Genomic DNA, 67,832 nt, shown 5'->3' with positions numbered 1-67,832 from the left:
TGCCCCATTATTTTAAGTTTAAGAATTATGACAGATTTGAATCACCAAAAACCTTAATATTTAAGTTTCCATCGTCTTAGGCATGTAATAGAAAAACTAATAGAGTTGCAATGAAATCGATTAAGAAACATATCTTCTAGGGTTCATAATGAAAAAAATGTATTAATAAAATTTTGCCCCATTATTTTAAGTTTAAGAATTATGACAGATTTAAATCACCGAAAACCTTAATTTTTAAGATTCCACCGTCTTAGGCATGCAATAGAAAAACTAATAGAGTAGCAATGAAATGGATTAAGAAACATATCTTCTAGGGTTCATAATGAACAACATTTATTAATAACATTTTGCTCCATGATTTTAAGTTTAAGAATTATGGCAGATTTGAATCACCAAAAACCTTAATTTTTAAGTTTCTATCGTCTTAGGCATGCAATAGAAAAACTAATAGAGTAGCAATGAAATGGATTAAGAAACATATCTTCTAGGGTTCATAATGAACAACATTTATTAATAACATTTTGCTCCATGATTTTAAGTTTAAGAATTATGGCAGATTTGAATCACCAAAAACCTTAATTTTTAAGTTTCTATCGTCTTAGGCATGTAATAGAAAAACTAATAAAGTTGCAATGAAATCGATTAAGAAGCATATCTTCTAGGGTTCATAATGAAGAAAATCTATTAATAAAATTTTGCCCCATTGTTATAATTTTAACAATTATTTCAGATTTGAATCACCGAAAACCTTAATTTTTAAGTTTCCACCGTCTTAGGCATGCAATAGAAAAATAATAGAGTTGCAATGAAATCGATTAAGAAGCATATCTTCTAGGGTTCATAATGAAGAAAATTTATTAATAACATTTTGCCCAATGATTTTAAGTTTAAGAATTATGACAGATTTGAATCACCAAAAACCTTAATTTTTAAGTTTCCACCGTCTTAGGCATGTAATATAAAAACTAATAGAGTTGCAATGAAATCGATTAAGAAACATATCTTCTAGGGTTCATAATGAACAAAATTTATTAATAAAATTTTGCCCCATTATTTTAAGTTTAAGAATTATGACAGATTTGAATCACCAAAAACCTTAATATTTAAGTTTCCATCGTCTTAGGCATGTAATAGAAAAACTAATAGAGTTGCAATGAAATCGATTAAGAAACATATCTTCTAGGGTTCATAATGAACAAAATTTATTAATAAAATTTTGCCCCATGATTTTAAGTTCAAGAATTATGACAGATTTGAAACACCATAAACCTTAATTTTAAAGTTTCCACCGTCTTAGGCATGTAATAGAAAAACTAATAAAGTTGCAATGAAATCGATTAAGAAACATATCTTCTAGGGTTCATAATAAAGAAAATTTATTAATAAAATTTTGCCTCATTATTTTAAGTTTAAGAATTATGACAGATTTGAATCACCAAAAACTTTAATTTTTAAGTTTCCACCGTCTTAGGCATGTAATAGAAAAACTAATAAAGTTGCAATGAAATCGATTAAGAAACATATCTTCTAGGGTTCATAATGAAGAAAATTTATTAATAACATTTTGCCCCATTGTTTTAAGTTTAAGAATTATGACAGATTTGAATCACCAAAAACCTTAATTTTTAAGTTTCCACCGTCTTAGGCATGTAATAGAAAAACTAATAAAGTTGCAATGAAATCGATTAAGAAACATATCTTCTAGGGTTCATAATAAAGAAAATTTATTAATAAAATTTTGCCTCATTATTTTAAGTTTAAGAATTATAACAGATTTGAATCACCAAAAACCTTAATTTTTAAGTTTCCACCGTCTTAGGCATGTAATATAAAAACTAATAGAGTTGCAATGAAATCGATTAAGAAGCATATCTTCTAGGGTTCATAATGAAAAAAATTTATTAATAAAATTTTGCCCCATTATTATAATTTTAACAATTATTTCAGATTTGAATCACCGAAAACCTTAATTTTTAAGTTTCCACCGTCTTAGGCATGCAATAGAAAAATAATAGAGTTGCAATGAAATCGATTAAGAAGCATATCTTCTAGGGTTCATAATGAACAACATTTATTAATAACATTTTGCTCCATGACTTTATGTTTAAGAATTATGACAGATTTGAATCACCAAAAACCTTAATTTTTAAGTTTCCATCGTCTTAGGCATGTAATATAAGAACTAATATAGTTGCAATGAAATCGATTAAGAAGCATATCTTCTAGGGTTCATAATGAAGAAAATTTATTAGTAAAATTTTGCCCCATGATTTTAAGTTTTAAGCGCAAGAGAGCAATATTGTTAACAATAAAATTTGCTACAACTTTCGTGCTGAAAGTCTTTTTGTAACATACTGCGATTCCTAAGGGTTACCTTTAATAACTTGGAAGAGCAACAAATTCATACAATTTTCATATCTATCTTGATATTGACGTATCTAAGAGCAAAAGAGCAAGAGAGCAATTTTATTAACAATAAAATTTGCAACCATTTCTGTTATAAAAGATTTCTTATAGCATTCTCTGATTCCCAAGTGTTACTATAGAACAACAAATTCATAAATTTTTCATATTTTCGTATTTATTTTGATATTGACGTATCTAAGAGCAAAAGTGCAAGAGAGCAATATTGTTAACAATAAAATTTGCAACTATTTTTGTTATAAAAGTTTTCTTATAGCAAGCTCTGATTCTCAAGTGTTAGCTTTAATAACTTGAAAGAGCAACATATTCATAAAATTTTCATATTTTCGTATATATTTCCATATTGATGTATCTAAGAGCAAAAGTGAAAGAGAGCAATATTGTTAACAATAAAATTTGCAACAATTTTTGTTATAAAAGATTTCTTATAGCAACCTCCGATTCCTAAGTGTTACCTGTAATAACTTGAAAGAGCAACAAATGCATGCAATTTTCATATTTTCGTATCTATCTCGATATTGATGTATCTAAGAGCAAAAGTGCAAGAGAGCAATATTGTTAACAATAAAATTTGCAACAATTTTTGTTATAAAGGATTTCCTATACCATTCTCCGATTCCCAAGTGTTACCATAGAGCAACAAATTCATAAAATATTCATATTTTTGTATCTATTTTGATATTGACGTATCTAAGAGCAAAAGTGCAAGAGAGCAATATTGTTAACAATAAAATTTGCAATAATTTTTGTTATAAAAGATTTCCTATACCATTCTCCGATTCCCAAGTGTTACCATACAGCAACAAATTCATAAAATATTCATATTTTCGTATCTATTTTGATATTGAAGTATCTAAGAGCAAAAGTGCAAGAGAGCAATATTGTTAACAATAAAATTTGCAACAATTTTTGTTATAAAAGATTTCTTATAACAAGCTCCGATTCCCAAGTGTTACCTTAGAGCGACAAATTCATAAAATTTTCATATTTTCGTATGTATTTTGATATTGACGTATCTAAAAGCAAAAGTGCAAAGGAGCAATATTGTTATCAATAAAATTTGCAACAATTCTTGTTATACAAGTTTCCTTATAGCAAGCTCCGATTCTCAAGTGTTACCTTTAATAACCTGAAAGAGCAACAAATTCGTAAAATTTTCATATTTTCGTATATATCTCGATATTAACGTATCTAAGAGCAAAAGTGCAAGGAAACAATATTGTTAACAATAAAATTTGCAATAATTTCAGTTATAAAAGTTTTCTTATAGCAAGCTCCGATTCTCAAGTGTTCCCTTTAATAACTTTAAAGAGCAACAAATTCATAAAATTTTCATATTTTCGTATCTATCTCGATATTGATGTATCTAAGAGCAAAAGTGCAAGAGAGCAATATTGTTAACAATAAAATTTGCAACAATTTTTGTTATAAAAGATTTCCTATAGTATGCTCCGATTTCCAAGTGTTACCTTTAATAACTAGAAAGAGCAACAAATTCATAACATTTTCATGTTTTCATATCTATCTCGATATTGACGTATCTAAGAGCAAAAGTGCAAGAGAGCAATATTGTTAACAATAAAATTTGCAACAATTTTTGTTATAAAAAATTTCTTATAACAAGCTCCGATTCCCAAGTGTTACCTTAGAGCAACAAATTCATAGAATTTTCATATTTTCGTATCTATCTTGATATTGACGTATCTAAGAGCAAAACTGCAAAGGAGCAATATTGTTAACAATAAAATTTGCAACAATTTTTGTTATAAATGATTTCCTATAGTATGCTCCGATTTCCAAGTATTACCTTTAATAACTTGAAAGAGCAACAAATTCATAGAATTTTCATATTTTCGTATCTATCTCGATATTGATGTATCTAAGAGCAAAAGTGCAAGAGAGCAATATTGTTAACAATAAAATTTGCAACAATTTTTGTTATAAATGATTTCCTATAGTATGCTCCGATTTCCAAGTATTACCTTTAATAACTTGAAAGAGCAACAAATTCATAGAATTTTCATATTTTCGTATCTATCTTGATATTGACGTATCTAAGAGCAAAACTGCAAAGGAGCAATATTGTTAACAATAAAATTTGCAACAATTTTTGTTATAAATGATTTCCTATAGTATGCTCCGATTTCCAAGTATTACCTTTAATAACTTGAAAGAGCAACAAATTCATAGAATTTTCATATTTTCGTATCTATCTTGATATTGACGTATCTAAGAGCAAAACTGCAAAGGAGCAATATTGTTAACAATAAAATTTGCAACAATTTTTGTTATAAATGATTTCCTATAGTATGCTCCGATTTCCAATTATTACCTTTAATAACTTGAAAGAGCAACAAATTCATAGAATTTTCATATTTTCGTATCTATCTTGATATTGACGTATCTAAGAGCAAAACTGCAAAGGAGCAATATTGTTAACAATAAAATTTGCAACAATTTTTGTTATAAATGATTTCCTATAGTATGCTCCGATTTCCAAGTATTACCTTTAATAACTTGAAAGAGCAACAAATTCATAGAATTTTCATATTTTCGTATCTATCTCGATATTGATGTATCTAAGAGCAAAAGTGCAAGAGAGCAATATTGTTAACAATAAAATTTGCAACAATTTTTGTTATAAATGATTTCCTATAGTATGCTCCGATTTCCAAGTATTACCTTTAATAACTTGAAAGAGCAACAAATTCATAGAATTTTCATATTTTCGTATCTATCTTGATATTGACGTATCTAAGAGCAAAACTGCAAAGGAGCAATATTGTTAACAATAAAATTTGCAACAATTTTTGTTATAAATGATTTCCTATAGTATGCTCCGATTTCCAAGTATTACCTTTAATAACTTGAAAGAGCAACAAATTCATAGAATTTTCATATTTTCGTATCTATCTTGATATTGACGTATCTAAGAGCAAAACTGCAAAGGAGCAATATTGTTAACAATAAAATTTGCAACAATTTTTGTTATAAATGATTTCCTATAGTATGCTCCGATTTCCAAGTATTACCTTTAATAACTTGAAAGAGCAACAAATTCATAGAATTTTCATATTTTCGTATCTATCTCGATATTGATGTATCTAAGAGCAAAAGTGCAAGAGAGCAATATTGTTAACAATAAAATTTGCAACAATTTTTGTTATAAATGATTTCCTATAGTATGCTCCGATTTCCAAGTATTACCTTTAATAACTTGAAAGAGCAACAAATTCATAGAATTTTCATATTTTCGTATCTATCTTGATATTGACGTATCTAAGAGCAAAACTGCAAAGGAGCAATATTGTTAACAATAAAATTTGCAACAATTTTTGTTATAAATGATTTCCTATAGTATGCTCCGATTTCCAAGTATTACCTTTAATAACTTGAAAGAGCAACAAATTCATAGAATTTTCATATTTTCGTATCTATCTCGATATTGATGTATCTAAGAGCAAAAGTGCAAGAGAGCAATATTGTTAACAATAAAATTTGCAACAATTTTTGTTATAAATGATTTCCTATAGTATGCTCCGATTTCCAAGTATTACCTTTAATAACTTGAAAGAGCAACAAATTCATAGAATTTTCATATTTTCGTATCTATCTTGATATTGACGTATCTAAGAGCAAAACTGCAAAGGAGCAATATTGTTAACAATAAAATTTGCAACAATTTTTGTTATAAATGATTTCCTATAGTATGCTCCGATTTCCAAGTATTACCTTTAATAACTTGAAAGAGCAACAAATTCATAGAATTTTCATATTTTCGTATCTATCTTGATATTGACGTATCTAAGAGCAAAACTGCAAAGGAGCAATATTGTTAACAATAAAATTTGCAACAATTTTTGTTATAAATGATTTCCTATAGTATGCTCCGATTTCCAAGTATTACCTTTAATAACTTGAAAGAGCAACAAATTCATAGAATTTTCATATTTTCGTATCTATCTCGATATTGATGTATCTAAGAGCAAAAGTGCAAGAGAGCAATATTGTTAACAATAAAATTTGCAACAATTTTTGTTATAAATGATTTCCTATAGTATGCTCCGATTTCCAAGTATTACCTTTAATAACTTGAAAGAGCAACAAATTCATAGAATTTTCATATTTTCGTATCTATCTTGATATTGACGTATCTAAGAGCAAAACTGCAAAGGAGCAATATTGTTAACAATAAAATTTGCAACAATTTTTGTTATAAATGATTTCCTATAGTATGCTCCGATTTCCAAGTATTACCTTTAATAACTTGAAAGAGCAACAAATTCATAGAATTTTCATATTTTCGTATCTATCTTGATATTGACGTATCTAAGAGCAAAACTGCAAAGGAGCAATATTGTTAACAATAAAATTTGCAACAATTTTTGTTATAAATGATTTCCTATAGTATGCTCCGATTTCCAAGTATTACCTTTAATAACTTGAAAGAGCAACAAATTCATAGAATTTTCATATTTTCGTATCTATCTTGATATTGACGTATCTAAGAGCAAAACTGCAAAGGAGCAATATTGTTAACAATAAAATTTGCAACAATTTTTGTTATAAATGATTTCCTATAGTATGCTCCGATTTCCAAGTATTACCTTTAATAACTTGAAAGAGCAACAAATTCATAGAATTTTCATATTTTCGTATCTATCTTGATATTGACGTATCTAAGAGCAAAACTGCAAAGGAGCAATATTGTTAACAATAAAATTTGCAACAATTTTTGTTATAAATGATTTCCTATAGTATGCTCCGATTTCCAAGTATTACCTTTAATAACTTGAAAGAGCAACAAATTCATAGAATTTTCATATTTTCGTATCTATCTCGATATTGATGTATCTAAGAGCAAAAGTGCAAGAGAGCAATATTGTTAACAATAAAATTTGCAACAATTTTTGTTATAAATGATTTCCTATAGTATGCTCCGATTTCCAAGTATTACCTTTAATAACTTGAAAGAGCAACAAATTCATAGAATTTTCATATTTTCGTATCTATCTTGATATTGACGTATCTAAGAGCAAAACTGCAAAGGAGCAATATTGTTAACAATAAAATTTGCAACAATTTTTGTTATAAATGATTTCCTATAGTATGCTCCGATTTCCAAGTATTACCTTTAATAACTTGAAAGAGCAACAAATTCATAGAATTTTCATATTTTCGTATCTATCTTGATATTGACGTATCTAAGAGCAAAACTGCAAAGGAGCAATATTGTTAACAATAAAATTTGCAACAATTTTTGTTATAAATGATTTCCTATAGTATGCTCCGATTTCCAAGTATTACCTTTAATAACTTGAAAGAGCAACAAATTCATAGAATTTTCATATTTTCGTATCTATCTTGATATTGACGTATCTAAGAGCAAAACTGCAAAGGAGCAATATTGTTAACAATAAAATTTGCAACAATTTTTGTTATAAATGATTTCCTATAGTATGCTCCGATTTCCAAGTATTACCTTTAATAACTTGAAAGAGCAACAAATTCATAGAATTTTCATATTTTCGTATCTATCTTGATATTGACGTATCTAAGAGCAAAACTGCAAAGGAGCAATATTGTTAACAATAAAATTTGCAACAATTTTTGTTATAAATGATTTCCTATAGTATGCTCCGATTTCCAAGTATTACCTTTAATAACTTGAAAGAGCAACAAATTCATAGAATTTTCATATTTTCGTATCTATCTTGATATTGACGTATCTAAGAGCAAAACTGCAAAGGAGCAATATTGTTAACAATAAAATTTGCAACAATTTTTGTTATAAATGATTTCCTATAGTATGCTCCGATTTCCAAGTATTACCTTTAATAACTTGAAAGAGCAACAAATTCATAGAATTTTCATATTTTCGTATCTATCTCGATATTGATGTATCTAAGAGCAAAAGTGCAAGAGAGCAATATTGTTAACAATAAAATTTGCAACAATTTTTGTTATAAATGATTTCCTATAGTATGCTCCGATTTCCAAGTATTACCTTTAATAACTTGAAAGAGCAACAAATTCATAGAATTTTCATATTTTCGTATCTATCTTGATATTGACGTATCTAAGAGCAAAACTGCAAAGGAGCAATATTGTTAACAATAAAATTTGCAACAATTTTTGTTATAAATGATTTCCTATAGTATGCTCCGATTTCCAAGTATTACCTTTAATAACTTGAAAGAGCAACAAATTCATACAATTCTCATATTTTCATATCTATCTCGATATTGATGTATCTAAGAGCAAAAGAGCAAGAGAGCAATATTGTTGACAATAAAATTTGCAACAATTTTTGTTATAAAAGATTTCTTGTAGCAACCCCTGATTCCTAAGTGTTACCTGTAATAACTTGAAAGAGCAACAAATGCATGCAATTTTCATATGTTCGTATCTATCTCGATATTGACACCCAAAAATCTATATACTCGTACAATTATTTGCTGTGGAACATAGTGACTTAACAAAATCATTCCGAATCGGACAAGAAGGCGAATACTCTTCCCCCATTGCTAACGGATATAATTTTGGTCCAATATTGTATTTGTTATGTACCAGTGATATTCCCAAGCTGATGCAAAACTATCCCATTTTGAAGTGTTCAAGCCAAGGTCGTTTGCGGGCGAGGCTTTACACTAATGCCAACCTCATACAGAATTATCTCATTTTTACGGATATATATAGTAATTAATCTGTGGTCGCGGTCCCATTTAATTTTATATGATATTAATATGATATTTAATGCAGCGCCTCGGCTTAATTAAACTACAACTAGTCATTAGTTAAGCTGAGGCAGCCTCACCCTCATTGCAATGTATGTCCCAATTCGAAATTTTCTTAAAATTAAAACTCAAAGAAACAAAATACAGAAATGATATCACATAAATATATTTATTATTATTGCAGTATCATATCAGCAAATATAATTATACTCTAAATACGAACATAACCTCAACCCACTTAATTTAGTGTAGGAATTGGATGAACGAGAACGACGATAACAAAGCGGTGAACCTCAGATGGAGGAATATCGGAAATTGGTTGTTTTTCATACAACGTGTCTTCTTGTTCTTTATTATACAGTAATTCTTTATACATCATATATTTACTACACCCCACCAAACCAAGAAATATCAAGCCGATAGCAGCTCCTGCTACACATTTAATTATCCTTGTCGGTATAATAATTAATCTTCTATCTCCATTATTATTGTCTAGATTTCTAAGGTTTGGAAAAATATTTCGTGTTGTATTGATTTTTGACGTCATAAAGTCGTTCATCCCATGGTCCATTTTCGTTCTAAACCGGCTTTCTCTTAAAATCCCTAGAAAATCGAATTTCTTATTAAAAAAATCATCTCGTTCAACATTTACGAGTGGTTGCTCTGTTGAAGGAGCAGTTAAAAGGTTATTTTGAGTGAGTGCATTCGACGCGATGTTTTTCATTAAAAGGAACGATAACAACAATCTGAAATGAATAGTTTTGTTATGGTATTAAATATATTTTTCTTTTTTCGGGTACTTACTTTGTAGTGAAAATCATTTTTGCATTGGACATTTTATAACCTAACAGCACCTGTTCAAACTGAAGGTTGATGGAATAAAGCTGGGACTATAAATAGAGATGCGCTTTTATTACCTAAACAAGATTTTCCCGGTGACACCTGAAAATTAAAGCTAAACAAATATCGAAACTAAATGCACATTTGTAACAATTAATTTATGTGATTCTTTTTAAAATATTTTTATTAAAAATGTTGTGTGAATTTTTTTAATACAATTAAAAAAGGAATAACTTTTGTTAATCAAATTTTTTAATTTCTCTGTGAACAGTAAGTATGAAATACAATTTAATTCAAATCAAGAAATTTCAAAGCTAATTATTATTTTTATCGAAATATGTTTCATGCAATATTTGTTGCTTATATCAAAAAGCTTTTCAAATAAAACATGTTAAGAATTAATAAGGCAACAAGTTTTATTAATACAATTTTTTGAAATTATCAATTTTTTAATTTCCCTCTGAATAATACAGAAATTGAATTCAATGTTATTTTGCTAATTGCTATTTGTATCAAAAAGTTCTTCAAATAAAACTTGTTCAAAATTAAAAAGGGAACAACTTTTATTAATACAATTTTTTGAAATTATCAATTTTTTAATTTCCCTCTGAATAATACAAAAATTGAATTCAATGTTATTTTCCTAATAGTTGTTTGTATCAAAAAGTTCTTCAAATAAAACTTGTTCAAAATTAAAAAGGGAACAACTTTTATTAATACAATTTTTTGAAATTATCAATTTTTTGATTTCCCTCTGAATAATACAAAAATTGAATTCAATGTTATTTTGCTAATTGTTATTTGTATCAAAAAGTTCTTCAAATAAAACTTGTTCAAAATTAAGAAGGGAACAACTATTATTAATACAATTTTTTGAAATTATCAATTTTTTAATTTCCCTCTGAATAATACAGAAATTGAATTCAATGTTATTTTGCTAATTGTTATTTGTATCAAAAAGTTCTTCAAATAAAACTTGTTCAAAATTACAAAGGAAACAACTTTTATTAATACAATTTTTTGAAATTATCAATTTTTTAATTTCCCTCTGAATAATACAAAAATTGAATTCAATGTTATTTTGCTAATTGTTATTTGTATCAAAAAGTTCTTCAAATAAAACTTGTTCAAAATTACAAAGGAAACAACTTTTATTAATACAATTTTTTGAAATTATCAATTTTTTAATTTCCCTCTGAATAATACAGAAATTGAATTCAATGTTATTTTGCTAATTGTTATTTGTATCAAAAAGTTCTTCAAATAAAACTTGTTCAAAATTACAAAGGAAACAACTTTTATTAATACAATTTTTTGAAATTATCAATTTTTTAATTTCCCTCTGAATAATACAAAAATTGAATTCAATGTTATTTTGCTAATTGTTATTTGTATCAAAAAGTTCTTCAAATAAAACTTGTTCAAAATTACAAAGGAAACAACTTTTATTAATACAATTTTTTGAAATTATCAATTTTTTAATTTCCCTCTGAATAATACAGAAATTGAATTCAATGTTATTTTGCTAATTGTTATTTGTATCAAAAAGTTCTTCAAATAAAACTTGTTCAAAATTACAAAGGAAACAACTTTTATTAATACAATTTTTTGAAATTATCAATTTTTTAATTTCCCTCTGAATAATACAAAAATTGAATTCAATGTTATTTTGCTAATTGTTATTTGTATCAAAAAGTTCTTCAAATAAAACTTGTTCAAAATTACAAAGGAAACAACTTTTATTAATATAATTTTTTGAAATTATCAATTTTTTAATTTCCCTCTGAATAATACAGAAATTGAATTCAATGTTATTTTGCTAATTGTTATTTGTATCAAAAAGTTCTTCAAATAAAACTTGTTCAAAATTACAAAGGAAACAACTTTTATTAATACAATTTTTTGAAATTATCGATTTTTTAATTTCCCTCTGAATAATACAAAAATTGAATTCAATGTTATTTTGCTAATTGTTATTTGTATCAAAAAGTTCTTCAAATAAAACTTGTTCAAAATTAAGAAGGGAACAACTTTTATTAATACAATTTTTTGAAATTATCAATTTTTTAATTTCCCTCTGAATAATACAAAAATTGAATTCAATGTTATTTTACTAATTGTTGTTTGTATCAAAAAGTTCTTCAAATAAAACTTGTTCAAAATTAAAAAGGGAACAACTTTTATTAATACAATTTTTTGAAATTATCAATTTTTTAATTTCCCTCTGAATAATACAAAAATTGAATTCAATGTTATTTTACTAATTGTTGTTTGTATCAAAAAGTTCTTCAAATAAAACTTGTTCAAAATTAAAAAGGGAACAACTTTTATTAATACAATTTTTTGAAATTATCAATTTTTTAATTTCCCTCTGAATAATACAGAAATTGAATTCAATGTTATTTTGCTAATTGTTATTTGTATCAAAAAGTTCTTCAAATAAAACTTGTTCAAAATTAAAAAGGGAACAACTTTTATTAATACAATTTTTTGAAATTATCAATTTTTTAATTTCCCTCTGAATAATACAAAAATTGAATTCAATGTTATTTTACTAATTGTTGTTTGTATCAAAAAGTTCTTCAAATAAAACTTGTTCAAAATTAAAAAGGGAACAACTTTTATTAATACAATTTTTTGAAATTATCAATTTTTTAATTTCCCTCTGAATAATACAGAAATTGAATTCAATGTTATTTTGCTAATTGTTATTTGTATCAAAAAGTTCTTCAAATAAAACTTGTTCAAAATTAAAAAGGGAACAACTTTTATTAATACAATTTTTTGAAATTATCAATTTTTTAATTTCCCTCTGAATAATACAAAAATTGAATTCAATGTTATTTTACTAATTGTTGTTTGTATCAAAAAGTTCTTCAAATAAAACTTGTTCAAAATTAAAAAGGGAACAACTTTTATTAATACAATTTTTTGAAATTATCAATTTTTTAATTTCCCTCTGAATAATACAAAAATTGAATTCAATGTTATTTTACTAATTGTTGTTTGTATCAAAAAGTTCTTCAAATAAAACTTGTTCAAAATTAAAAAGGGAACAACTTTTATTAATACAATTTTTTGAAATTATCAATTTTTTAATTTCCCTCTGAATAATACAGAAATTGAATTCAATGTTATTTTGCTAATTGTTATTTGTATCAAAAAGTTCTTCAAATAAAACTTGTTCAAAATTACAAAGGAAACAACTTTTATTAATACAATTTTTTGAAATTATCAATTTTTTAATTTCCCTCTGAATAATACAAAAATTGAATTCAATGTTATTTTGCTAATTGTTATTTGTATCAAAAAGTTCTTCAAATAAAACTTGTTCAAAATTACAAAGGAAACAACTTTTATTAATACAATTTTTTGAAATTATCAATTTTTTAATTTCCCTCTGAATAATACAAAAATTGAATTCAATGTTATTTTGCTAATTGTTATTTGTATCAAAAAGTTCTTCAAATAAAACTTGTTCAAAATTAAAAAGGGAACAACTTTTATTAATACAATTTTTTGAAATTATCAATTTTTTAATTTCCCTCTGAATAATACAAAAATTGAATTCAATGTTATTTTCCTAATAGTTGTTTGTATCAAAAAGTTCTTCAAATAAAACTTGTTCAAAATTACAAAGGAAACAACTTTTATTAATACAATTTTTTGAAATTATCAATTTTTTAATTTCCCTCTGAATAATACAAAAATTGAATTCAATGTTATTTTGCTAATTGTTATTTGTATCAAAAAGTTCTTCAAATAAAACTTGTTCAAAATTACAAAGGAAACAACTTTTATTAATACAATTTTTTGAAATTATCAATTTTTTAATTTCCCTCTGAATAATACAAAAATTGAATTCAATGTTATTTTGCTAATTGTTATTTGTATCAAAAAGTTCTTCAAATAAAACTTGTTCAAAATTAAAAAGGGAACAACTTTTATTAATACAATTTTTTGAAATTATCAATTTTCTAATTCCCCTCTGAATAATACAAAAATTGAATTCAATGTTATTTTGCTAATTGCTATTTGTATCAAAAAGTTCTTCAAATAAAACTTGTTCAAAATTAAAAAGGGAACAACTTTTATTAATACAATTTTTTGAAATTATCAATTTTTTAATTTCCCTCTGAATAATACAAAAATTGAATTCAATGTTATTTTACTAATTGTTGTTTGTATCAAAAAGTTCTTCAAATAAAACTTGTTCAAAATTACAAAGGAAACAACTTTTATTAATACAATTTTTTGAAATTATCAATTTTTTAATTTCCCTCTGAATAATACAAAAATTGAATTCAATGTTATTTTGCTAATTGTTATTTGTATCAAAAAGTTCTTCAAATAAAACTTGTTCAAAATTAAAAAGGGAACAACTTTTATTAATACAATTTTTTGAAATTATCAATTTTTTAATTTCCCTCTGAATAATACAAAAATTGAATTCAATGTTATTTTGCTAATTGTTATTTGTATCAAAAAGTTCTTCAAATAAAACTTGTTCAAAATTAAAAAGGGAACAACTTTTATTAATACAATTTTTTGAAATTATCAATTTTTTAATTTCCCTCTGAATAATACAAAAATTGAATTCAATGTTATTTTGCTAATTGTTATTTGTATCAAAAAGTTCTTCAAATAAAACTTGTTCAAAATTAAAAAGGGAACAACTTTTATTAATACAATTTTTTGAAATTATCAATTTTTTAATTTCCCTCTGAATAATACAAAAATTGAATTCAATGTTATTTTGCTAATTGTTATTTGTATCAAAAAGTTCTTCAAATAAAACTTGTTCAAAATTAAAAAGGGAACAACTTTTATTAATACAATTTTTTGAAATTATCAATTTTTTAATTTCCCTCTGAATAATACAAAAATTGAATTCAATGTTATTTTGCTAATTGTTATTTGTATCAAAAAGTTCTTCAAATAAAACTTGTTCAAAATTAAAAAGGGAACAACTTTTATTAATACAATTTTTTGAAATTATCAATTTTTTAATTTCCCTCTGAATAATACAAAAATTGAATTCAATGTTATTTTCCTAATAGTTGTTTGTATCAAAAAGTTCTTCAAATAAAACTTGTTCAAAATTACAAAGGAAACAACTTTTATTAATACAATTTTTTGAAATTATCAATTTTTTAATTTCCCTCTGAATAATACAAAAATTGAATTCAATGTTATTTTGCTAATTGTTATTTGTATCAAAAAGTTCTTCAAATAAAACTTGTTCAAAATTACAAAGGAAACAACTTTTATTAATACAATTTTTTGAAATTATCAATTTTTTAATTTCCCTCTGAATAATACAAAAATTGAATTCAATGTTATTTTGCTAATTGTTATTTGTATCAAAAAGTTCTTCAAATAAAACTTGTTCAAAATTACAAAGGAAACAACTTTTATTAATACAATTTTTTGAAATTATCAATTTTTTAATTTCCCTCTGAATAATACAAAAATTGAATTCAATGTTATTTTGCTAATTGTTATTTGTATCAAAAAGTTCTTCAAATAAAACTTGTTCAAAATTACAAAGGAAACAACTTTTATTAATACAATTTTTTGAAATTATCAATTTTTTAATTTCCCTCTGAATAATACAAAAATTGAATTCAATGTTATTTTCCTAATAGTTGTTTGTATCAAAAAGTTCTTCAAATAAAACTTGTTCAAAATTACAAAGGAAACAACTTTTATTAATACAATTTTTTGAAATTATCAATTTTTTAATTTCCCTCTGAATAATACAAAAATTGAATTCAATGTTATTTTGCTAATTGTTATTTGTATCAAAAAGTTCTTCAAATAAAACTTGTTCAAAATTACAAAGGAAACAACTTTTATTAATACAATTTTTTGAAATTATCAATTTTTTAATTTCCCTCTGAATAATACAAAAATTGAATTCAATGTTATTTTGCTAATTGTTATTTGTATCAAAAAGTTCTTCAAATAAAACTTGTTCAAAATTACAAAGGAAACAACTTTTATTAATACAATTTTTTGAAATTATCAATTTTTTAATTTCCCTCTGAATAATACAAAAATTGAATTCAATGTTATTTTGCTAATTGTTATTTGTATCAAAAAGTTCTTCAAATAAAACTTGTTCAAAATTACAAAGGAAACAACTTTTATTAATACAATTTTTTGAAATTATCAATTTTTTAATTTCCCTCTGAATAATACAAAAATTGAATTCAATGTTATTTTCCTAATAGTTGTTTGTATCAAAAAGTTCTTCAAATAAAACTTGTTCAAAATTACAAAGGAAACAACTTTTATTAATACAATTTTTTGAAATTATCAATTTTTTAATTTCCCTCTGAATAATACAAAAATTGAATTCAATGTTATTTTGCTAATTGTTATTTGTATCAAAAAGTTCTTCAAATAAAACTTGTTCAAAATTACAAAGGAAACAACTTTTATTAATACAATTTTTTGAAATTATCAATTTTTTAATTTCCCTCTGAATAATACAAAAATTGAATTCAATGTTATTTTGCTAATTGTTATTTGTATCAAAAAGTTCTTCAAATAAAACTTGTTCAAAATTACAAAGGAAACAACTTTTATTAATACAATTTTTTGAAATTATCAATTTTTTAATTTCCCTCTGAATAATACAAAAATTGAATTCAATGTTATTTTGCTAATTGTTATTTGTATCAAAAAGTTCTTCAAATAAAACTTGTTCAAAATTAAGAAGGGAACAACTATTATTAATACAATTTTTTGAAATTATCAATTTTTTAATTTCCCTCTGAATAATACAGAAATTGAATTCAATGTTATTTTGCTAATTGTTATTTGTATCAAAAAGTTCTTCAAATAAAACTTGTTCAAAATTAAAAAGGGAACAACTTTTATTAATACAATTTTTTGAAATTATCAATTTTTTAATTTCCCTCTGAATAATACAAAAATTGAATTCAATGTTATTTTGCTAATTGTTATTTGTATCAAAAAGTTCTTCAAATAAAACTTGTTCAAAATTAAGAAGGGAACAACTATTATTAATACAATTTTTTGAAATTATCAATTTTTTAATTTCCCTCTGAATAATACAGAAATTGAATTCAATGTTATTTTGCTAATTGTTATTTGTATCAAAAAGTTCTTCAAATAAAACTTGTTCAAAATTACAAAGGAAACAACTTTTATTAATACAATTTTTTGAAATTATCAATTTTTTAATTTCCCTCTGAATAATACAGAAATTGAATTCAATGTTATTTTGCTAATTGTTATTTGTATCAAAAAGTTCTTCAAATAAAACTTGTTCAAAATTAAGAAGGGAACAACTTTTATTAATACAATTTTTTGAAATTATCAATTTTTTAATTTCCCTCTGAATAATACAGAAATTGAATTCAATGTTATTTTGCTAATTGTTATTTGTATCAAAAAGTTCTTCAAATAAAACTTGTTCAAAATTAAGAAGGGAACAACTTTTATTAATACAATTTTTTGAAATTATCAATTTTTTAATTTCCCTCTGAATAATACAGAAATTGAATTCAATGTTATTTTGCTAATTGTTATTTGTATCAAAAAGTTCTTCAAATAAAACTTGTTCAAAATTAAAAAGGGAACAACTTTTATTAATACAATTTTTTGAAATTATCAATTTTTTAATTTCCCTCTGAATAATACAGAAATTGAATTCAATGTTATTTTGCTAATTGTTATTTGTATCAAAAAGTTCTTCAAATAAAACTTGTTCAAAATTAAAAAGGGAACAACTTTTATTAATACAATTTTTTGAAATTATCAATTTTTTAATTTCCCTCTGAATAATACAGAAATTGAATTCAATGTTATTTTGCTAATTGTTATTTGTATCAAAAAGTTCTTCAAATAAAACTTGTTCAAAATTAAAAAGGGAACAACTTTTATTAATACAATTTTTTGAAATTATCAATTTTTTAATTTCCCTCTGAATAATACAGAAATTGAATTCAATGTTATTTTGCTAATTGTTATTTGTATCAAAAAGTTCTTCAAATAAAACTTGTTCAAAATTAAAAAGGGAACAACTTTTATTAATACAATTTTTTGAAATTATCAATTTTTTAATTTCCCTCTGAATAATACAGAAATTGAATTCAATGTTATTTTGCTAATTGTTATTTGTATCAAAAAGTTCTTCAAATAAAACTTGTTCAAAATTAAAAAGGGAACAACTTTTATTAATACAATTTTTTGAAATTATCAATTTTTTAATTTCCCTCTGAATAATACAAAAATTGAATTCAATGTTATTTTGCTAATTGTTATTTGTATCAAAAAGTTCTTCAAATAAAACTTGTTCAAAATTAAAAAGGGAACAACTTTTATTAATACAATTTTTTGATATTATCAATTTTCTAATTCCCCTCTGAATAATACAAAAATTGAATTCAATGTTATTTTGCTAATTGCTATTTGTATCAAAAAGTTCTTCAAATAAAACTTGTTCAAAATTAAAAAGGGAACAACTTTTATTAATACAATTTTTTGAAATTATCAATTTTTTAATTTCCCTCTGAATAATACAGAAATTGAATTCAATGTTATTTTGCTAATTGTTATTTGTATCAAAAAGTTCTTCAAATAAAACTTGTTCAAAATTAAAAAGGGAACAACTTTTATTAATACAATTTTTTGAAATTATCAATTTTTTAATTTCCCTCTGAATAATACAGAAATTGAATTCAATGTTATTTTGCTAATTGTTATTTGTATCAAAAAGTTCTTCAAATAAAACTTGTTCAAAATTAAAAAGGGAACAACTTTTATTAATACAATTTTTTGAAATTATCAATTTTTTAATTTCCCTCTGAATAATACAAAAATTGAATTCAATGTTATTTTCCTAATAGTTGTTTGTATCAAAAAGTTGTTCAAATAAAACTTGTTCAAAATTAAAAAGGGAACAACTTTTATTAATACAATTTTTTGAAATTATCAATTTTTTAATTTCCCTCTGAATAATACAAAAATTGAATTCAATGTTATTTTCCTAATAGTTGTTTGTATCAAAAAGTTCTTCAAATAAAACTTGTTCAAAATTAAAAAGGGAACAACTTTTATTAATACAATTTTTTGAAATTATCAATTTTTTAATTTCCCTCTGAATAATACAAAAATTGAATTCAATGTTATTTTCCTAATAGTTGTTTGTATCAAAAAGTTCTTCAAATAAAACTTGTTCAAAATTAAAAAGGGAACAACTTTTATTAATACAATTTTTTGAAATTATCAATTTTTTAATTTCCCTCTGAATAATACAAAAATTGAATTCAATGTTATTTTGCTAATTGTTATTTGTATCAAAAAGTTCTTCAAATAAAACTTGTTCAAAATTAAGAAGGGAACAACTTTTATTAATACAATTTTTTGAAATTATCAATTTTTTAATTTCCCTCTGAATAATACAAAAATTGAATTCAATGTTATTTTGCTAATTGTTATTTGTATCAAAAAGTTCTTCAAATAAAACTTGTTCAAAATTAAGAAGGGAACAACTTTTATTAATACAATTTTTTGAAATTATCAATTTTTTAATTTCCCTCTGAATAATACAAAAATTGAATTCAATGTTATTTTGCTAATTGTTATTTGTATCAAAAAGTTCTTCAAATAAAACTTGTTCAAAATTAAGAAGGGAACAACTTTTATTAATACAATTTTTTGAAATTATCAATTTTTTAATTTCCCTCTGAATAATACAAAAATTGAATTCAATGTTATTTTGCTAATTGTTATTTGTATCAAAAAGTTCTTCAAATAAAACTTGTTCAAAATTAAGAAGGGAACAACTTTTATTAATACAATTTTTTGAAATTATCAATTTTTTAATTTCCCTCTGAATAATACAAAAATTGAATTCAATGTTATTTTGCTAATTGTTATTTGTATCAAAAAGTTCTTCAAATAAAACTTGTTCAAAATTAAGAAGGGAACAACTTTTATTAATACAATTTTTTGAAATTATCAATTTTTTAATTTCCCTCTGAATAATACAAAAATTGAATTCAATGTTATTTTGCTAATTGTTATTTGTATCAAAAAGTTCTTCAAATAAAACTTGTTCAAAATTAAGAAGGGAACAACTTTTATTAATACAATTTTTTGAAATTATCAATTTTTTAATTTCCCTCTGAATAATACAAAAATTGAATTCAATGTTATTTTGCTAATTGTTATTTGTATCAAAAAGTTCTTCAAATAAAACTTGTTCAAAATTAAGAAGGGAACAACTTTTATTAATACAATTTTTTGAAATTATCAATTTTTTAATTTCCCTCTGAATAATACAAAAATTGAATTCAATGTTATTTTGCTAATTGTTATTTGTATCAAAAAGTTTTTCAAATAAAACTTGTTAAGAATTAATAAGGGAACAACTTTTATTAATACAATTTTTTGAAATTATCAATTTTTTAATTTCCCTCTGAATAATACAAAAATTGAATTCAATGTTATTTTGCTAATTGTTATTTGTATCAAAAAGTTCTTCAAATAAAACTTGTTCAAAATTAAAAAGGGAACAACTTTTATTAATACAATTTTTTGAAATTATCAATTTTTTAATTTCCCTCTGAATAATACAAAAATTGAATTCAATGTTATTTTGCTAATTGTTATTTGTATCAAAAAGTTCTTCAAATAAAACTTGTTCAAAATTAAAAAGGGAACAACTTTTATTAATACAATTTTTTGAAATTATCAATTTTTTAATTTCCCTCTGAATAATACAAAAATTGAATTCAATGTTATTTTGCTAATTGTTATTTGTATCAAAAAGTTCTTCAAATAAAACTTGTTCAAAATTAAAAAGGGAACAACTTTTATTAATACAATTTTTTGAAATTATCAATTTTTTAATTTCCCTCTGAATAATACAAAAATTGAATTCAATGTTATTTTGCTAATTGTTATTTGTATCAAAAAGTTCTTCAAATAAAACTTGTTCAAAATTAAAAAGGGAACAACTTTTATTAATACAATTTTTTGAAATTATCAATTTTTTAATTTCCCTCTGAATAATACAAAAATTGAATTCAATGTTATTTTGCTAATTGTTATTTGTATCAAAAAGTTCTTCAAATAAAACTTGTTCAAAATTAAAAAGGGAACAACTTTTATTAATACAATTTTTTGAAATTATCAATTTTTTAATTTCCCTCTGAATAATACAAAAATTGAATTCAATGTTATTTTGCTAATTGTTATTTGTATCAAAAAGTTCTTCAAATAAAACTTGTTCAAAATTAAAAAGGGAACAACTTTTATTAATACAATTTTTTGAAATTATCAATTTTTTAATTTCCCTCTGAATAATACAAAAATTGAATTCAATGTTATTTTGCTAATTGTTATTTGTATCAAAAAGTTTTTCAAATAAAACTTGTTAAGAATTAATAAGGGAACAACTTTTACTAATACAATTTTTTGAAATTATCAATTTTTTAATTTCCCTCTGAATAATACAAAAATTGAATTCAATGTTATTTTGCTAATTGTTATTTGTATCAAAAAGTTCTTCAAATAAAACTTGTTCAAAATTACAAAGGAAACAACTTTTATTAATACAATTTTTTGAAATTATCAATTTTTTAATTTCCCTCTGAATAATACAAAAATTGAATTCAATGTTATTTTGCTAATTGTTATTTGTATCAAAAAGTTCTTCAAATAAAACTTGTTCAAAATTACAAAGGAAACAACTTTTATTAATACAATTTTTTGAAATTATCAATTTTTTAATTTCCCTCTGAATAATACAAAAATTGAATTCAATGTTATTTTGCTAATTGTTATTTGTATCAAAAAGTTTTTCAAATAAAACTTGTTAAGAATTAATAAGGGAACAACTTTTACTAATACAATTTTTTGAAATTATCAATTTTTTAATTTCCCTCTGAATAATACAAAAATTGAATTCAATGTTATTTTGCTAATTGTTATTTGTATCAAAAAGTTCTTCAAATAAAACTTGTTCAAAATTAAAAAGGGAACAACTTTTATTAATACAATTTTTTGAAATTATCAATTTTTTAATTTCCCTCTGAATAATACAAAAATTGAATTCAATGTTATTTTGCTAATTGTTATTTGTATCAAAAAGTTCTTCAAATAAAACTTGTTCAAAATTAAAAAGGGAACAACTTTTATTAATACAATTTTTTGAAATTATCAATTTTTTAATTTCCCTCTGAATAATACAAAAATTGAATTCAATGTTATTTTGCTAATTGTTATTTGTATCAAAAAGTTCTTCAAATAAAACTTGTTCAAAATTAAAAAGGGAACAACTTTTATTAATACAATTTTTTGAAATTATCAATTTTTTAATTTCCCTCTGAATAATACAAAAATTGAATTCAATGTTATTTTGCTAATTGTTATTTGTATCAAAAAGTTCTTCAAATAAAACTTGTTCAAAATTAAAAAGGGAACAACTTTTATTAATACAATTTTTTGAAATTATCAATTTTTTAATTTCCCTCTGAATAATACAAAAATTGAATTCAATGTTATTTTGCTAATTGTTATTTGTATCAAAAAGTTCTTCAAATAAAACTTGTTCAAAATTAAAAAGGGAACAACTTTTATTAATACAATTTTTTGAAATTATCAATTTTTTAATTTCCCTCTGAATAATACAAAAATTGAATTCAATGTTATTTTGCTAATTGTTATTTGTATCAAAAAGTTCTTCAAATAAAACTTGTTCAAAATTAAAAAGGGAACAACTTTTATTAATACAATTTTTTGAAATTATCAATTTTTTAATTTCCCTCTGAATAATACAAAAATTGAATTCAATGTTATTTTGCTAATTGTTATTTGTATCAAAAAGTTCTTCAAATAAAACTTGTTCAAAATTAAAAAGGGAACAACTTTTATTAATACAATTTTTTGAAATTATCAATTTTTTAATTTCCCTCTGAATAATACAAAAATTGAATTCAATGTTATTTTGCTAATTGTTATTTGTATCAAAAAGTTCTTCAAATAAAACTTGTTCAAAATTACAAAGGAAACAACTTTTATTAATACAATTTTTTGAAATTATCAATTTTTTAATTTCCCTCTGAATAATACAAAAATTGAATTCAATGTTATTTTGCTAATTGTTATTTGTATCAAAAAGTTTTTCAAATAAAACTTGTTAAGAATTAATAAGGGAACAACTTTTACTAATACAATTTTTTGAAATTATCAATTTTTTAATTTCCCTCTGAATAATACAAAAATTGAATTCAATGTTATTTTGCTAATTGTTATTTGTATCAAAAAGTTCTTCAAATAAAACTTGTTCAAAATTAAAAAGGGAACAACTTTTATTAATACAATTTTTTGAAATTATCAATTTTTTAATTTCCCTCTGAATAATACAAAAATTGAATTCAATGTTATTTTGCTAATTGTTATTTGTATCAAAAAGTTCTTCAAATAAAACTTGTTCAAAATTAAAAAGGGAACAACTTTTATTAATACAATTTTTTGAAATTATCAATTTTTTAATTTCCCTCTGAATAATACAAAAATTGAATTCAATGTTATTTTGCTAATTGTTATTTGTATCAAAAAGTTTTTCAAATAAAACTTGTTAAGAATTAATAAGGGAACAACTTTTACTAATACAATTTTTTGAAATTATCAATTTTTTAATTTCCCTCTGAATAATACAAAAATTGAATTCAATGTTATTTTGCTAATTGTTATTTGTATCAAAAAGTTCTTCAAATAAAACTTGTTCAAAATTATAAAGGAAACAACTTTTATTAATACAATTTTTTGAAATTATCAATTTTTTAATTTCCCTCTGAATAATACAAAAATTGAATTCAATGTTATTTTGCTAATTGTTATTTGTATCAAAAAGTTCTTCAAATAAAACTTGTTCAAAATTAAAAAGGGAACAACTTTTATTAATACAATTTTTTGAAATTATCAATTTTTTAATTTCCCTCTGAATAATACAAAAATTGAATTCAATGTTATTTTGCTAATTGTTATTTGTATCAAAAAGTTCTTCAAATAAAACTTGTTCAAAATTAAAAAGGGAACAACTTTTATTAATACAATTTTTTGAAATTATCAATTTTTTAATTTCCCTCTGAATAATACAAAAATTGAATTCAATGTTATTTTGCTAATTGTTATTTGTATCAAAAAGTTTTTCAAATAAAACTTGTTAAGAATTAATAAGGGAACAACTTTTACTAATACAATTTTTTGAAATTATCAATTTTTTAATTTCCCTCTGAATAATACAAAAATTGAATTCAATGTTATTTTGCTAATTGTTATTTGTATCAAAAAGTTCTTCAAATAAAACTTGTTCAAAATTACAAAGGAAACAACTTTTATTAATACAATTTTTTGAAATTATCAATTTTTTAATTTCCCTCTGAATAATACAAAAATTGAATTCAATGTTATTTTGCTAATTGTTATTTGTATCAAAAAGTTCTTCAAATAAAACTTGTTCAAAATTAAAAAGGGAACAACTTTTATTAATACAATTTTTTGAAATTATCAATTTTTTAATTTCCCTCTGAATAATACAAAAATTGAATTCAATGTTATTTTGCTAATTGTTATTTGTATCAAAAAGTTCTTCAAATAAAACTTGTTCAAAATTAAAAAGGGAACAACTTTTATTAATACAATTTTTTGAAATTATCAATTTTTTAATTTCCCTCTGAATAATACAAAAATTGAATTCAATGTTATTTTGCTAATTGTTATTTGTATCAAAAAGTTTTTCAAATAAAACTTGTTAAGAATTAATAAGGGAACAACTTTTACTAATACAATTTTTTGAAATTATCAATTTTTTAATTTCCCTCTGAATAATACAAAAATTGAATTCAATGTTATTTTGCTAATTGTTATTTGTATCAAAAAGTTCTTCAAATAAAACTTGTTCAAAATTAAAAAGGGAACAACTTTTATTAATACAATTTTTTGAAATTATCAATTTTTTAATTTCCCTCTGAATAATACAAAAATTGAATTCAATGTTATTTTGCTAATTGTTATTTGTATCAAAAAGTTTTTCAAATAAAACTTGTTAAGAATTAATAAGGGAACAACTTTTACTAATACAATTTTTTGAAATTATCAATTTTTTAATTTCCCTCTGAATAATACAAAAATTGAATTCAATGTTATTTTGCTAATTGTTATTTGTATCAAAAAGTTCTTCAAATAAAACTTGTTCAAAATTACAAAGGAAACAACTTTTATTAATACAATTTTTTGAAATTATCAATTTTTTAATTTCCCTCTGAATAATACAAAAATTGAATTCAATGTTATTTTGCTAATTGTTATTTGTATCAAAAAGTTCTTCAAATAAAACTTGTTCAAAATTACAAAGGAAACAACTTTTATTAATACAATTTTTTGAAATTATCAATTTTTTAATTTCCCTCTGAATAATACAAAAATTGAATTCAATGTTATTTTGCTAATTGTTATTTGTATCAAAAAGTTTTTCAAATAAAACTTGTTAAGAATTAATAAGGGAACAACTTTTACTAATACAATTTTTTGAAATTATCAATTTTTTAATTTCCCTCTGAATAATACAAAAATTGAATTCAATGTTATTTTGCTAATTGTTATTTGTATCAAAAAGTTCTTCAAATAAAACTTGTTCAAAATTATAAAGGAAACAACTTTTATTAATACAATTTTTTGAAATTATCAATTTTTTAATTTCCCTCTGAATAATACAAAAATTGAATTCAATGTTATTTTGCTAATTGTTATTTGTATCAAAAAGTTCTTCAAATAAAACTTGTTCAAAATTAAAAAGGGAACAACTTTTATTAATACAATTTTTTGAAATTATCAATTTTTTAATTTCCCTCTGAATAATACAAAAATTGAATTCAATGTTATTTTGCTAATTGTTATTTGTATCAAAAAGTTCTTCAAATAAAACTTGTTCAAAATTAAAAAGGGAACAACTTTTATTAATACAATTTTTTGAAATTATCAATTTTTTAATTTCCCTCTGAATAATACAAAAATTGAATTCAATGTTATTTTGCTAATTGTTATTTGTATCAAAAAGTTCTTCAAATAAAACTTGTTCAAAATTAAAAAGGGAACAACTTTTATTAATACAATTTTTTGAAATTATCAATTTTTTAATTTCCCTCTGAATAATACAAAAATTGAATTCAATGTTATTTTGCTAATTGTTATTTGTATCAAAAAGTTCTTCAAATAAAACTTGTTCAAAATTAAAAAGGGAACAACTTTTATTAATACAATTTTTTGAAATTATCAATTTTTTAATTTCCCTCTGAATAATACAAAAATTGAATTCAATGTTATTTTGCTAATTGTTATTTGTATCAAAAAGTTCTTCAAATAAAACTTGTTCAAAATTAAAAAGGGAACAACTTTTATTAATACAATTTTTTGAAATTATCAATTTTTTAATTTCCCTCTGAATAATACAAAAATTGAATTCAATGTTATTTTGCTAATTGTTATTTGTATCAAAAAGTTCTTCAAATAAAACTTGTTCAAAATTAAAAAGGGAACAACTTTTATTAATACAATTTTTTGAAATTATCAATTTTTTAATTTCCCTCTGAATAATACAAAAATTGAATTCAATGTTATTTTGCTAATTGTTATTTGTATCAAAAAGTTCTTCAAATAAAACTTGTTCAAAATTAAAAAGGGAACAACTTTTATTAATACAATTTTTTGAAATTATCAATTTTTTAATTTCCCTCTGAATAATACAAAAATTGAATTCAATGTTATTTTGCTAATTGTTATTTGTATCAAAAAGTTCTTCAAATAAAACTTGTTCAAAATTACAAAGGAAACAACTTTTATTAATACAATTTTTTGAAATTATCAATTTTTTAATTTCCCTCTGAATAATACAAAAATTGAATTCAATGTTATTTTGCTAATTGTTATTTGTATCAAAAAGTTTTTCAAATAAAACTTGTTAAGAATTAATAAGGGAACAACTTTTACTAATACAATTTTTTGAAATTATCAATTTTTTAATTTCCCTCTGAATAATACAAAAATTGAATTCAATGTTATTTTGCTAATTGTTATTTGTATCAAAAAGTTCTTCAAATAAAACTTGTTCAAAATTAAAAAGGGAACAACTTTTATTAATACAATTTTTTGAAATTATCAATTTTTTAATTTCCCTCTGAATAATACAAAAATTGAATTCAATGTTATTTTGCTAATTGTTATTTGTATCAAAAAGTTCTTCAAATAAAACTTGTTCAAAATTAAAAAGGGAACAACTTTTATTAATACAATTTTTTGAAATTATCAATTTTTTAATTTCCCTCTGAATAATACAAAAATTGAATTCAATGTTATTTTGCTAATTGTTATTTGTATCAAAAAGTTTTTCAAATAAAACTTGTTAAGAATTAATAAGGGAACAACTTTTACTAATACAATTTTTTGAAATTATCAATTTTTTAATTTCCCTCTGAATAATACAAAAATTGAATTCAATGTTATTTTGCTAATTGTTATTTGTATCAAAAAGTTCTTCAAATAAAACTTGTTCAAAATTATAAAGGAAACAACTTTTATTAATACAATTTTTTGAAATTATCAATTTTTTAATTTCCCTCTGAATAATACAAAAATTGAATTCAATGTTATTTTGCTAATTGTTATTTGTATCAAAAAGTTCTTCAAATAAAACTTGTTCAAAATTAAAAAGGGAACAACTTTTATTAATACAATTTTTTGAAATTATCAATTTTTTAATTTCCCTCTGAATAATACAAAAATTGAATTCAATGTTATTTTGCTAATTGTTATTTGTATCAAAAAGTTCTTCAAATAAAACTTGTTCAAAATTAAAAAGGGAACAACTTTTATTAATACAATTTTTTGAAATTATCAATTTTTTAATTTCCCTCTGAATAATACAAAAATTGAATTCAATGTTATTTTGCTAATTGTTATTTGTATCAAAAAGTTCTTCAAATAAAACTTGTTCAAAATTAAAAAGGGAACAACTTTTATTAATACAATTTTTTGAAATTATCAATTTTTTAATTTCCCTCTGAATAATACAAAAATTGAATTCAATGTTATTTTGCTAATTGTTATTTGTATCAAAAAGTTTTTCAAATAAAACTTGTTAAGAATTAATAAGGGAACAACTTTTACTAATACAATTTTTTGAAATTATCAATTTTTTAATTTCCCTCTGAATAATACAAAAATTGAATTCAATGTTATTTTGCTAATTGTTATTTGTATCAAAAAGTTCTTCAAATAAAACTTGTTCAAAATTACAAAGGAAACAACTTTTATTAATACAATTTTTTGAAATTATCAATTTTTTAATTTCCCTCTGAATAATACAAAAATTGAATTCAATGTTATTTTGCTAATTGTTATTTGTATCAAAAAGTTCTTCAAATAAAACTTGTTCAAAATTAAAAAGGGAACAACTTTTATTAATACAATTTTTTGAAATTATCAATTTTTTAATTTCCCTCTGAATAATACAAAAATTGAATTCAATGTTATTTTGCTAATTGTTATTTGTATCAAAAAGTTCTTCAAATAAAACTTGTTCAAAATTAAAAAGGGAACAACTTTTATTAATACAATTTTTTGAAATTATCAATTTTTTAATTTCCCTCTGAATAATACAAAAATTGAATTCAATGTTATTTTGCTAATTGTTATTTGTATCAAAAAGTTTTTCAAATAAAACTTGTTAAGAATTAATAAGGGAACAACTTTTACTAATACAATTTTTTGAAATTATCAATTTTTTAATTTCCCTCTGAATAATACAAAAATTGAATTCAATGTTATTTTGCTAATTGTTATTTGTATCAAAAAGTTCTTCAAATAAAACTTGTTCAAAATTAAAAAGGGAACAACTTTTATTAATACAATTTTTTGAAATTATCAATTTTTTAATTTCCCTCTGAATAATACAAAAATTGAATTCAATGTTATTTTGCTAATTGTTATTTGTATCAAAAAGTTTTTCAAATAAAACTTGTTAAGAATTAATAAGGGAACAACTTTTACTAATACAATTTTTTGAAATTATCAATTTTTTAATTTCCCTCTGAATAATACAAAAATTGAATTCAATGTTATTTTGCTAATTGTTATTTGTATCAAAAAGTTCTTCAAATAAAACTTGTTCAAAATTACAAAGGAAACAACTTTTATTAATACAATTTTTTGAAATTATCAATTTTTTAATTTCCCTCTGAATAATACAAAAATTGAATTCAATGTTATTTTGCTAATTGTTATTTGTATCAAAAAGTTCTTCAAATAAAACTTGTTCAAAATTACAAAGGAAACAACTTTTATTAATACAATTTTTTGAAATTATCAATTTTTTAATTTCCCTCTGAATAATACAAAAATTGAATTCAATGTTATTTTGCTAATTGTTATTTGTATCAAAAAGTTTTTCAAATAAAACTTGTTAAGAATTAATAAGGGAACAACTTTTACTAATACAATTTTTTGAAATTATCAATTTTTTAATTTCCCTCTGAATAATACAAAAATTGAATTCAATGTTATTTTGCTAATTGTTATTTGTATCAAAAAGTTCTTCAAATAAAACTTGTTCAAAATTATAAAGGAAACAACTTTTATTAATACAATTTTTTGAAATTATCAATTTTTTAATTTCCCTCTGAATAATACAAAAATTGAATTCAATGTTATTTTGCTAATTGTTATTTGTATCAAAAAGTTCTTCAAATAAAACTTGTTCAAAATTAAAAAGGGAACAACTTTTATTAATACAATTTTTTGAAATTATCAATTTTTTAATTTCCCTCTGAATAATACAAAAATTGAATTCAATGTTATTTTGCTAATTGTTATTTGTATCAAAAAGTTCTTCAAATAAAACTTGTTCAAAATTAAAAAGGGAACAACTTTTATTAATACAATTTTTTGAAATTATCAATTTTTTAATTTCCCTCTGAATAATACAAAAATTGAATTCAATGTTATTTTGCTAATTGTTATTTGTATCAAAAAGTTCTTCAAATAAAACTTGTTCAAAATTAAAAAGGGAACAACTTTTATTAATACAATTTTTTGAAATTATCAATTTTTTAATTTCCCTCTGAATAATACAAAAATTGAATTCAATGTTATTTTGCTAATTGTTATTTGTATCAAAAAGTTTTTCAAATAAAACTTGTTAAGAATTAATAAGGGAACAACTTTTACTAATACAATTTTTTGAAATTATCAATTTTTTAATTTCCCTCTGAATAATACAAAAATTGAATTCAATGTTATTTTGCTAATTGTTATTTGTATCAAAAAGTTCTTCAAATAAAACTTGTTCAAAATTACAAAGGAAACAACTTTTATTAATACAATTTTTTGAAATTATCAATTTTTTAATTTCCCTCTGAATAATACAAAAATTGAATTCAATGTTATTTTGCTAATTGTTATTTGTATCAAAAAGTTCTTCAAATAAAACTTGTTCAAAATTAAAAAGGGAACAACTTTTATTAATACAATTTTTTGAAATTATCAATTTTTTAATTTCCCTCTGAATAATACAAAAATTGAATTCAATGTTATTTTGCTAATTGTTATTTGTATCAAAAAGTTCTTCAAATAAAACTTGTTCAAAATTAAAAAGGGAACAACTTTTATTAATACAATTTTTTGAAATTATCAATTTTTTAATTTCCCTCTGAATAATACAAAAATTGAATTCAATGTTATTTTGCTAATTGTTATTTGTATCAAAAAGTTTTTCAAATAAAACTTGTTAAGAATTAATAAGGGAACAACTTTTACTAATACAATTTTTTGAAATTATCAATTTTTTAATTTCCCTCTGAATAATACAAAAATTGAATTCAATGTTATTTTGCTAATTGTTATTTGTATCAAAAAGTTCTTCAAATAAAACTTGTTCAAAATTACAAAGGAAACAACTTTTATTAATACAATTTTTTGAAATTATCAATTTTTTAATTTCCCTCTGAATAATACAAAAATTGAATTCAATGTTATTTTGCTAATTGTTATTTGTATCAAAAAGTTCTTCAAATAAAACTTGTTCAAAATTAAAAAGGGAACAACTTTTATTAATACAATTTTTTGAAATTATCAATTTTTTAATTTCCCTCTGAATAATACAAAAATTGAATTCAATGTTATTTTGCTAATTGTTATTTGTATCAAAAAGTTCTTCAAATAAAACTTGTTCAAAATTAAAAAGGGAACAACTTTTATTAATACAATTTTTTGAAATTATCAATTTTTTAATTTCCCTCTGAATAATACAAAAATTGAATTCAATGTTATTTTGCTAATTGTTATTTGTATCAAAAAGTTTTTCAAATAAAACTTGTTAAGAATTAATAAGGGAACAACTTTTACTAATACAATTTTTTGAAATTATCAATTTTTTAATTTCCCTCTGAATAATACAAAAATTGAATTCAATGTTATTTTGCTAATTGTTATTTGTATCAAAAAGTTCTTCAAATAAAACTTGTTCAAAATTACAAAGGAAACAACTTTTATTAATACAATTTTTTGAAATTATCAATTTTTTAATTTCCCTCTGAATAATACAAAAATTGAATTCAATGTTATTTTGCTAATTGTTATTTGTATCAAAAAGTTCTTCAAATAAAACTTGTTCAAAATTAAAAAGGGAACAACTTTTATTAATACAATTTTTTGAAATTATCAATTTTTTAATTTCCCTCTGAATAATACAAAAATTGAATTCAATGTTATTTTGCTAATTGTTATTTGTATCAAAAAGTTCTTCAAATAAAACTTGTTCAAAATTAAAAAGGGAACAACTTTTATTAATACAATTTTTTGAAATTATCAATTTTTTAATTTCCCTCTGAATAATACAAAAATTGAATTCAATGTTATTTTGCTAATTGTTATTTGTATCAAAAAGTTTTTCAAATAAAACTTGTTAAGAATTAATAAGGGAACAACTTTTACTAATACAATTTTTTGAAATTATCAATTTTTTAATTTCCCTCTGAATAATACAAAAATTGAATTCAATGTTATTTTGCTAATTGTTATTTGTATCAAAAAGTTCTTCAAATAAAACTTGTTCAAAATTACAAAGGAAACAACTTTTATTAATACAATTTTTTGAAATTATCAATTTTTTAATTTCCCTCTGAATAATACAAAAATTGAATTCAATGTTATTTTGCTAATTGTTATTTGTATCAAAAAGTTCTTCAAATAAAACTTGTTCAAAATTAAAAAGGGAACAACTTTTATTAATACAATTTTTTGAAATTATCAATTTTTTAATTTCCCTCTGAATAATACAAAAATTGAATTCAATGTTATTTTGCTAATTGTTATTTGTATCAAAAAGTTCTTCAAATAAAACTTGTTCAAAATTAAAAAGGGAACAACTTTTATTAATACAATTTTTTGAAATTATCAATTTTTTAATTTCCCTCTGAATAATACAAAAATTGAATTCAATGTTATTTTGCTAATTGTTATTTGTATCAAAAAGTTCTTCAAATAAAACTTGTTCAAAATTAAAAAGGGAACAACTTTTATTAATACAATTTTTTGAAATTATCAATTTTTTAATTTCCCTCTGAATAATACAAAAATTGAATTCAATGTTATTTTGCTAATTGTTATTTGTATCAAAAAGTTCTTCAAATAAAACTTGTTCAAAATTACAAAGGAAACAACTTTTATTAATACAATTTTTTGAAATTATCAATTTTTTAATTTCCCTCTGAATAATACAAAAATTGAATTCAATGTTATTTTGCTAATTGTTATTTGTATCAAAAAGTTCTTCAAATAAAACTTGTTCAAAATTAAAAAGGGAACAACTTTTATTAATACAATTTTTTGAAATTATCAATTTTTTAATTTCCCTCTGAATAATACAAAAATTGAATTCAATGTTATTTTGCTAATTGTTATTTGTATCAAAAAGTTCTTCAAATAAAACTTGTTCAAAATTAAAAAGGGAACAACTTTTATTAATACAATTTTTTGAAATTATCAATTTTTTAATTTCCCTCTGAATAATACAAAAATTGAATTCAATGTTATTTTCCTAATAGTTGTTTGTATCAAAAAGTTTTTCAAATAAAACTTGTTAAGAATTAATAAGGGAACAACTTTAATTAATACAATTTTTTGAAATTATCAATTTTTTAATTTCCCTCTGAATAATACAAAAATTGAATTCAATGTTATTTTGCTAATTGTTATTTGTATCAAAAAGTTCTTCAAATAAAACTTGTTCAAAATTAAAAAGGGAACAACTTTTATTAATACAATTTTTTGAAATTATCAATTTTTTAATTTCCCTCTGAATAATACAAAAATTGAATTCAATGTTATTTTGCTAATTGTTATTTGTATCAAAAAGTTCTTCAAATAAAACTTGTTCAAAATTAAAAAGGGAACAACTTTTATTAATACAATTTTTTGAAATTATCAATTTTTTAATTTCCCTCTGAATAATACAAAAATTGAATTCAATGTTATTTTGCTAATTGTTATTTGTATCAAAAAGTTCTTCAAATAAAACTTGTTCAAAATTAAAAAGGGAACAACTTTTATTAATACAATTTTTTGAAATTATCAATTTTTTAATTTCCCTCTGAATAATACAAAAATTGAATTCAATGTTATTTTGCTAATTGTTATTTGTATCAAAAAGTTCTTCAAATAAAACTTGTTCAAAATTAAAAAGGGAACAACTTTTATTAATACAATTTTTTGAAATTATCAATTTTTTGATTTCCCTCTGAATAATACAAAAATTGAATTCAATGTTATTTTCCTAATAGTTGTTTGTATCAAAAAGTTTTTCAAATAAAACTTGTTAAGAATTAATAAGGGAACAACTTTAATTAATACAATTTTTTGAAATTATCAATTTTTTAATTTCCCTCTGAATAATACAAAAATTGAATTCAATGTTATTTTCCTAATAGTTGTTTGTATCAAAAAGTTTTTCAAATAAAACTTGTTAAGAATTAATAAGGGAACAACTTTTATTAATACAATTTTTTGAAATTATCAATTTTTTGATTTCCCTCTGCATAATACAAAAATTGAATTCAATGTTATTTTGCTAATTGTTATTTGCATCAAAAAGTTCTTCAAATAAAACTTGTTCAGAATTAAAAAGGGAACAACTTTTATTAATAAATTTTTTTGAAATTATTAATTTTTTAATTTCCCTCTGAATAATACAAAAATTGAATTCAATCTTATTTTCCTAATTCTTGTTTGTATCAAAAAGTTTTTCAAATAAAACTTGTTAAGAATTAGTGAGGGAAGAACTTTTATTAATACAATTTTTTGAAATTATCAATTTTTTAATTTCCCTCTGAGTAATACAAAAATTGAATTCAATGTTATTTTCCTAATTGCTGTTTGTATCAAAAAGTTTTTCAAATAAAACTTGTTAAGAATTAATAAGGGAACAACTTTTATTAATATAATTTTTTGAAATTATTAATTTTTTGATTTCCCTCTGAATAATACAAAAATTGATTTCAATGTTATTTTCTTAATTGTTATGTGTATCAAAAAAATTTTCAAATAAAACTTGTTAAGAATTAAAAAGAGAACAACTTTTATTAATAAATTTTTGTCTCATCATTTTTAGTTTTAGAGTCATAACAGATTTTGTTCATCAAAAACATCGATTTTTACGTTTCCATCATCTTTGGTATATAATAGAGAAACTAATAGAGTTAGAATAAAATCGATTAAGAAACATATCTTCTAGGATTCATAGCGAACAACATTTATTAATAAAAATTTGCCTCATGATGTTAAGTTCAAGAATTATGACAGATTTGAATCACCAAAAACCTTAATTATTAAGTTTCCATCGTCTTAGGCATGCAATAGCAAAACTAATAGAGTTGCAATGAAATCGATTAAGAAACATATCTTCTAGGGTTCATAATGAACAACATTTATTAATAATATTTTGCCCCATGATTTTAAGTTTAAGAATTATGACAAATTTGAATCACCAAAAACCTTAATTTTTAGGTTTCCATCGTCTTAGGCATGTAATAGAAAGACTAATAGAGTCGCAATGAAATCGATTAAGAAACATATCTTGTAGGGTTCATAATGAACAACATTTATTAATAACATTTTGCCCTATGATTTTAAGTTTAAGAATTATGACAGATTTGAATCACCGAAAACCTTAATTTTTAAGTTTTCACCGTCTTAGGCATCTAATAGAAAAACTAATAGAGTCGCAATGAAATCGATTAAGAAACATATCTTCTAGGGTTCATAATGAAGAAAATTTATTAACAAAATTTTGCCCCGTTATTTTAAATTTAAGAATTATGACAGATTTGAATCACCAAAAATCTTAATTTTTAAGTTTCCGTCGTCTTAGCCATGTAATATAAAAACTAATAGAGTTGTAATGAAATCGATTAAGAAACATATCTTCTAGGGTTCATAATGAACAACATTTATTAATAACATTTTGCCCCATGATTTTAAGTTTAAGAATTATGACAGATTTGAATCACCAAAAACCTTAATTTTTAAGTTTCCATCGTCTTAGGCATGTAATATAAAAACTAATAGAGTTGCAATGAAACCGGTTAAGAAGCATATCTTTTAAATTTGCTACAACTTTTGTGCTGAAAGTCTTTTTGTAACATACTGCGATTCTTAAGGGTTACCTTTAATAACTTGAAAGAGCAACAAATTCATACAATTTTCATATTTTCGTATCTATCTCGATATTGACGTATCTAAGAGCAAAAGTGCAAGAGAGCAATATTGTTGATAATAAAATTTGCAACAATTTTTATTATAAAAGATTTCTTATAGCAACCCCCGATTCCTAAGTGTTACCTTTAATAACTAGAAAGAGCAACAAATTCATACAATTTTCATATTTCCGTATCTATCTCGATATTGACGTATCTAAGAGCAAAAGTGCAAGAGAGCAATATTGTTGATAATAAAATTTGCAACAATTTTTGTTATAAAAGATTTCCTATAGCATGTTCCGATTCCCAAGTGTTACCTTAGAGCAACAAATTCATAGAATTTTCATATTTTCGTATCTATCTCGATATTGACGTATCTAAGAGCAAAAGTGCAAGAGAGCAATATTGTTGATAATAAAATTTGCAACAATTTTTATTATAAAAGATTTCTTATAGCAACCCCCGATTCCCAAGTGTTACCTTTAATAACTAGAAAGAGCAACAAATTCATACAATTTTCATATTTTCGTATCTATCTCGATATTGACGTATCTAAGAGCAAAAGTGCAAGAGAGCAATATTGTTGATAATAAAATTTGCAACAATTTTTGTTATAAAAGATTTCCTATAGCATGTTCCGATTCCCAAGTGTTACCTTAGAGCAACAAATTCATAGAATTTTCATATTTTCGTATCTATCTCGATATTGACGTATCTAAGAGCAAAAGTGCAAGAGAGCAATATTGTTGATAATAAAATTTGCAACAATTTTTGTTATAAAAGATTTCCTATAGCATGTTCCGATTCCCAAGTGTTACCTTAGAGCAACAAATTCATAGAATTTTCATATTTCGTATCTATCTCGATATTGACGTATCTAAGAGCAAAAGTGTGAGAGAGCAATATTGTTAACAATAAAATTTGCAACAATTTTTGTTATAAAAGATTTCTTATAGCAACCCCCGATTCCCAAGTGTTACCTTTAATAACTTGAAAGAGCAACAAATTCATACAATTTTCATATTTTCGTATCTATCTCGCTATTGACGTATCTAAGAGCAAAAGTGCAAGAGAGCAATATTGTTGATAATATAATTTGCAACAATTTTTGTTATAAATGATTTCCTATAGCATGCTCCGATTCCCAAGTGTTACCTTAGAGCAACAAATTCATAAAATTTTCATATTTTCGTATCTATCTCGATATTGACGTATCTAAGAGCAAAAGTGCAAGAGAGCAATATTGTTGACAATAAAATTTGCAACAATTTTTGTTATAAAAGATTTCTTATAGCAACCCCCGATTCCCAAGTGTTACCTTTAATAACTTGAAAGAGCAACAAATTCATACAATTTTCATATTTTCGTATCTATCTTGATATTGACGTATCTAAGAGCAAAAGTGCAAGAGAGCAATATTGTTGATAATAAAATTTGCAACAATTTTTGTTATAAAAGATTTCTTATAGCAAGCCCCGATTCCCAAGTGTTACCTTAGAGCAACAAATTCATACAATTTTCATATTTTCGTATCTATCTCGATATTGACGTATCTAAGAGCAAAAGTGCAAGAGAGCAATATTGTTGATAATAAAATTTGCAACAATTTTTGTTATAAAGGATTTCTTATAGCAACCCCCGATTCCCAAGTGTTACCTTTAATAACTTGAAAGAGCAACAAATTCATAAAATTTTCATATTTTCGTATCTATCTCGATATTGACGTATCTAAGAGCAAAAGTGCAAGAGAGCAATATTGTTGACAATAAAATTTGCAACAATTTTTGTTATAAAAGATTTTTTATAGCAACCCCCGATTCCCAAGTGTTACCTTTAATAACTTGAAAGAGCAACAAATTCATACAATTTTCATATTTTCGTATCTATCTTGATATTGACGTATCTAAGAGCAAAAGTGCAAGAGAGCAATATTGTTGATAATAAAATTTGCAACAATTTTTGTTATAAAAGATTTCTTATAGCAAGCCCCGATTCCCAAGTGTTACCTTAGAGCAACAAATTCATACAATTTTCATATTTTCGTATCTATCTCGATATTGACGTATCTAAGAGCAAAAGTGCAAGAGAGCAATATTGTTGATAATAAAATTTGCAACAATTTTTGTTATAAAGGATTTCTTATAGCAACCCCCGATTCCCAAGTGTTACCTTTAATAACTTGAAAGAGCAACAAATTCATAAAATTTTCATATTTTCGTATCTATCTCGATATTGACGTATCTAAGAGCAAAAGTGCAAGAGAGCAATATTGTTGACAATAAAATTTGCAACAATTTTTGTTATAAAAGATTTCTTATAGCAACCCCCGATTCCCAAGTGTTACCTTTAATAACTTGAAAGAGCAACAAATTCATACAATTTTCATATTTTCGTATCTATCTTGATATTGACGTATCTAAGAGCAAAAGTGCAAGAGAGCAATATTGTTGATAATAAAATTTGCAACAATTTTTGTTATAAAAGATTTCTTATAGCAAGCCCCGATTCCCAAGTGTTACCTTAGAGCAACAAATTCATACAATTTTCATATTTTCGTATCTATCTCGATATTGACGTATCTAAGAGCAAAAGTGCAAGAGAGCAATATTGTTGATAATAAAATTTGCAACAATTTTTGTTATAAAAGATTTCTTATAGCAACCCCCGATTTCCAAGTGGTACCTTTAATACCTTGAAAGAGCAACAAATTCATAGAATTTTCATATTTTCGTATCTATCTCGATATTGACGTATCTAAGAGCAAAAGTGCAAGAGAGCAATATTGTTGATAATAAAATTTGCAACAATTTTTGTTATAAAAGATTTCTTATAGCAACCCCCGATTCCCAAGTGTTACCTTTAATACTTTGAAAGAGCAACAAATTCATACAATTTTCATATTTTCGTATCTATCTCGATATTGACGTATCTAAGAGCAAAAGTGCAAGAGAGCAATATTGTTAACAATAAAATTTGCAACAAGTTTTGTTATAAAAGATTTCTTATAGCAACCCCCGATTCCCAAGTGTTACCTTTAATAACTTGAAAGAGCAACAAATTCATACAATTTTCATGTTTTCGTATCTATCTCGATATTGACGTATCTAAGAGCAAAAGTGCAAGAGAGCAATATTGTTGATAATAAAATTTGCAACAATTTTTGTTATAAAAAATTTCTTATAGCAACCCCCGATTCCCAAGTGTTACCTTTAATAACTTGAAAGAGCAACAAATTCATACAATTTTCATATTTTCCTATCTATCTCGATATTGACGTATCTAAGAGCAAAACTGCAAAGGAGCAATATTGTTAACAATAAAATTTGCAACAATTTTTATTATAAAAGATTTCTTATAGCAACCCCCGATTCCCAAGTGTTACCTTTAATAACTTGAAAGAGCAACAAATTCATACAATTTTCATATTTTCGTATCTATCTCGATATTGACGTATCTAAGAGCAAAAGTGCAAGAGAGCAATATTGTTGATAATAAAATTTGCAACAATTTTTGTTATAAAAGATTTCTTATAGCAACCCCCGATTCCCAAGTGTTACCTTTAATAACTTGAAAGAGCAACAAATTCATACAATTTTCATATTTTCGTATCTATCTTGATATTGACGTATCTAAGAGCAAAAGTGCAAGAGAGTAATATTGTTAACAATAAAATTTGCAACAATTTTTGTTATAAAAGATTTCTTATAGCAACCCCCGATTCCCAAGTGTTACCTTTAATAACTTGAAAGAGCAACAAATGCATGCAATTTTCATATTTTCGTATCTATCTCGATATTGACGTATCTAAGAGCAAAAGAGCAAGAGAGCAATATTGTTAATAATAAAATTTGCAACAATTTTTGTTATAAAAGATTTCTTATAGCAACCCCCGATTCCCAAGTGATACCTTTAATAACTTGAAAGAGCAACAAATTCATAAGATTTTCATATTTTCGTATCTATCTCGATATTGACGTATCTAAGAGTAAATATGCAAGAGATCAATATTGTTAACAATAAAATTTACAACAATTTTTGTTACAAAAGATTTCTTATAGGAAGCGCCGATTCTCAAGTGCTACCTTTAATAACTTGAACCGTATAATGTTCTGATGCGTAAGATATGGGACATTCTGTATATAAATTCATTTATAATCTTTTACCAAACAATATTTTTGGTCGGCATAGCAACGCTGCTAATAACTCACCCAAAAATCTATATACTCGCACAACTATTTGTTATGGAACATAGTGACTTAACAAAATCATTCCCAATCGGACAAGAAGACCAATACTCTTCCCCCGTTGCTAACGGATATAATTTTGGTCCAATATTGTATTTGTTATGTACCAGTGATATTCCCAAGCCGATGCAAAACTATCCCATTTTCAAATGTTCAAGCCAAGGTCGTTTGCGGGCGAAGCGCTACACTAATGCCAACCCGATACAGAATTATCTCATTTTTAAGGATATATATAGTAATTAATCTGTTGTCGCGGTCCCAATTAATTTTATATGATATTTAATGCAGCGCCTCGGCTTAATTAAACTATAGTACTCATTAATTAAGCTGAGGCAGCCTCACCCTCATTGCAATGTATGTCCCAATTCGAAATTTTTTTTAAATTAAAACTCAAACAAACAACATACATAAATGAAATAGCATAAATATATTTATTATTACTGCAGTATCATATTAACAAATTTAATTATACTATAAATACGAACATAACCTCAACCCACTTAATTTAGTGCAGGAATTGGATGAACGAGAACAAAGCGGCGATCCTCAGATGAAGGAATATCCGAAATTGGTTGTTCCTCAGCTGGAGGAATATACGAAATTGGTTGTTCCTCAGCTGGAGGAATATCCGAAAATGGTTGTTCTTCACACAACGTGTTTTTTTGTTTTTTACACATCATATATTTACAACACGTCAGAAAACAACTAAATATCAAGCCGATAGCAGCTCCTCCTACATATTTAATTATTCCTGTCGGTATAATAGTTAATCTTCTATCTCCATAATTATTGTCTAGATTTCTAAGGTTTGGAAAAAGATTTCGTGTTCTGTTGATTTCCAACGTCATAATGTTGTTCATCAAAATCCGAGAATCAAATTTCTTATTAAAAATATCATCTCGTCTAACATTTACGAGTGGTTTCTTTGTTGAAGTAGCACTTAAAAGGCTATTTTGAGTGTCGTAATTAACGAATGGGATTACATTCGATGCTATGTTTTTTATTAAAACGAGTGATAACAACAATCTGAAATTAATTGTTTTTTTATGGTATTAAATATATTTTTCTTTTTTCGGGTACTTACTTTGTAGTGAAAATCATTTTTGCATTGGACATTTTATAACCTAACAGCAACTGTTTAAAATGAAGGTTGAAGAAATAAGATAAAGCCACAGAACATAATATATATAGAACAAGCGGAAGCTACATGATAAAATCAAAGCAACACTCACTTTTGCATGGCACAACTAGGCGCGAAATTAGAAATAAAAAACATTAAATTTAAAAGTGAAATGCTTTTTTATTGGTAGTAACAGCAGATATAACAAAAATAACCTAAAAGATACATATTTTCAATAGAAAGAACAATTTTAACAAGCTTTCATACAAATTGAGTCGGAGAAATGGTCCTGACATACATAAAGTTTGGGGTTTTAACGGAATTATTTAGGTTATATAAAGACTTTCAAGATGCACATGAAATTCTTGAGGAAATCTATGAAATTTGGGGTTGTTTGAATTATTGGTAAAATACGAGTTTTAGCAGGAAGGGTGTTTACGGGACCACTTCTTCCTTTAGGCAAGGATGATATGGCGAGATTAGACATGGAAATACAAGAAATTACACTGCAGTAATCAAAAAAATTTAATACGAAATTAATTAAAGGAATATTTTACCTTAAAAGTAATATGACTTAACCCAGGGTTGCCCAACCTACGGCCAACGAGGCCTTAGCTCATGTACTAGTAGAATATTTTGATAACAATTTGCATTTCCGTGTACCGTTTACCTATGCATGGATTTTGGCCCTTTAGTTTTGAAGATAATTGATTCAAATTTTCATCCTATACACATGATAAGAGACACTTTTTGACATAGAATTAATTTTTTTGTCAATTCCGGTTTCGCAGGAAGTGACACTAACTTTCGATTTTTAAATGGAACATCCTGTATATTATTACATTTTTGAAATTTGAATAATTTTCTGAATCCAATGGTACCACATAATAAGTGACATTTCAAACGTCAATATTTTTTAGAATTTAGGTTAATTTTCAATTTAAGTCTGCCATGAGAGTTCCGTTTTATTCTAATTAACCCGTCTAATGCTAGAAAAATCTAGCATTAGACCCTTCAGAGTACCATAAGAAAAAAAGAAATTAATTTTGGCGTAATGTTATCAATAGATCGACATAGTTTTAAATTTCCCGCTTGACTTTCGAACCAAAATGGCGGCAAAGCGCGATACTTTGTAAATCTAGGGACTTTATGTGTCGCCATTCATAAAAATTTAAATTTTACTATACGCGCCCTAAAGTTTTACTACGAAAAATGTAAAATAAGTTGCATATATTTTAGTATTTCTAGCATAGAAAAAAATTGATAATGTGTTCTTCGAGAATAATACCGAATTGTTGGAGACTATTCGTCGGTAGGTACCATTGAGGTCTTATATATAATCTAGAGTGCGTATGCTGTTGCCCCCACCACGCCTAAAATGAAGCAAGAAAGGTCGCCATGTTAGATGTACCAACTTAGCGGGAAATTCGAAATTCTTATACAGGGTGGTTCAGTTTTTAATCGGGATCTAGGATCTAGTACTAACTAAATAACACCAATTAATTGTGATTTTCATAAGAAAAACCATAAATAAGATTAATGCCTGTCTGAACAAATTACGTTGTTTTAAACAATATTAAAAAATTGATGCTCTTGCTTAATAACCGTCAAAAATTATTAATAACCAGAAATAATTATGAGGATTCACTGTAAATAAAACTTACATGTTCTCAGAGCTAACTTTTAGAATAATTTTAGCTAAACATGGCGGCATGTAGCGGTACATGGCACGATATTTTATTTTTTTACACGGAAACTATTAACTTTAAGGAAAATACTAAAGAGACAAAAAAGTACCACTAAAGAATAAGCTATACAATCCATATTTTTTTATGTTAATATTCCATAGCGTTAAAAAGTTCTTATAAAAAAATCAAGAGAGTGGTGAATTTCATCCCTTTAGAGGGCGCTAGTGAAGTTTAAAGTATGCTTGAAAATAAGGTCTTAACCAGTAGTGAATACGTACAAAGTTTCAAATTCAACGGTTTACGTACAGCCGAAATACAAAACAAAATGTCAATTTTTGGCTCAACTTTGATCGCTCATAGCTCTAAAACAAAAGAGTTGCGACCCTATGTTTATATAAAATACTTGTGTTATTTTGGCAAGTACTACATCCTAGTAAAGTTTCCCGATTAAAAACTGAACCACCCTGTATATACTTATGCAAGAATTTACATTATTATAAACTAGAAAGACAGAAAATGATAACCAAAACAAAACATTAAATTTTTATTGATAAATAATTATTAATTATATAATATTTTAAAAGAACTTAATAATTTTTAGCCATAACCCTTATACTTAACATAAACTAAGAAGAAAATATTTAAAGCAATTCCGATTGATCACGTTAACCTTTGCTTATAAATAATTGTTAGTTTATTTTAAAAAAACTAACTTAATAATAAACTTTACTTGAACTTCAATTGAAGACCTCGGTGCAAGAAGGGAGTAGCTCCATTTATCAAGAGAAGAAGTTGTCCCCTTCTTATAACGAGGTCTTCAATTGTTATTCCAAGTCAAGTAACCAGAAACATTTTATGGACTGTTGTAAATAATCGTCCAACCTACCAAATTATAAAAAACATAATATGTGAAACGAAAAGAATTCGAAAACTTTCATCAAAAATTAAATTTTAATAAAAATAACAATATGTTTATGAGAATTGTGAGGTTATAATTGTTGTTACAATGGAGACTTGAAACTATAGCTAAGTTCAGGTCGGTACATCCAACATGTCTGACTTTCTGATTACCCCCACCACCACCACATACGCTCTCTAGATTATATATAAGACCTCAATGGTAGGTACCGATTTGTAGACGCAAAATTTTTTTAAGTAGGTGTATGAACAGGTTTTATGAGAGGAAACCAACTACGTTGAATCTTTTCAAGACGTTTGTTTAAATGACTATAATTACAATAACCGACCGCGTTGGTTTGTTTTTAAAAAGAGTTTTATTTAAAAAAAAACAATTACACAGAAAATTAAAGTAACTACGAATTACAATTTTAACAAATTAAGATGTGGGTTATAAAGAGGTTGATTAATAACTGAATAAACAACAGATTTGTACGTGCTTTTATACTTTTTAATGTTTATCTCTTCTTCTGGTTTCGGATTACAGCCACTTGTTGGTGTCATCCTCTCTACGCGTCTGGTAACACTATATTTTATATACCGAGTAACACATTCAAATTGAAGAGTGTATATACAACCTAAGGTTTTTGGTGATTCAAATCTGTCATAATTCTTAAACTTAAAATCATGGGGTAAAATTTTATTAATAATTTTTTTTCATTATGAACCCTCGAAGATATGTTATCTTATTTTATATGTTATCTTATGTCTATAATAGAGAAACTAATAGAGTTGCAATGAAATCGATTAAGAAACATATCTTCTAGGGTTCATAATGAAGAAAATTTATTAATAAAATTTTACCCCATGACTTTAAATTTAAGAATTATGACAGATTTGAATCACCATAAACCTTAATTTTTAAGTTTCCACCGTCTTAGGCATGTAATATAAAAACTAATAGAGTTGCAATGAAATCGATTAAGAAATATATCTTCTAGAGTTCATAATGAACAACATTTATTAATAACATTTTGCCCCATGATTTTAAGTTTAAGAATTATGACAGATTTGAATCACCAAAAACCTTTAATTTTAAGTTTCCATCGTCTTAGGCATGTAGTAGAAAAACTAATAGCGTTGCAATGAAATCGATTAAGAAGCATATCTTCTAGGGTTCATAATGAAGAAAATTTATTAATAACATTTTGCCCCATGATTTTAAGTTTAAGAATTATGACAGATTTGAATCACCGAAAACCTTAATTTTTAAATTTCCATCGTCTTAGGCATGTAATAGAAAAACTAATAAAGTTGCAATGAAATCGATTAAGAAACATATCTTCTAGGGTTCATAATGAAGAAAATTTATTAATAAAATTTTGCCTCATTATTTTAAGTTTAAGAATTATGACAGATTTGAATCATCAAAAACCTTAATTTTTAAGTTTCCATCGTATTAGGCATGTAGTAGAAAAACTAATAGCGTTGCAATGAAATCGATTAAGAAATATATCTTCTAGGGTCCATAATGAAGAAAATTTATTAATAAAATTTTACCCCATGACTTTAAATTTAAGAATTATGACAGATTTGAATCACCGAAAACCTTAATTTTTAAGTTTCCACCGTCTTAGGCATGTAGTAGAAAAACTAATAGCGTTGCAATGAAATCGATTAAGAAGCATATCTTCTAGGGTTCATAATGAAGAAAATTTATTAATAACATTTTGCCCCATGATTTTAAGTTTAAGAATTATGACAGATTTGAATCACCGAAAACCTTAATTTTTAAGTTTCCACCGTCTTAGGCATGTAGTAGAAAAACTAATAGCGTTGCAATGAAATCGATTAAGAAGCATATCTTCTAGGGTTCATAATGAAGAAAATTTATTAATAACATTTTGCCCCATGATTTTAAGTTTAAGAATTATGACAGATTTGAATCACCAAAAACCTTAATTTTTAAGTTTCCACCGTCTTAGGCATGTAATAGAAAAACTAATAGAGTTGCAATGAAATCGATTAAGAAGCATATCTTCTAGGGTTCATAATGAACAACATTTATTAATAACATTTTGCCCCATGATTTTAAGTTTAAGAATTATGACAGATTTGAATCACCAAAAACCTTTAATTTTAAGTTTCCATCGTCTTAGGCATGTAGTAGAAAAACTAATAGCGTTGCAATGAAATCGATTAAGAAGCATATCTTCTAGGGTTCATAATGAAGAAAATTTATTAATAACATTTTGCCCCATGATTTTAAGTTTAAGAATTATGACAGATTTGAATCACCGAAAATCTTAATTTTTAAGTTTCCACCGTCTTAGGCATGTAATGGAAAAACTAATAGAGTTGCAATGAAATCGATTAAGAAACATATCTTCTAGGGTTCATAATGAACAACATTTATTAATAACATTTTGCTCCATGATTTTAAGTTTAAGAATTATGACAGATTTGAATCACCAAAAACCTTAATTTTTAAGTTTCAACTGTCTTAGGCATGTAATAGAAAAATTAATAGAGTTACAATGAAATCGATTAAGAAACATACCTTCTAGGGTTCATAATGAAGAAAATTTATTAATAAAATTTTGCCCCATGATTTTAAGTTTAAGAATTATGACAGATTTAAATCACCAAAAACCTTAATTTTTAAGTTTCCATCGTCTTAGGCATGCAATAGAAAAACTAATAGAGTTGCAATGAAATCGATTAAGAAACATATCTTCTAGGATTCATAATGAAGAAAATTTATTAATAAAATTTTGCATCATGATTTTAAGTTTAAAAATTATGACAGATTTGAATCACCAAAAACCTTAATTTTTAAATTTCCACCGTCTTAGGCATGTAATAGAAAAACTAATAGGTTTGCAATGAAATCGATTAAGAAACATATCTTCTAGGGTTCATAATGAAGAAAATTTATTAGTAAAATTTTGTCCTATGATTTTAAGTTTAAGAATTATGACAGATTTGAATCACCAAAAACCTTAATTTTTAAGTTTCCATCGTCTTAGGCATGTAATAGAAAAACTAATAGAGTTGCAATGAAATCGATTAAGAAACATATCTTCTAGGGTTCATAATGAACAAAATTTATTAATAAAATTTTGCCCCATGATTTTAAGTTTAAGAATTATGACAGATTTGAATCACCAAAAACCTTAATTTTTAAGTTTCCACCGTCTTAGGCATGTAATAGAAAAGCTAATAGAGTTGCAATGAAATCGATTAAGGAACATATCTTCTAGGGTTCATAATGAACAAAATTTGTTAATAAAATTTTACCCCATGACTTTAAATTTAAGAATTATGACAGATTTGAATCACCATAAACCTTAATTTTTAAGTTTCCATCGTCTTAGGCATGTAATAAAAAAACTAATAGAGTTGCAATGAAATCGATTAAGAAGCATATCTTCTAGGGTTCATAATGAAGAAAATTTATTAATAAAATTTTGCCTCATGATTTTAAGTTTAAGAATTATGACAGATTTGAATCACCAAAAACCTTAATTTTTAAGTCTCCATCGTCTTAGGCATGTAATAGAAAAACTAATAGAGTTGCAATGAAATCGATTAAGGAACATATCTTCTAGGGTTCATAATGAACAAAATTTGTTAATAAAATTTTACCCCATGACTTTAAATTTAAGAATTATGACAGATTTGAATCACCAAAAACCTTAATTTTTAAGTCTCCACCGTCTTAGGCATGTAATAGAAAAGCTAATAGAGTTGCAATGAAATCGATTAAGGAACATATCTTCTAGGGTTCATAATGAACAAAATTTGTTAATAAAATTTTACCCCATGACTTTAAATTTAAGAATTATGACATATTTGAATCACCATAAACCTTAATTTTTAAGTTTCCATCGTCTTAGGCATGTAATAAAAAAACTAATAGAGTTGCAATGAAATCGATTAAGAAGCATATCTTCTAGGGTTCATAATGAAGAAAATTTATTAATAAAATTTTGCCTCATGATTTTAAGTTTAAGAATTATGACAGATTTGAATCACCAAAAACCTTAATTTTTAAGTTTCCACCGTCTTAGGCATGTAATAGAAAAACTAATAAAGTTGCAATGAAATCGATTAAGAAACATATCTTCTAGGGTTCATAATGAAGAAAATTTATTAATAACATTTTGCCTCATGATTTTAAGTTTAAGAATTATGACAGATTTGAATCACCGAAAATCTTAATTTTTAAGTTTCCACCGTCTTAGGCATGTAATGGAAAAACTAATAGAGTTGCAATGAAATCGATTAAGAAACATATCTTCTAGGGTTCATAATGAACAACATTTATTAATAACATTTTGCTCCATGATTTTAAGTTTAAGAATTATGACAGATTTGAATCACCAAAAACCTTAATTTTTAAGTTTCCACTGTCTTAGGCATGTAATAGAAAAATTAATAGAGTTGCAATGAAATCGATTAAGAAACATATCTTCTAGGGTTCATAATGAACAACATTTATTAATAAGATTTTGCTCCATGATTTTAAGTTTAAGAATTATGACAGATTTGAATCACCAAAAACCTTAATTTTTAAGTTTCCACCGTCTTAGGCATGTAATAGAAAAGATAATAGAGTTGCAATGAAATCGATTAAGAAACATATCTTCTAGGGTTCATAATGAAAAACATTTATTAATAAAATATTGCCCCATGATTTTAAGTTTATGAATTATTACAGATTTGAATCACCAAAAACGTTAATTTTTAAGTTTCCATCGTCTTAGGCATGTAATAGAAAAGCTAATAGAGTTGTAATGAAATCGATTAAGAAACATATCTTCTAGGGTTCATAATGAAGAAAATTTATTAATAAAATTTTGCCTCATTATTTTAAGTTTAAGAATTATGACAGATTTAAATCACCAAAAACCTTAATTTTTAAGTTTCCACCGTCTTAGGCATGTAATAGAAAAGCTAATAGAGTTGCAATGAAATCGATTAAGAAACATATCTTCTAGGGTTCATAATGAAAAACATTTATTAATAAAATATTGCCCCATGATTTTAAGTTTATGAATTATGACAGATTTGAATCACCAAAAACGTTAATTTTTAAGTTTCCATCGTCTTAGGCATGTAATAGAAAAGCTAATAGAGTTGTAATGAAATCGATTAAGAAACATATCTTCTAGGGTTCATAATGAAGAAAATTTATTAATAAAATTTTGCCTCATTATTTTAAGTTTAAGAATTATGACAGATTTAAATCACCAAAAACCTTAATTTTTAAGTTTCCACCGTCTTAGGCATGTAATAGAAAAGCTAATAGAGTTGCAATGAAATCGATTAAGAAGCATATCTTCTAGGGTTCATAATGAAGAAAATTTATTAATAAAATTTTGCCTCATGATTTTAAGTTTAAGAATTATGACAGATTTGAATCACCAAAAACCTTAATTTTTAAGTCTCCATCGTCTTAGGCATGTAATAGAAAAACTAATAGAGTTGCAATGAAATCGATTAAGGAACATATCTTCTAGGGTTCATAATGAACAAAATTTGTTAATAAAATTTTACCCCATGACTTTAAATTTAAGAATTATGACAGATTTGAATCACCATAAACCTTAATTTTTAAGTTTCCATCGTCTTAGGCATGTAATAAAAAAACTAATAGAGTTGCAATGAAATCGATTAAGAAGCATATCTTCTAGGGTTCATAATGAAGAAAATTTATTAATAAAATTTTGCCTCATGATTTTAAGTTTAAGAATTATGACAGATTTGAATCACCAAAAACCTTAATTTTTAAGTTTCCACCGTCTTAGGCATGTAATAGAAAAACTAATAAAGTTGCAATGAAATCGATTAAGAAACATATCTTCTAGGGTTCATAATGAAGAAAATTTATTAATAACATTTTGCCCCATTGTTTTAAGTTTAAGAATTATGACAGATTTGAATCACCGAAAATCTTAATTTTTAAGTTACCATCGTCTTAACCATGTAATGTAAAAATAAATAGAGTTGCAATGAAATCGATTAAGAAATATATCTTCTAGAGTTCATAATGAACATTTATTAATAACATTTTGCCCCATGATTTTAAGTTTAAGAATTATGACAGATTTGAATCACCAAAAACCTTAATTTTTAAGTTTCCACCGCCTTAGGCATGTAATAGAAAAACTAATAGAGTTGCAATGAAATCGATTAAAAAACATATCTTCTAGGGTTCATAATGAAGAAAATTTATTAACAAAATTTTGCCCCGTTATTTTAAGTTTAAGAATTATGACAGATTTGAATCACCAAAAACCTTAATTTTTAAGTTTCCACCGTCTTAGGCATGTAATAGCAAAGCTAATAGAGTTGCAATGAAATCAATTAAGAAACATATCTTCTAGGGTTCATAATGAACAAAATTTATTAATAAAATTTTACACCATGATTTTAAATTTAAGAATTCTGACAAATTTGAATCACCATAAACCTTAATTTTTAAGTTTCCACCGTCTTAGGCGAGTAATAGAAAAACTAATGGAGTTGCAATGAAATCGATTAAGAAACATATCTTCTAGGGTTCATAATGAACAAAATTTATTAATAAAATTTTGCCCCATGATTTTAAGTTTAAGAATTATGACAGTTTTGAATCACCAAAAACCTTAATTTTTAAGTTTCCACCGTCTTAGGCATGTAATAGAAAAGCTAATAGAGTTGCAATGAAATCGATTAAGGAACATATCTTGTAGGGTTCATAATGAACAAAATTTGTTAATAAAATTTTACCCCATGACTTTAAATTTAAGAATTATGACAGATTTGAATCACCAAAAACCTTAATTTTTAAGTTTCCATCGTCTTAGGCATGTAATAAAAAAACTAATAGAGTTGCAATGAAATCGATTAAGAAGCATATCTTCTAGGGTTCATAATGAAGAAAATTTATTAATAAAATTTTGCCTCATGATTTTAAGTTTAAGAATTATGGCAGATTTGAATCACCAAAAACCTTAATTTTTAAGTCTCCATCGTCTTAGGCATGTAATAGAAAAACTAATAAAGTTGCAATGAAATCGATTAAGAAACATATCTTCTAGGGTTCATAATGAAGAAAATTTATTAATAAAATTTTGCCCCATGATTTTAAGTTTAACAATTATGACAGATTTAAATCACCATAAACCTTAATTTTTAAGTTTCCATCGTCTTAGGCATATAATAGAAAAATTAATAGAGTTGTAATTAAATCGATTAAGAAACATATCTTCTAGGGTTCATAATGAACAAAATTTATCAATAAAATTATACATATATATAAAAAAATGTATTATAAAATATATATGTATAATAATTTAACTTAAACTCATTAATATGTAACACTTGTAGTCATTAGATTAAAAGTAAAAGCCCGAACTGCGGTAAATACTAAGATTTTCCAGTGAAATCTAACATTTACCAACTCTAAATGGTAAAAGTCCGAAATGTTTTGTGATTATCGTCCATTTCGTACTTTTACCAACATCCTCTGTAAATCTTAGGTTTTACCGCGGAAACACGGTAAATGTCGAAAAATAGTCATGTATAGACGTGTTTGTTGCACGTTTTTAATACGCCGTATTTAGAACGTTAGTTTATACATTATATACAGTAGTATAGAACAACGTCGTGTTTAATTTATGTACGAAAATTATTTAATTTATGCTTAAATCATACAAAGAATAATATGTTTGATTAGAATATTATACTTTGACCACGACTACTATTGAAATTGATTCCAAAAATTTATTTTTTTAAAACCAAATACAAGAAACTTCTCCGAATCATCAAGTTTTGGCTAAAAATTTAAAGTTATATTATCTTAAAATCAATTATTTTTAAGATAACCTTAAAAATATCGTATTTATATTAGTGTACTGCGCCGCCTGGTGGAGATATCGATTTTTTTTATTTAAATAATCTATTTCAAATCATATTTTGAATAAATATTGTAAGAAACATTTTTCGATTAAACGTCAATTATCACCATACTATTCAGAGGGAAATTAAGTTAATATCTTTATATCAATATGGCGCGCTTCCCAGCGTGAAATTAAAATAAAATAATAAACAAAAATGATTATTAATTTAACTGTGAAGGCATTTACATAAAATCTTTTAGTAAAATCAATTATTTTAAAGATAACCTTAAAAATATCATATTTATATTAGTGTACTGCGCCGCCTGATGGAGATATCAAATTTTTTTATTTAAATAATCTATTTTAAATCATATTTTGAACAAATATTGTAAGAAACATTTTTCGATTAAACGTCAATTATCACCATACTATTCAGAGGGAAATTAAGTTAATATTTTTATATCAATATGGCGCGCTTCCCAGCGTGAAATTGGCATAAAATAATTAACGAAAATGATTATTAATTTAACTGTGAAGGCATTTATATAAAATCTTTTAGTAAAATCAATTATTTTAAAGATAACCTTAAAAATATCATATTTATATTAGTGTACTGCGTCGCCTGATGGAGATATCAAATTTTTTTATTTAAATAATCTATTTCAAATCACGTTTTGAATAAATATTGTAAGAAACATTTTTCGATTAAACGTCAATTATCACCATACTATTCAGAGGGAAATTAAGTTAATATCTTTATATCAATATGGCGCGCTTCCCAGCGTGAAATTAAAATAAAATAATAAACAAAAATGATTATTAATTTAACTGTGAAGGCATTTACATAAAATCTTTTAGTAAAATCAATTATTTTAAAGATAACCTTAAAAATATCATATTTATATTAGTGTACTGCGCCGCCTGATGGAGATATCAAATTTTTTTATTTAAATAATCTATTTTAAATCATATTTTGAACAAATATTGTAAGAAACATTTTTCGATTAAACGTCAATTATCACCATACTATTCAGAGGGAAATTAAGTTAATATCTTTATATTAATATGACGCGCTTCCCAGCGTGAAATTGAAACAGAATTGTTCACGAAAATTATTACTAATTTAATTGTGAAGGTATTTACATAAAAATATCGTTCAATAAAGTCAATAATTTTCAAGATAACCTCAAAAATGTCTATAAAAAACGTATATACCAGTACGTCGCGCCCTCTGCTGCAAATATCGAAAATTTTTATTTAAATAATTTATTTCAAATAGCATTTTGAATAAATATTGTACGAAACATTTTTCGATTAAACGTCAATTATCACCATACTATTCAGAGGGAAATTAAGTTAATATCTTTATATCAATATAGCGCGCTTCCCAGCATGAAATTGAAACAGAATTGTTCACGAAAATTATTACTAATTTAATTGTGAAGGTATTTACATAAAAATATCTTTCAATAAAGTCAATAATTTTTAAGATAACCTCAAAAATGTCTAGAAAAAATTTATATACCAGTACGTCGCGCCCCCTGGTGAAGATATCGAATTTTTTTATTTAAATAATCTATTTCAAATCACATTTTGAATAAATATTGTAAGAAACATTTTTCCATTAAACGTCAATTATTACCATACTACTCAGAGGGAAACTAAATTAATCGGTTTATATCAATATAACACGCTTCCCCACATGAAATTTATATAGAATTATTAATTAAAATTAGTGCTAATTTAATTGTGAAGGCATGATATATAACACAATATATAATATAAGTTGTGTTAGATTAAAAAGAATTAATTATTTAAATAAATGTGTCACTACTGGGTATTAAAAAATATTTATTAAGTTATTATTATTATATATTATAATAAATAACTTATTTAGACGGGATAAACAAGCTGATATCGACGATCGGAAGATAAATCGATCGGTTGCTGTTTGCGTTTAAAACTCCCTATACAACATTTACAACACGAAATTATTAAACCAATTATAAATGCAACAACAATTAATACCACACGCGTCATTTTTTTAATGACTTTCGTACCATGTATTCTAGGATAACTTTGTGGTAATTGTATTGGTTGTTTTAAAAGTTTTACCCCATTACTCCACTTTTCTAATTTAAATGGTTGTAAAAGTTTTTGATGTCTCTCCATTAAACTATCTCCAATGTGTGGTAAAAAATGAGGCTTAAATCGGAGTGGTATAAAGCCATTTTTAAATGAATTAGTCTTATTTACATCTCTGATTTCTAAGTCGGTAAAAATTGGGGACGCAATCGTTTGGAAGTTTTTAATTGCGATGATCAATAAGATAGAAAAAGAAAATCTGCAATAATAAAGTGTTATATATTTATTATATATTATGAAATAAATTGTTCTTACTCTATTTCGTAACGCATTTCTATGTGCACTGGTTCAATAGTTATTATTTTATTATGATTATTTTCAATTTGTACCTGGCTCAATTTGTAACTACAATTTGCATTAATATTATTCATAAATCCCCACTCTTAGAAAATTAGTTGCAATACTTATCTATACAACGGAAGTGTAGAAAAGTACGTAATACATCACAGATAAGAATACTAATACGCTTTGAAATTTCTGGAATTGCATTTATAAAAAATTAATAATTTAAAAGAATAGTATTAAGAAAAATTGTTCCCTTTTTAATTCTAAACATATTTTATTTAAAAGAATTTTTGATACAAACAATAATTAGAAAGATAACAGTAAATTCCATTTTTGTACTGTTCACAGGGAAATTCAAAATTGATAATTTCAAAAAATTTTATTAATGAATGTTGTTGCTATATTAATTCTAAACATATTTTATTTAAAAAAAATTTTGATACAAACAATAATTAGAAAGATAACAGTAAATTCCATTTTTGTACTGTTCACAGGGAAATTCAAAATTGATAATTTCAAAAAATTTTATTAATAAATGTTGTTCCTATATTAATTCTAAACATATTTTATTTGAAAAAGTTTTTGATGCAAACAATAATTAGAAAGATAACAGTAAATTCCATTTTTGTACTGTTCACAGGGAAATTCAAAATTGATAATTTCAAAAAATCTTATTAATGAATGTTGTTGCTATATTAATTCTAAACATATTTTATTTAAAAAAAATTTTGATACAAACAATAATTAGAAAGATAACAGTAAATTCCATTTTTGTACTGTTCACAAGGAAATTCAAAATTGATAATTTCAAAAAATTTTATTAATGAATGTTGTTGCTATATTAATTCTAAACATATTTTATTTAAAAAATTTTTTGATACAAACAATAATTAGAAAGATAACAGTAAATTCCATTTTTGTACTGTTCACAAGGAAATTCAAAATTGATAATTTCAAAAAATTTTATTAATGAATGTTGTTGCTATATTAATTCTAAATATATTTTATTTCAAAAAAAATTTGATACAAACAATAATTAGAAAGATAACAGTAAATTCCATTTTTGTACTGTTCACAGGGAAATTCAAAATTGATAATTTCAAAAAATTTTATTAATGAATGTTGTTGCTATATTAATTATAAACATATTTTATTTGAAAAAATTTTTGATACAAACAATAATTAGAAAGATAACAGTAAATTCCATTTTTGTACTGTTCACAGGGAAATTCAAAATTGATAATTTCAAAAAATTTTATTAATGAATGTTGTTGCTATATTAATTCTAAACATATTTTATTTGAAAAAATTTTTTATACAAACAATAATTAGAAAGATAACAGTAAATTCCATTTTTGTACTGTTCACAGGGAAATTCAAAATTGATAATTTCAAACAATTTTATTAATAAATGTTGTTGCTATATTAATTCTAAACATATTTTATTTAAAAAATTTTTTGATACAAACAATAATTAGAAAGATAACAGTAAATTCCATTTTTGTGCTGTTCACAGGGAAATTTAAAATTGATAATTTCAAAAAATTTTATTAATGAATGTTGTTGCTATATTAATTCTAAACATATTTTATTTAAAAAAAATTTTGATACAAACAATAATTAGAAAGATAACAATAAATTCCATTTTTGTACTGTTCACAGGGAAATTCAAAATTGATAATTTCAAAAAATTTTATTAATGAATGTTGTTGCTATATTAATTCTAAACATATTTTATTTAAAAAAATTTTTGATACAAACAATAATTAGAATGATAACAGTAAATTCCATTTTTGTACTGTTCACAGGGAAATTCAAAATTGATAATTTCAAAAAATTTTATTAATGAATGTTGTTGCTATATTAATTCTAAACATATTTTATTTGAAAAAATTTTTTATACAAACAATAATTAGAAAGATAACAGTAAATTCCATTTTTGTACTGTTCACAGGGAAATTCAAAATTGATAATTTCAAAAAATTTTATTAATGAATGTTGTTGCTATATTAATTCTAAACATATTTTATTTAAAAAGATTTTTGATACAAACAATAATTAGAAAGATAACAGTAAATTCCATTTTTGTACTGTTCACAGGGAAATTCAAAATTGATAATTTCAAAAAATTTTATTAATGAATGTTGTTGCTATATTAATTCTAAACATATTTTATTTGAAAAAATTTTTTATACAAACAATAATTAGAAAGATAACAGTAAATTCCATTTTTGTACTGTTCACAGGGAAATTCAAAATTGATAATTTCAAAAAATTTTATTAATGAATGTTGTTGCTATATTAATTCTAAACATATTTTATTTGAAAAAATTTTTTATACAAACAATAATTAGAAAGATAACAGTAAATTCCATTTTTGTACTGTTCACAGGGAAATTCAAAATTGATAATTTCAAACAATTTTATTAATAAATGTTGTTGCTATATTAATTCTAAACATATTTTATTTAAAAAATTTTTTGATACAAACAATAATTAGAAAGATAACAGTAAATTCCATTTTTGTGCTGTTCACAGGGAAATTTAAAATTGATAATTTCAAAAAATTTTATTAATGAATGTTGTTGCTATATTAATTCTAAACATATTTTATTTAAAAAAAATTTTGATACAAACAATAATTAGAAAGATAACAATAAATTCCATTTTTGTACTGTTCACAGGGAAATTCAAAATTGATAATTTCAAAAAATTTTATTAATGAATGTTGTTGCTATATTAATTCTAAACATATTTTATTTAAAAAAATTTTTGATACAAACAATAATTAGAATGATAACAGTAAATTCCATTTTTGTACTGTTCACAGGGAAATTCAAAATTGATAATTTCAAAAATTTTTATTAATAAATGTTGTTGCTATATTAATTCTAAACATATTTTATTTAAAAAAATTTTTGATGCAAACAATAATTAGAAAGATAACAGTAAATTCCATTTTTGTACTGTTCACAGGGAAATTCAAAATTGATAATTTCAAAAAATTTTATTAATGAATGTTGTTGCTATATTAATTCTAAACATATTTTATTTAAAAATTTTTTTGATACAAGCAATAATTAGAAAGATAACAGTAAATTCCATTTTTGTACTGTTCACAGGGAAATTCAAAATTGATAATTTCAAAAAATTTTATTAATGAATCTTGTTGCTATATTAATTCTAAACATATTTTATTTAAAAAAAAATTTGATACAAACAATAATTAGAAAGATAACAGTAAATTCCATTTTTGTACTGTTCACAGGGAAATTCAAAATTGATAATTTCAAAAAATTTTATTAATGAATGTTGTTGCTATATTAATTCTAAACCTATTTTATTTGAAAAAAATTTTGATACAAATAATAATTAGAAAGATAACATTAAATTCCATTTTTGTACTGTTCACAGGGAAATTAAACATTGATAATTTCAAAAAATTTTATTAATGAATGTTGTTGCTATATTAATTCTAAACCTATTTTATTTGAAAAAAATTTTGATACAAATAATAATTAGAAAGATAACATTAAATTCCATTTTTGTACTGTTCACAGGGAAATTCAAATTTGATAATTTCAAAAAATTTTATTAATGAATGTTGTTGCTATATTAATTCTAAACCTATTTTATTTGAAAAAAATTTTGATACAAATAATAATTAGAAAGATAACATTAAATTCCATTTTTGTACTGTTCACAGGGAAATTAAAAATTGATAATTTCAAAAAATTTTATTAATGAATGTTGTTGCTATATTAATTCTAAACATATTTTATTTAAAAAAATTTTTGATACAAACAATAATTAGAAAGATAACAGTAAATTCCATTTTTGTACTGTTCACAGGGAAATTAAAAATTGATAATTTCAAAAAATTTTATTAATGAATGTTGTTGCTATATTAATTCTAAACCTATTTTATTTGAAAAAAATTTTGATACAAATAATAATTAGAAAGATAACATTAAATTCCATTTTTGTACTGTTCACAGGGAAATTAAAAATTGATAATTTCAAAAAATTTTATTAATGAATGTTGTTGCTATATTAATTCTAAACATATTTTATTTAAAAAAATTTTTGATACAAACAATAATTAGAAAGATAACAGTAAATTCCATTTTTGTACTGTTCACAGGGAAATTCAAAATTGATAATTTCAAAAAATTTAATAATGAATGTTGTTGCTATATTAATTCTAAATATATTTTATTTAAAAAAAATTTTGATGCAAACAATAATTAGAAAGATAACAGTAAATTCCATTTTTGTACTGTTCACAGGGAAATTCAAAATTGATAATTTCAAAAAATTTAATAATGAATGTTGTTGCTATATTAATTCTAAATATATTTTATTTAAAAAAAATTTTGATGCAAACAATAATTAGAAAGATAACAGTAAATTCCATTTTTGTACTGTTCACAGGGAAATTCAAAATTGATAATTTCAAAAAATTTTATTAATGAATGTTGTTGCTATATTAATTCTAAACATATTTTATTTAAAAAAATTTTTGATGCAAACAATAATTAGAAAGATAACAGTAAATTCCATTTTTGTACTGTTCACAGGGAAATTCAAAATTGATAATTTCAAAAAATTTTATTAATGAATGTTGTTGCTATATTAATTCTAAACATATTTTATTTAAAAAAATTTTTGATGCAAACAATAATTAGAAAGATAACAGTAAATTCCATTTTTGTACTGTTCACAGGGAAATTTAAAATTGATAATTTCAAAAAATTTTATTAATAAATGTTGTTCCTATATTAATTCGAAACATATTTTATTTGAAAAAATTTTTGATACAATCAATAATTAGAAAGATAACAGTAAATACTTACCGTTTTTGTACTGTTCACAGGGAAATTTAAAATTGATAATTTCAAAAAATTTTATTAATGAATGTTGTTGCTATATTAATTCTAAACATATTTTATTTAAAAAGATTTTTGATACAAACAATAATTAGAAAGATAACAGTAAATTCCATTTTTGTACTGTTCACAGGGAAATTCAAAATTGATAATTTCAAAAAATTTTATTAATGAATGTTGTTGCTATATTAATTCTAAACATATTTTATTTAAAAAGATTTTTGATACAAACAATAATTAGAAAGATAACAGTAAATTCCATTTTTGTACTGTTCACAGGGAAATTAAAAATTGATAATTTCAAAAAATTTTATTAATGAATGTTGTTGCTATATTAATTCTAAACCTATTTTATTTGAAAAAAATTTTGATACAAATAATAATTAGAAAGATAACATTAAATTCCATTTTTGTACTGTTCACAGGGAAATTAAAAATTGATAATTTCAAAAAATTTTATTAATGAATGTTGTTGCTATATTAATTCTAAACATATTTTATTTAAAAAAATTTTTGATACAAACAATAATTAGAAAGATAACAGTAAATTCCATTGTAACAAGTCAGAAAAGATATCTATATTTAATTCGGGGAAGTACAGAAATATTTTGGGAGTGGGGACAACGGATGAGGGACTCGCGAAAAGAGCAGGCAGACAGAAGAAGTTAGAGAGAGTGTGGTCGAGAGTTAGAGTAGAGGCATGGGTAAAGTGTGGGAATGAAAAGTGGAAAAAGACTAAAAGAAATTAAAAGAGAAAAATAAGAGAAGAAAGTAGAGAAGAAAAAGGTGTCAATCAACCCAAAAACCATTATGTGAGTACGAGATAGAAATAATTACTGTTTTTTTTTTTTGTTTATTTTATTTGCGTTTAAAAGAAATTAAATTAAAGTATCTCATTAATTAATTCAAAGTTTTTATTGATCTTTTGTATTTTGTTTATTGACATCCGCCGCTTGATCCTTTCCCCATTGTCTTTTGACACACTTAACCACGTTACGAGGCTCCTATAAAGAGTGGACCCGAGGAGAATACCCTTCTCCGAGAATATACTCGGGGGCCTCTTACCACTTCACGCTCGGGGGTGGTAACACCATTTTTGTACTGTTCACAGGGAAATTAAAAATTGATAATTTCAAAAAATTTTATTAATGAATGTTGTTGCTATATTAATTCTAAACCTATTTTATTTGAAAAAAATTTTGATACAAATAATAATTAGAAAGATAACATTAAATTCCATTTTTGTACTGTTCACAGAGAAATTAAAAATTGATAATTTCAAAAAATTTTATTAATGAATGTTGTTGCTATATTAATTCTAAACATATTTTATTTAAAAAAATTTTTGATACAAACAATAATTAGAAAGATAACAGTAAATTCCATTTTTGTACTGTTCACAGGGAAATTAAAAATTGATAATTTCAAAAAATTTTATTAATGAATGTTGTTGCTATATTAATTCTAAACCTATTTTATTTGAAAAAAATTTTGATACAAATAATAATTAGAAAGATAACATTAAATTCCATTTTTGTACTGTTCACAGGGAAATTAAAAATTGATAATTTCAAAAAATTTTATTAATGAATGTTGTTGCTATATTAATTCTAAACATATTTTATTTAAAAAAATTTTTGATACAAACAATAATTAGAAAGATAACAGTAAATTCCATTTTTGTACTGTTCACAGGGAAATTAAAAATTGATAATTTCAAAAAATTTTATTAATGAATGTTGTTGCTATATTAATTCTAAACATATTTTATTTAAAAAAATTTTTGATACAAACAATAATTAGAAAGATAACAGTAAATTCCATTTTTGTACTGTTCACAGGGAAATTAAAAATTGATAATTTCAAAAAATTTTATTAATGAATGTTGTTGCTATATTAATTCTAAACATATTTTATTTAAAAAATTTTTTGATACAAACAATAATTAGAAAGATAACAGTAAATTCCATTTTTGTACTGTTCACAGGGAAATTCAAAATTGATAATTTCAAAAAATTTAATAATGAATGTTGTTGCTATATTAATTCTAAATATATTTTATTTAAAAAAAATTTTGATGCAAACAATAATTAGAAAGATAACAGTAAATTCCATTTTTGTACTGTTCACAGGGAAATTCAAAATTGATAATTTCAAAAAATTTTATTAATGAATGTTGTTGCTATATTAATTCTAAACATATTTTATTTAAAAAATTTTTTGATACAAACAATAATTAGAAAGATAACAGTAAATTCCATTTTTGTACTGTTCACAAGGAAATTCAAAATTGATAATTTCAAAAAATTTTATTAATGAATGTTGTTGCTATATTAATTCTAAATATATTTTATTTCAAAAAAAATTTGATACAAACAATAATTAGAAAGATAACAGTAAATTCCATTTTTGTACTGTTCACAGGGAAATTCAAAATTGATAATTTCAAAAAATTTTATTAATGAATGTTGTTGCTATATTAATTATAAACATATTTTATTTGAAAAAATTTTTGATACAAACAATAATTAGAAAGATAACAGTAAATTCCATTTTTGTACTGTTCACAGGGAAATTCAAAATTGATAATTTCAAAAAATTTTATTAATGAATGTTGTTGCTATATTAATTCTAAACATATTTTATTTGAAAAAATTTTTTATACAAACAATAATTAGAAAGATAACAGTAAATTCCATTTTTGTACTGTTCACAGGGAAATTCAAAATTGATAATTTCAAACAATTTTATTAATAAATGTTGTTGCTATATTAATTCTAAACATATTTTATTTAAAAAATTTTTTGATACAAACAATAATTAGAAAGATAACAGTAAATTCCATTTTTGTGCTGTTCACAGGGAAATTTAAAATTGATAATTTCAAAAAATTTTATTAATGAATGTTGTTGCTATATTAATTCTAAACATATTTTATTTAAAAAAAATTTTGATACAAACAATAATTAGAAAGATAACAATAAATTCCATTTTTGTACTGTTCACAGGGAAATTCAAAATTGATAATTTCAAAAAATTTTATTAATGAATGTTGTTGCTATACTAATTCTAAACATATTTTATTTAAAAAAATTTTTGATACAAACAATAATTAGAATGATAACAGTAAATTCCATTTTTGTACTGTTCACAGGGAAATTCAAAATTGATAATTTCAAAAAATTTTATTAATGAATGTTGTTGCTATATTAATTCTAAACATATTTTATTTGAAAAAATTTTTTATACAAACAATAATTAGAAAGATAACAGTAAATTCCATTTTTGTACTGTTCACAGGGAAATTCAAAATTGATAATTTCAAAAAATTTTATTAATGAATGTTGTTGCTATATTAATTCTAAACATATTTTATTTAAAAAGATTTTTGATACAAACAATAATTAGAAAGATAACAGTAAATTCCATTTTTGTACTGTTCACAGGGAAATTCAAAATTGATAATTTCAAAAAATTTTATTAATGAATGTTGTTGCTATATTAATTCTAAACATATTTTATTTGAAAAAATTTTTTATACAAACAATAATTAGAAAGATAACAGTAAATTCCATTTTTGTACTGTTCACAGGGAAATTCAAAATTGATAATTTCAAAAAATTTTATTAATGAATGTTGTTGCTATATTAATTCTAAACATATTTTATTTGAAAAAATTTTTTATACAAACAATAATTAGAAAGATAACAGTAAATTCCATTTTTGTACTGTTCACAGGGAAATTCAAAATTGATAATTTCAAACAATTTTATTAATAAATGTTGTTGCTATATTAATTCTAAACATATTTTATTTAAAAAATTTTTTGATACAAACAATAATTAGAAAGATAACAGTAAATTCCATTTTTGTGCTGTTCACAGGGAAATTTAAAATTGATAATTTCAAAAAATTTTATTAATGAATGTTGTTGCTATATTAATTCTAAACATATTTTATTTAAAAAAAATTTTGATACAAACAATAATTAGAAAGATAACAATAAATTCCATTTTTGTACTGTTCACAGGGAAATTCAAAATTGATAATTTCAAAAAATTTTATTAATGAATGTTGTTGCTATATTAATTCTAAACATATTTTATTTAAAAAAATTTTTGATACAAACAATAATTAGAATGATAACAGTAAATTCCATTTTTGTACTGTTCACAGGGAAATTCAAAATTGATAATTTCAAAAATTTTTATTAATAAATGTTGTTGCTATATTAATTCTAAACATATTTTATTTAAAAAAATTTTTGATGCAAACAATAATTAGAAAGATAACAGTAAATTCCATTTTTGTACTGTTCACAGGGAAATTCAAAATTGATAATTTCAAAAAATTTTATTAATGAATGTTGTTGCTATATTAATTCTAAACATATTTTATTTAAAAATTTTTTTGATACAAGCAATAATTAGAAAGATAACAGTAAATTCCATTTTTGTACTGTTCACAGGGAAATTCAAAATTGATAATTTCAAAAAATTTTATTAATGAATCTTGTTGCTATATTAATTCTAAACATATTTTATTTAAAAAAAAATTTGATACAAACAATAATTAGAAAGATAACAGTAAATTCCATTTTTGTACTGTTCACAGGGAAATTCAAAATTGATAATTTCAAAAAATTTTATTAATGAATGTTGTTGCTATATTAATTCTAAACCTATTTTATTTGAAAAAAATTTTGATACAAATAATAATTAGAAAGATAACATTAAATTCCATTTTTGTACTGTTCACAGGGAAATTAAACATTGATAATTTCAAAAAATTTTATTAATGAATGTTGTTGCTATATTAATTCTAAACCTATTTTATTTGAAAAAAATTTTGATACAAATAATAATTAGAAAGATAACATTAAATTCCATTTTTGTACTGTTCACAGGGAAATTCAAATTTGATAATTTCAAAAAATTTTATTAATGAATGTTGTTGCTATATTAATTCTAAACCTATTTTATTTGAAAAAAATTTTGATACAAATAATAATTAGAAAGATAACATTAAATTCCATTTTTGTACTGTTCACAGGGAAATTAAAAATTGATAATTTCAAAAAATTTTATTAATGAATGTTGTTGCTATATTAATTCTAAACATATTTTATTTAAAAAAATTTTTGATACAAACAATAATTAGAAAGATAACAGTAAATTCCATTTTTGTACTGTTCACAGGGAAATTAAAAATTGATAATTTCAAAAAATTTTATTAATGAATGTTGTTGCTATATTAATTCTAAACCTATTTTATTTGAAAAAAATTTTGATACAAATAATAATTAGAAAGATAACATTAAATTCCATTTTTGTACTGTTCACAGGGAAATTAAAAATTGATAATTTCAAAAAATTTTATTAATGAATGTTGTTGCTATATTAATTCTAAACATATTTTATTTAAAAAAATTTTTGATACAAACAATAATTAGAAAGATAACAGTAAATTCCATTTTTGTACTGTTCACAGGGAAATTCAAAATTGATAATTTCAAAAAATTTAATAATGAATGTTGTTGCTATATTAATTCTAAATATATTTTATTTAAAAAAAATTTTGATGCAAACAATAATTAGAAAGATAACAGTAAATTCCATTTTTGTACTGTTCACAGGGAAATTCAAAATTGATAATTTCAAAAAATTTAATAATGAATGTTGTTGCTATATTAATTCTAAATATATTTTATTTAAAAAAAATTTTGATGCAAACAATAATTAGAAAGATAACAGTAAATTCCATTTTTGTACTGTTCACAGGGAAATTCAAAATTGATAATTTCAAAAAATTTTATTAATGAATGTTGTTGCTATATTAATTCTAAACATATTTTATTTAAAAAAATTTTTGATGCAAACAATAATTAGAAAGATAACAGTAAATTCCATTTTTGTACTGTTCACAGGGAAATTCAAAATTGATAATTTCAAAAAATTTTATTAATGAATGTTGTTGCTATATTAATTCTAAACATATTTTATTTAAAAAAATTTTTGATGCAAACAATAATTAGAAAGATAACAGTAAATTCCATTTTTGTACTGTTCACAGGGAAATTTAAAATTGATAATTTCAAAAAATTTTATTAATAAATGTTGTTCCTATATTAATTCGAAACATATTTTATTTGAAAAAATTTTTGATACAATCAATAATTAGAAAGATAACAGTAAATACTTACCGTTTTTGTACTGTTCACAGGGAAATTTAAAATTGATAATTTCAAAAAATTTTATTAATGAATGTTGTTGCTATATTAATTCTAAACATATTTTATTTAAAAAGATTTTTGATACAAACAATAATTAGAAAGATAACAGTAAATTCCATTTTTGTACTGTTCACAGGGAAATTCAAAATTGATAATTTCAAAAAATTTTATTAATGAATGTTGTTGCTATATTAATTCTAAACATATTTTATTTAAAAAGATTTTTGATACAAACAATAATTAGAAAGATAACAGTAAATTCCATTTTTGTACTGTTCACAGGGAAATTCAAAATTGATAATTTCAAAAAATTTTATTAATGAATGTTGTTGCTATATTAATTCTAAACCTATTTTATTTGAAAAAAATTTTGATACAAATAATAATTAGAAAGATAACATTAAATTCCATTTTTGTACTGTTCACAGGGAAATTAAAAATTGATAATTTCAAAAAATTTTATTAATGAATGTTGTTGCTATATTAATTCTAAACATATTTTATTTAAAAAAATTTTTGATACAAACAATAATTAGAAAGATAACAGTAAATTCCATTGTAACAAGTCAGAAAAGATATCTATATTTAATTCGGGGAAGTACAGAAATATTTTGGGAGTGGGGACAACGGATGAGGGACTCGCGAAAAGAGCAGGCAGACAGAAGAAGTTAGAGAGAGTGTGGTCGAGAGTTAGAGTAGAGGCATGGGTAAAGTGTGGGAATGAAAAGTGGAAAAAGACTAAAAGAAATTAAAAGAGAAAAATAAGAGAAGAAAGTAGAGAAGAAAAAGGTGTCAATCAACCCAAAAACCATTATGTGAGTACGAGATAGAAATAATTACTGTTTTTTTTTTTTGTTTATTTTATTTGCGTTTAAAAGAAATTAAATTAAAGTATCTCATTAATTAATTCAAAGTTTTTATTGATCTTTTGTATTTTGTTTATTGACATCCGCCGCTTGATCCTTTCCCCATTGTCTTTTGACACACTTAACCACGTTACGAGGCTCCTATAAAGAGTGGACCCGAGGAGAATACCCTTCTCCGAGAATATACTCGGGGGCCTCTTACCACCTCACGCTCGGGGGTGGTAACATATTTGGTGGCAGCGGGGTGGGATGTGTGTTGAAGCGGTGTGGGATGTGTGTTGAAGACGGGTGGAGACGTGTTAACGGTGAGATGTATGTAAAAATATGAGAAATTCCCCTTTATTCAAATTAAAATTAATCCCAACAACATAGATTTGGTTATGTAAAAATCGAAATTATTTTCATTGTTATTTTGTGTCGGTCATTTGAGTTAAAATAGAGCTTCAAATCTTTTTTTTAATGAGATAGAGAGAGAAAGGTAGTATTTTTGCTAAAACAAATTTATCATATTATAAACTGAGATCCAGACGGTCTGAGCTGTTCCAGCGTATCGCACTTTAGAAATCGCGAAATCATCAAGTTGCGAATTACTCTTGATAACGGACCCCTTTATAAAATTTTTATTTTGCAAATACCATATACTTACATTTTATTTAAGTTTTATTCGAACTAAAAACCAAAATAATGGCTACAAATACAGATGAAAAACCTATCGTAAAAGTTGAAATGCCTAAACCATCATTAGCATCTATTTTAAATTCAATTGAAAATTTTACTGGTAAAGAGAACGTTAAACATTTTTTTGAACGAGTAGAACAGAGAGCAAGTTTAGATAACATTGGAGACGAAGACTTAATTAAAATCGTGCGATGTAGACTAACGGGAGACGCATTCAGTTACTATAAAAGCGAATCAAATTTATCAACAAATGAAATAACATATAAGCAATTCAAACAAAAATTTATTACAAAATTTTCGAAATTGAAAATACCAGGTCAGGCTCAACTAATTTTGTCAAGATGTATACAGGGCCGTAACGAAACTATCAGTCAATTTCTCACGCGACTAAAATTAATTGGACAGGAGGTATTAGAAGAGGATTTAATTGACGCTTCACAGGCGGAACGGGAGGGTATAATTAAAAAACATAACAATATTCTATTGACGCAATTTAGAATGGGAATAAAACGGGAAATTTCTAAGATTATTGGAGTTTTGCTGATGCGAGAGAGTGATTTAACACTCGATAAAGCCGCAGAAATAGCGAGTCAAGAAGAATTGAACCAGATGATGACGGAAAATACAATTAACTACTGTTCACATAGTTATTATTCTGAATATGCTTGTAATTTCTCTCAAGAAGGTGTTTCTAAATCTCAGCCTCATTCAACTGCACCACGGGTTAGTTTTAATAAACCAAATTTTAAACCACAGCAATTCAATAAAAAGAATCGCCCATCCATTTCATATCATTCATCATTTTCTAAACCTTTCGAATCTAACTCAACAAAACCTGATTTTAAATATAATCAAAAATCAAATAATGTGTGTTACAAATGTTATCAACCGGGACATTTTTCTGGGAATTGTCGGAATGAGGTTGTTTGTAGATTTTGTAAAAAAACGGGTCACGTAGAAGTTAAGTGTTGGAAAAAGAATAACCAATCAAGGGGACAAGCCGGTACGAGTAACCATACTACTCGATCCCATACTCAGTTTAACCATCAAAATGGAAATATAAGAAATGAATCACGCAACCCAAATGAAACACAAAATTTTATAAGAA

General features: G+C 23.7%; 1 protein-coding gene and 3 long non-coding RNA genes across 4 annotated transcripts in view; 1 reads left to right on the top strand and 3 right to left on the bottom strand.

Annotated features, from left to right (window-relative positions):
* Positions 1 to 9,311: 9,311 nt before the first annotated feature.
* On the bottom strand, positions 9,312 to 10,115 carry LOC111419561 (uncharacterized). Its single transcript, XR_011642182.1, has 2 exons — positions 9,966 to 10,115; positions 9,312 to 9,907 (listed from the first exon to the last, which is right to left on the bottom strand). It is a non-coding gene; the product is annotated as an uncharacterized lncRNA (long non-coding RNA).
* Positions 10,116 to 40,443: 30,328 nt separating this feature from the next.
* Positions 40,444 to 41,206, bottom strand: LOC111422547 (uncharacterized). The gene is made up of 2 exons (XR_011642179.1): positions 41,120 to 41,206; positions 40,444 to 41,061 (listed from the first exon to the last, which is right to left on the bottom strand). It is a non-coding gene; the product is annotated as an uncharacterized lncRNA (long non-coding RNA).
* Positions 41,207 to 53,463: 12,257 nt separating this feature from the next.
* On the bottom strand, positions 53,464 to 54,108 carry LOC111419558 (uncharacterized). The gene is made up of 2 exons (XR_011642224.1): positions 54,030 to 54,108; positions 53,464 to 53,973 (listed from the first exon to the last, which is right to left on the bottom strand). It is a non-coding gene; the product is annotated as an uncharacterized lncRNA (long non-coding RNA).
* Positions 54,109 to 65,910: 11,802 nt separating this feature from the next.
* Positions 65,911 to 67,832, top strand: part of LOC139432373 (uncharacterized) — a 10,159-nt gene continuing 8,237 nt past the window's right edge. Inside the window, exon 1 of the mRNA XM_071200873.1 lies at positions 65,911 to 65,995. Coding sequence (XP_071056974.1) covers positions 65,994 to 65,995 — 2 coding nt within the window. The 5' untranslated portion in view covers positions 65,911 to 65,993. The remainder of the gene's footprint in view (positions 65,996 to 67,832) is intronic.

Source organism: Onthophagus taurus, unplaced genomic scaffold (assembly GCF_036711975.1).
Source record: "Onthophagus taurus isolate NC unplaced genomic scaffold, IU_Otau_3.0 ScKx7SY_15, whole genome shotgun sequence".
In the NCBI taxonomy this organism is placed as follows: domain Eukaryota; kingdom Metazoa; phylum Arthropoda; class Insecta; order Coleoptera; family Scarabaeidae; genus Onthophagus; species Onthophagus taurus.
This window is presented reverse-complemented; position numbering and strand designations above follow the sequence as displayed.